The 72089-nt window shown below is 46.7% G+C and overlaps 1 long non-coding RNA gene across 1 annotated transcript; it reads right to left on the reverse strand.

Moving 5' to 3' along the window:
• Positions 1–18073: 18073 nt before the first annotated feature.
• Positions 18074–58995, reverse strand: LOC106887598. Its single transcript, XR_001411934.1, has 4 exons — positions 58690–58995; positions 31982–32083; positions 25288–25385; positions 18074–24244 (listed from the first exon to the last, which is right to left on the reverse strand). It is a non-coding gene; the product is annotated as an uncharacterized LOC106887598 (long non-coding RNA).
• Between the last annotated feature and the right edge of the window lie 13094 nt (positions 58996–72089).

Below are 72089 nucleotides of genomic sequence, written 5' to 3' on the forward strand. Positions count from 1 at the left end.
CGTGTAAAGGGAAATCCACAGAGCTTTGGAAGGAAGTAGATAAGGAGGTCAGAGAAGGGAAGAACAAGAACTAGATGAGCTTGTTGAGAAGCAGAGTGTTTTGAAGGCTCACAACAGAATTAAAAAACTCCATCAAGCCAGAACCAAATCAGTGAAAGGAGTGAAAACAGTCTCTCTTTGGATGGTGCTGTGCTCGTCTGATTGTACAATAGAACACATGTGCATGTGTTAGAATATAAAATATAGAAATATAGAATATAGAAAATAGAAAAATGTGCATGTCTTTCCCTGCAGCTCACAAGGTGCTAAGAAAAGATGGAGAGTTGTCACGGATTAACTCCCATCACCACAACTCGCCCCTATAAAATGTTCCTAAGTTGGAGGTGTTTTTTCCGTCATACTAAAAGTGCAAGAAAAGTCCCCCCAAAAAGCCACTGTTAAAGACAATAGGGTCGTCTTTTTTTTTTTTTTTTTTTTTTTTTTGTTTTCCCGGCATATTTATTTTTTTTTTTAGGACTCCGAGACATTTGCGTGGGATTCTCTTCTCAAACTGATAAAAGGGAGGAAAGATTTAAAATGTGAGTGAAAGCAAAGACAGTGGAAAATAATAACAGGCCAGTAGCCCACACAGACTCATGAAAGTATCACAGGTGTCTGCTGCAAACAAAAATTGTCACTAATAAGCCATGCACAGATCCCACCATGGAGCTTTCATCAAACTTTGCCATCGCTTCTTTCAGAAAGACAAACTTTCCCCATCTCTGTGCTCCCCATGACCGCTCACACGGTTCCCCATCTCTGCTGCTGCAGGCCCATCCCCAGCAAATCCATCGTAGAATCATAGAATGGTTTGGGTTGGAAGGGACCAGAAAGATCATCTAGTTCCAACCCCTGCTACACCTCCCACTAGACCAGGTTTCTCAAAGCCCCCTCCAACCTGCCCTTGAACCCCTCCAGGGATGGGGCAGCCACAGCTTCTCTGGGCAACCTGGGCCAGGCTCTCACCACCCTCACAGCAAAGCAGCTCTTCCCCAGATCTCATCTCAATCTCCCCTCTTTCAGTTTGAAACCATTCCCCTTTGTCGTATGGCTCCCCTCCCTGATCAAGAGTCCCTTCTGGCTTTCCTGGAGCCCCTTTAGGGACTGGAAGGGGCTCTAAGGTCTTCCCAGAGTCTTCTCTTCTCCAGGCTGAAGCATCACGCACGTGAGCGTTGTCTAGACACTGTGCCACAAACTGTAGAAATCAATTGCTTGTGGTTCAGCTTCTGGGTGGAAAATGCACGTAGAAGACAGCCTGTAAAATTGGCCTACTCTTTCCATTTCCTCTCTCACTTAAGCTCGTTATCCCTGCACGTCTCTCCCTGAAAATTGTAAATTAGCAAGTTGCCAAGGTGAAAAACACTGGCCAAACCCTGAGAATGGATGTGCTCCAGGCAGCCCTGCTGTTACCATCTAGGGACTCGCACAGGACGCAGCTGCATTGAGATTTGATCTTCGATACGGCTGATCCAAAGGCATCACTGCCCTGGGATCTTCTGAAGTGCCTGGGCAGGTTTCTGGAGTGCTTAGGGAGGAAATGTTTCTCTAGGTGAACATTAAAGCATGCAAATTTGTGGTGTCTGAGTCAGGAGGACTTGGAAATCCAGTGTTGGAGGAGGCTGAAGACTAAAGCTACGGCAGAGTGAGTGAACTGAAGGCTGTAGAGGAGGTCTCAGAGGCTGCAGCCAAGAGATGTCACACCTTGAATTCCCTCCCCTACACTCGCAGCTGAGCTGCCAGGAAAATGGTAGGAAGCCTCCTTCCTTGTGCTTGAGTTGAGCCCCGAACCTCTCAGAGGTAACAAATGCATCTCAAAGCCATTTTATCAACACTTCAACCCAGGAAGCAGACTTGGTTTCGTTTTGATATCTTCCCTCCACCATTTTATTCACAGATGCTTTGAAAGAAAGCATTATGTTGCCAAAAAAAAATATAAAAGTTTAAAAGGGAGAAAAAGTAGTTTTAAAGGGCAAGAAACATGTATTTACTGAGAGACTAAATCAACTATTTGAAAAAAAAGAGGATTAAAAATTCTGTTGGATTGGGGATGTGCTTATAGTAGGGGAGAAAACCTCCAGTAACAGAACTGCCCTAATGAGAACCAAAACGTACTGAAAGTCCCTGCGATTTCTCTTACAGCAACAAACCCCGGTGGTGGTTTCATTTCCAAAGCTGTGACCAGAAAGAAGGACACACAAGAGCTGACGGCCTTATGGGTGCGTGTAACTCAATACAGGGACACGATTCCCAGCGGGCGGCAGAGTGCAGCTGCAAATAGGTCAATCAACGTTATCTGCATAGCTCATATTTTTGAAGGGTGGACTGAGGATGCCTTGGACCCAGTTGAACGAGGAGATTTGCAATTAGCTCAAGTAAATCAGCTCTTGCTTTGAATTTTCTGCTGTAAGCATCTTTGTTGTCCTGGCTTCCTCGGCTGCTAACAGGAAGTTCTCCAGGATGGAGACCAGCAGAACTTGCGGGCACAGGGCCCCGTCCTGCTAAGCTTTGTCCAGAGGCTGATGCAAGAACGGTTGCTGATCCCGAGTGCTTTCCAGTCTTCCTGGGGAGAGTTCTGATCTGAGCTCCCGTTTCAAAGATGCACACAAAGGCTGCTGGTTTTGAATGATTGTCTCTGGAGGGAGAATGTGCTGCAGCACCAGTCCCCCAGCAATGAAAAGGAAATAAAGCATGAGCCAATGCTGAGCCCCCACCACTGGTATCTACCATGAGCTGAAGCTTGTGCTTGTGAAAAGCTCTATCCTGTAAGACTCTGGGGGGGCTCATGCTGGTCCAGGTTACCCTTTGATGATCTTAGCAAGCTGGGATTCAAGGCTCTCAAGGCTGACAGATTTGGGGTTGTTCAGCCTGGGGAAGAAAAGGCTCCAGGGAGACCTTATAACAGCCTTCCAGTACCTGAAGGGGCTTCAGGGGAGATGGGAGGGACTCTTTATCAGGGAGTGAAGTGATCGGACAAGGGGGAATGGTTTTAAACTGAAAGAGGAGAGATTTAGATTACATATTAGGAAGAAATCTTTCAATGTGGGGGTGGTGAAGCACTAGAACAGGTTGCCCAGAGAAGTTGTAGATGCTCCATCCCTGGAAGTATTTCAGACCAGGCTGGATGGGGCTTTGAGCAATCTGATCTAGAGGGAGGGGGCCCTGCCCAGGGCAGGGGGTTGGTACTGGATGATCCCTCAGGTCACTTCCAACTCTAACCATTCTATGAATCTATGAAATGCTTTTTCTGTCGGCCTTGTGGTGTGTCTGTGTGGAGTGTGTGTTTCCTGCTGCTGGGCAAGAGACAGCAGCTCTCAGCCCCTGCTTGCCGTGGGGAAATGCTTGCCTGCCCAAAGACTCCCCCACAGGGTCTTCACTGCTGTGGTTGGACCCACCATCAGAAGAGGCAAGTGGGCTGCCATGGGCGAGACAGATCCTCATTGTCCAGCTGCCTGAGCTGGGCAAAACCCTGACCAGAACCATCCCCAGCCCATACAGGACACCCTGTCCCCACTCTTTCCCTGCCAATGGGTTTTGAAATATCGTTCAACAGTGCTGAGCACTGAGCTGAGCCACAGCAGCACAGCGCAGAGTGAAAAGGTCATTTGGTAATACAGTGCTCACTTCCCACGCACTGATTTTCACTTGATTAGAAACTGTTAATAAGTTACACTCTGGCTAGCACCAGCCCAGAACAGTGCATGCAGACATCACTAATTAATAGAGGTTTTCAGTATTGGTGTGAGATGAAAGTAGTCATCAGAAACAGGGGTGAGTGCATTAGGGATAAGAAACAGGCATCTTCACCAAGCAGACTTTTAGCCACAGAAATCTTGACTTAACAGAAAGTCACAAGTGTCTGTAAGCAGCAGTTTCCAGAGAACGATGCATTTGTCAAACCTCCCTGGAAAAATAGGGGTTTCTCAGGCTTGAACCCAGCCTGGGGTTTCTTTTTTCACGGGTTAGTGAAAGAGGCCTGTAGGTAGCTGGGAAAGGACATGTACTGCTGTTCCTCTGGAGGTTCATCTGGGTGGGGTACCCTGTGACTGAAAAACATGTAGAACATGGGGCCATTTGGAACTAGAAGCAGCCTCAGCAGGTATCAAGGGACTCGTGATACATTGCATGAAGCACCACTCAACCCAAGGTCATTCTTGTCTTCTGAATTCTAGGGTGCAGAGAATGTGTGGACATAGAATGTGTAGCGTTGGAAGGGACCTTTAAAGGTCCTCTAGTCCAACCCCCCCTGCAGTAAGCAGGGACATCTTTAACTAGCTCAGATTGCTCAGAGCCTCATCAAGCCTGACCTTGAATGTCTCCAGGGATGGGACCTCCACTGTTTGGGCAACCTGTTCCAGTGTCTCACCACTCCCATTGTGAAGAATTTCTTCCTAATGTCTAACCTAAACCTACCCTGCTCTAGTTTAAAACCATTGCCCCTTGTCCTATTGCTACATGCCCTTGCAAGCAGTCCCTCCCCAGCTTCCTTGTAGCCCCCTCTAGGGACTGAAATGCCACTATAAGGTCTCCCCAGAGCCTTCTCTTCTCCAGGCTGAACACTCCCAACTCTATCAGCCTGTCTTCATAGGAGAGGTGCTCCAGTCCTCTAATCATCCTCTTGGCCCTCCTCTGCACCCATTCCAACAGGTCCATGTCTTGTGCTGAGGGCTCCAGAGCTGGACACAGTACTCCAAGTGGGGTCTCACGAGAGCAGAGTAGAGGGAGAATATCTTCTCTCAGACATGAGAGCTGATGCTTGATTTGGGAGAGGAAAGCTCCTTTCCAAGCTAAGGGATGCAACCAGGGAGAGATGCACCAAGAAGAGATGCAAGGGCCGAGGACAAGGCAATGTTCTTGGTTCTCAGGGCTGGATGGATCCTTCTTGTCTCCAGAGTGCTGTTCAGGTATTATTAGCTCATCTTGTCATTCTTTTTTGATCATAGTTCCAAACACCGAGCAGCCTCTGAGAATGTGATTCTTGGCTAGCCTAACACCAACATTTTTTAATATTTTTAAATCCCATGATATTTTAAACCCAAGTTGGCGGTAGCATCTGGAGCATGAGCTATCATCGCTTGATGTTGACAGAACCAGAGATGATCCTGCTGACTGTGCTTTGGGAATTGTCCCACCAGCTGAGCTGTGAGGAAGACAGCACAGCATCAGGAGAAAAAAGGAAGGAATGAAGGAAAACGGACAGTCCGATGGCAGGGCCACACCAGTATCCTTGGGGGAACAAAGAGTGCCTGGGATCTATGAGTTCCCAAAGAAAAGGAAATGGCAGGAAATTCAAGGAGGAAACAGTAAGGCCAGATGAAGACAAAAGAAAGCTGTCCCGGCTGTCCAGCCCTGTTTCAAAGGAGTCCCCATGGTGGCAGCACTGGGAGCAGGAAAGCAAAGAGGTGGAGGAGATTCTCCATCCAGTGGCAATTCCTGTTCTGGGAAGGGATGTCCTACACGGCACTGGCTCCTTTCTGCAGCACTGGATCCTGCAGAGTGTGTTTGAGGTGACTGGCAGAGTGAAGGCATGGCAGAGGCAGTGCGGTGACTGGGATGGGGTGGGAAAGGTGACAGCACTGTCAGGGTGGGCTGAAACCTTTCAGACAGTAGCTGTAGTGTCCCATCTCCAAGGAGGACCCAGCTCCTGACCTCCTTATAAGCTGGGTAGCAGAGCCCCAGCAATAGCCTGCTTGTTGGGGTGTGAGGCCATCCTGCCCCAGAGGTGCATGACATGAGAAAGGAGTGGCCGCACAGCCCAGCAGCCTGCCACCACTTTGGGGGACTGGCCCAGTAAGAGCTGACACTGGTAAGTGGTGACAGTTTTGCCTTGGCTTTCAGATGCTGCTGTCTCACTGAGTTAACCTTTCTTCTTTCATTGGTTGATTTTTTTTGGCCCCTTGGGTTTACACGGGTGAGTCAGGAGATGATGCTGACCACGATCACTGAGAAATGAGTTCTCAGCTGTAAATCAGCCAAGCATGACGTTGGCTTGCTAGGGGCACCCTGCAGAAATCGAATTAATCCTTGAATGGATGAAGCAACCCCTGGTGGGGGTTGTTGTGGTGGATGGCCAGATTTGGTTCATAGATGATATTTCTCCCTCACCAGATCCTACCAGTAGGATTTCCAGCCACACTGATGATGCTATTGGAAGTCTGCTCACGGTAATTTTTCCTCTTCAAAACTCCAAACCAAAGATAAGGAAAAAATGAATTCAGGATGACTTCAGAAGTTGAAGTTCTGGCTCCCAGAGCACCTCCAGAAACTTTACTTGGGATCACACAGTATGCAGTTTTGATCCAAACCAGACGTAATAGTATTTAATGTTCCCATTGCCTTTGTTGTTTCCTAAGAGCAGCCTCCTGATAATCCTGTCCTCCAGACCCTCCTGAGGGTCTAAACACTCAGCTTCATCTTTCCTTTTTTTTTTTTGCTAAAGATTGTGCCAACTTAGCTCTTCTTTGGGCAGGCTTTACAGGTGGATTTGGGAATATCAGTTAAAGATTAAAGCCTCAGGAGTTCCAGTACCAAATGCACAAATCTCTCCTTTCAGAAAGTTTTCCAGGTCATGTGAAGGTGATCATATTGCACCTCTTAAATTTCTACTAGTAACAAAACATCATCCTTTTTGGTAAATATAGTAAAACAAATGTTCTTATCTTTTTTTCTTTATTTCCTCTGCAGGTTTAGAGATAAAGGGAGAGCTGATGGGACCAAAATATTTCCAGTCTTGAAAAAAACCTCAATCAGAACATTCAATTTCAACAAGTATCTCAGTGACAGATGGGACTTCCCATTACGGCCACTTCCTCCGTGAGAAGGAATCCACTAATATCGGAAGCACAATGCACGGCCTGTACAGCCTCTCTGTGCTCATCTGGTCCCCTTAATAAGTCGAATGTGAAATTCCATCTGGTAACCATGTGCATTCGAAACACATTTATGTGGAGACAAATTACATAGCTGTAGGAGGCATTTCAGAAGCTCCATTCACAACACCATCAAAGACTGCGGGAAACGGGTACAGAAAAGGCTCACCTTTGAAATAATACCAGTTGCATCCCCTCTCATGGTTGGAAAATGGGGATTTTATCGGGCTGTGAGAGATGGAGATGGTGAAGGAGTAAAGTTTCGATTGGTTGTTCTTTTATGGAGATTCATTGTGTCCTGCCCCATTTGTGATAAGTTCTAATGTGCAGCAAAAGGGCAGCTGCCCCTCAGGCTCCTGTCTCTGGAGGCAGCAGTGGTAGTGGACAAGTGCTGGAACACCTCGGGAGACCGTATGGGTACATGACTCTCAGTTAGCTGTTTTTTGATCTGGTGGGCTAAATATGAGCCTTTTGGTCCAGCCACCGTGCTTTGATTACAGGCTAAAAGCTGCACGGGTACTCAAATGCATGAGCAAATATAGTGAACTGTTTCTTGGAAAGCGAGCTCTCACAGTTTAATTTATCTCACTTATCCCTCCAGCCTGGCAGCTTATAAGTCACTCCTATGATCAGAGACAAGTTGTTTCCCATTCTATCTGGAGGCAAATAATAGTTTCACAGAAAGGGATCTGACACTCTCCGTACTTAAGTGTTTCTCACATATAGAACATTTGAAAATCACGATTCCAGTGCTGGGTGTCAGGCAAGGAGTCAGCCTTTGCTTTTTGTGATGAATCTGCTACCTGGACCCAGGCCAGCATGATGCACCATGGATCAGGTACATACCGCGGTTAATGAGGCAGCGACAACACAACTACCATTGTGTTCTTCATAATAGGAACTAATGGGGCGTTGCTGAAGAGTGAATGATGCCATGTATGTAATTGTTAGACGGATGTGTGAATTTAATAGGGCACAGATTAGAAAGTAATCAATAAGTCTGGACAAGAGCCTTAATGGAGCTGATAGGGTGGAGAAATACTGGGTAGCAGAACTGTCTTTGCAAAACAGCCAAAATTCCCAGATGGAGGTTCCAGATCGCCTCCAAAGGGTGCTGAGGAGGATGCCTTACCTCTGAGAATGCAGTCCCTGGAAGAGGGATTTACAGATAATCCTGAAAAACTGGGTCTTCCCTAATGTAAGATCCCCATCTTTGACTCAGGGACCGATATCTGTAGTGACGCTGCACTCAAGGGACCCCCTTGTTCCCACCAGCTACTTCTGTGCTTGCTGGGATCCTCACAGTCCATTTGTGACCTTCGTGGTCTGGTGTCACTTTGCTTGGGAGCTAACACCCGAGCCAGAAGCGCGCATTGCTTGGGATGAAAGTCCAAGCTGTGTTTTTACAGACTGATCTATTGGCTGCAAAAATACTTGAGTCTTGAGTCAAAGCCCAACAAAAACGGCTTTAAAAAACTGTCTGTTGAATGTACGTGTATGGCACGTCTCCTGTGATGCCTCGAGCTGGGGGAGAGTTACACCATGGTAGGATATCTCCATCTTTCTGAACACCAAGCTGGAGTGGGTCTGTCCTGCTGTGCATGAAGAACCCTTTGTAAAACAATGTGGAAAGAAGCACGTTACATCCTTCTAACTGAATGACACTACCTTAGGTAACAGTATTTTACTCCCTGTGGTGCTAAGCAAGGCATAAATCCCTTGAGAATTGAAGTAATAGACATAAACCCTCCCCTCTCTTCTTCCCCCTGTGACTCCACTCTTCTCCACTCCTGTATTAATGGATATTTTAAATCTGGAAGGAATTCAAGAGTCTGTAGTAGGTAGTTAAACATCCAGATGTATCAGTAATAATTATGCTCAGCTTGGGGAGGCGAGGCACTTGAATAACAGGCATGGTTTCCATGGATGGCTACAAGATTATAAACATAAAATTTATAAGTGGAATGGGAACATTTGGTTTATTTTCTCTTCTCTTTACAATCACTGCAGTTTAAATTGAAAACAGTGAAGGGTAGCAGAGCCAGGCAACAACCTGAAGACTGTAAACAAAATAATTCATGTCTTACTGATGGGATATGGTCATATAATCAGTAAATTAATTTAGCCTACTCTAGTTTCACCATTAACTTTCTATTTTCTCATTTCATTGGCATTTCCCTGCCCAGTTTATGTCTATCCTCAATACATATTGTGCTATAAACCAGAAGCAAATATCTTGAAGGGTAAATAAAGAGGTAACGAGTCTACAAAAAAGATGTTATTGAGGTACATTAACTCCTACTTACTATCTTTTAAACTTTTTTTGATCCAAGATTCATCTTTACTATTTGATCGGTTTCCAATATAAAAATAAAATGCCAAGACATTAGATTTTTACATTGTGTCCTTAGTACTAACAGCACCAAATGTTTCCCTGAGACAAGACAAATATTTACGACCCGGAAAGGAAGGGAAAGCTTTCAAGCCTGAGGGTATGAAATCAGGGTGACTCAGAACAGAAGCTGGAAAATCACTTCAAAAGGTCTTTCTAGCCCTGTCTCGGACAGTTGTTGATCTAAGCCATGGTCTGGCAAGAGAGGAACCAATAATTTATATTGATTTAAAGGCATCTTTGCTACAAAACAAAGCAGACACCTGATATCCATGTGCAAAACCTGTTTGTGCAATAGCACATCTGTGAGCGTGTGCAATTAGTGCAATTAGATGGCAATTTATATGTAAATGCCCACCCAGTCAAATGTGCCTCTACTTAATTTGTGCACGCGCTGGAATATCCTTTCAGAGGGGTTTTCCGCCTTTGCAAAATCTGCCCCTTAATAATTGAACACAAGTGTTCCCACAATGCAAACCACATTTCGGTCACCCTCTTGCTGGGCTGTGGCACGGCAGGAGCCAGCGAGGTGCCAGGACAAGGAGTTTGTCCCCAAACACGGTGGGGTGCAGTGTCACTCCTGTGGGTCTGTGCCGGGGGGAGCAGGATTAGGCTCACGGGAGCCAGGTTGCCCTCTGGCCGACCTGCTCCCCTCCACTAGCTCTTCAAGCATCAAGGTCTGTGAGACATCCTGCACTTGGGTCACAACAAGCCCATGAACGCCGCAGGCTTGGGGAAGGGTGGCTGAAAACAGAAAAGGAGCTGCGGGTGTTGAATATGAGCCATCAGTGTGCCCAGGTGGCCAAGAACAGCATCCTGGCCTGTGTCAGGAACAGTGTGGCCAGTGGGACTGGGACAGTGACCGTCCCCCTGTGCTTGGCACTGGTGAGGCCCCACCTCGAGTGCTGTGTCCAGTTTTGGGCCCCTCACTACAAGAAGTACATTGAGGGACTGGAGCGGGTCCAGAGAAGGGCAATGGAGCTGGTGAGGAGGCTGGAGCACAAGTCTTGTGAGGAGAGGCTGAGGGAGCTGGGGGTGTTCAGTCTGGAGAAAAGGAGGCTGAGGGAGACCTTCTCGCTCTCTCCAACTCCCTAAAAGGAGGGTGTAGCCAGGGGGGGTTGGTCTCTTCCCATGTTACAAGGGATAGGATAAGAGGAAATAACCTCAAGTTGCACCAGGGAAGGTTTATTTTAGGTATTAGAAAAAATTTTTACACTGAAAGGGTTATTAAGCCTTGGAATGGGCTGCCCAGGGGAGTGGTTGAGTCACCATCCATGGAGGTATTAGTAGACTTAGTGATGAGGGACATGGTTTAGTGGTGGTTTTCTCAGTGTCAGGCTCATGGTTGGACTTGATGATCTCTATGGCCTCTTCCAACCCAGGCAATTCTATGAATCTACGATTCTAAGTAGACTTAGTGATGAGGGACATGGTTTAGTGGTGGTTTTCTCAGTGTCAGGCTCATGGTTGGACTTGATGATCTCTATGGCCTCTTCCAACCCAGGCAATTCTATGAATCTACGATTCTATGAGCAAGCCCAGTGTCATGCCCAGACCCTGCTGACTAATGCCAAATGCCTGCTGCTCCTGCCCCTGCATGTATACAGTGCTCAGGGATCTCTCCCTTGGTCCCAATTCCCAACGTGCTGGCCCAGCGCTGAGGGACACCTGAGCATCTCCAACTGCTGCCCCACAGCTGCATCTGGCCATCACTGCCACGTGTGAGGCCAGGGTCATTTCAGGAACCTCACTGATTTGGTGTGAGTGAAGGGTGATCTCCCATGGGCCAAAACATGGGTCAGATTTGGGCTCTGGTCTTCTACAAGAATGAAGTCTGGGCAGTAAAGCCGGGAGCTTGGGCACAGAGAAATGGCTCACAGGCCAGTATTGTTCTGGGAGAGACCAGGCTGTTACTCAGGATTCAAGCTTTGGCTCTGACCCACAGTCCTTAGGTGACTGTCGATTCGTCATTGGCAAAAAAATTACACAATAATAGTCCTTTGTGTCTTTGACATGCACCCGGGGACAAGAGCGCCTCAGCATCTCCAGATGCAGGAAAAATACAACCTCTTCACTCATCTCTGCCTTTGCCAGTTGAGGAATTTAGATTGGTAAAACACATAGGTCCAGGATAATTGGCAGTGCATATCGAGAGCAGGTTAGATGAGGTAAAGCACAACCTTTTCTCCCTACAGAGGGGAGACCAGGCTGCTGAAAGCTGTGCGCGATTCTGTCAGTACAATAAGCTACTTGTACACTGGTTTACCAAAAAGAGGTTAAATTTTAATAGCAGGAATATTTTAACTGTTCAACATGTAAACAGCATTCTGGGCTGATCTGATCAATGCTGCTTTGCAGACCACATTTGGTATGGTGCTATATATAGTGTTCCTGGAGTTTTATTTAATAGGACGGTACATTTGATCCTAATGTGCCATCTCAGAAGTAATGAAGCAGAAAAGATCTTTATCTTCTGTGAAAGTTGCAGTTATTGGCAACCATTCAGAAAAAAAAATAAAAGTAATTGCACAATCTTTGGAGATATTGTATTGCTAACTGATTTTAGCGCGAAGCTTGGGTGGTTTTCATTCCGAGTTAATCAGCCAATGGACCATATATGTTGCAAATACATCACTTTCAGACACTCTCCACATATTGACAAATACAATGGCTGGGGCTGCTGCCTGAACGAAAGCTTTCTGTATCTGTGAATCCCTCTTTTGGGGCAAAATAAATAAATAAATGAGCAGAAGAAGGAAGACTCCTAACGATGTGCTAAAAGCATCCCTCTTCCCAGAGTACAGCATGGTTTGCCATTCAGTTGCCTTATTTCTGAACGACTGATGCAGATGGCACAGGAACTCATATGTTTGTGATTGCTCAACATGCTCTAAATATAGAGCCGGGAGCGAAGATGGGGCCCTAAATTCAGAAGAAGGACTCGGTGACACGGAGATCACATTTTAGTGCTGCCACCTCTAACAGAGGAGCTGGACATCTTACGGACAGCATAAGGAGACCTCAAGGTCTCCTGGCCCCAAGGTGGGCATGGGTCAAGTAGCTGCTCAGTGGTGGTAGTGTTTGTAATAGAGCAAAGCAGGAGCTGCAGAAGGTTATGGAGAGAGGTCTTCAGGGTTAGCTCTGCCCCCTGAAGAGGATCTTCTTCTTCAGCCCCTGGGCCATCCACATCGAGGGAAGGAGGCAGCCTTCAAACAGTGGGGTCTGCTGAGCATTGGATGTGCTCACCCTTCCCTCTCCCTGAGGACTCTTAAGTTTCATTTTCTGAATGGCAGAAGCCCAGGATTATATGCCCAAATATATGTGTAATTATGGATCTGTGACAGATGTGTGTATCGAAAAGCAGTACCACGACACCCCCTTTTGATTCCTAGCCCTGGAGTCACAAAGACAGCTGTGGGGACAGCTGCATTCATGTCACAAAATGAGCTGAGGAATAATCAGGAGGTACAAGTGGATGGGTGGTTTCCTTATTGCTGGTAGCAGTTGCAGAGGGTCTTCTCTGCTTTCTGGTAGGGCTGGTTTCCCCACCATCCCTTCACTTTCTCCTACTATGTTCATTGCAATCAAGATTTGTCCAGTCTGAAGATGAGAGATGCTCCTGACCTATGGACATTGAGGTGGTCTGGCTCAGGCCATGCCTTGCCCCACATGACCAGATGGGTATTTTTTGCCTAGGAACATTACCAATAATTCATTGGAAAGACAATGATCAGAAATTGCCCAACAGGAGCTGTTATTAAATGGTCACAGGAGCTCTGTCTCACAGGGTCCAGGGTATTTTTTGCCTAGGAACATTACCAATAATTCATTGGAAAGACAATGATCAGAAATTGCCCAACAGGAGCTGTTATTAAATGGTCACAGGAGCTCTGTCTCACAGGGTCATGGGTAGAAAATCCACCAATTTTCAACAGCGTTCCCTAAAAGATATTTGGAACCAACCAGAATCCCTTTGTCTGCCTGACCCACCATTTGGGTCACCTCAATAGATCTTTGAGAATAATGTAGTTTGGAAAAGCCCTCTGGAAGTCTCCAGTCCCACTTCCAATGGGTCACCTCAACAGATCTTTGAGAATAATGTAGTTTGGAAAGGCCCTCTGGAAGTCTCCAGTCCCACTTCCAACTCAGGGCAGGACCCACCTCAAAGAAAGGTGAGGTTGCTCAGGGCCACATCCAGTCAAGTTTTGAAAAATTTCTGGGGTCTGGTTTCCAGCTTACATACAACATGTGCAACGTGAAATGCCCCCTTGTGTATTTATGCTTCCTGAGCCATGCAGCACAGAATTTCACCCAGAATCCAGTAAATTGGCCAGTAAATTAGATGGGAATAACCTTTCTCACAGAAAAAACCAAAAAAAGTATCACAAAAACTACTCCTTCCCAACATGCAAGAAGGCAAACGAACAGTGTGCTGTTGGCAACGTCCTCAAAACAGCACTGCAGCCAGTGTTGGCACCGTGGGCAAGGGCTGGGCTTTGAGAATGAGACCATGAGCTTTGAGGCAGGAATCTCCAGTGCCCTGTTCCTCCCCAGGCCCTAACACAACCTGTAAACAGGGGGTTCGTGCCTCTGCTTCACCATTCTTAGAAAGGGTACAACATGACCTGCAGATCTTTCCGTGAGCATGTGAGCACTGGTGGGGATGGAAAATCATTTATTTTACAATGGAAACTTTATGTAATGAGAACGGTAAAGAATGGGCTATTTCCTAGCAACACCTAACCTCCGGGTTTCCAACTGATGAGTTAACCTCCCTGCCCCTCTCTCTTGAAGATACCTCTGTCCAGTAGCATTACAACCTGCCTTCATGTACGTTCCAGAAATCTTCAGTGAAAAACATCCTAAAAGGCCAAATGATATCCCAGATGCTGAATCTCCTTGTATGATCTTTCACACCTTGTTAACTGCTTGGCCACAGGGGTGTTCACAGTCCAGGAGACTGGGTACCTGTCCTGACCATCCTTCCCTAAATCCAGGATGAGCGTGAAACTCATCCTCGATGGAGATGGGAGGGGGTGTAGTTCTCCACAGCCTCCTCGAGCTCTTCTGGCTTTTTGTGGGTATTTTCTGGCAGTTTTGGGGGCTCCTCTGGTTTGAATCACGTTACAGCGAAGCTCTCCACAGGCACTAAGACAAGTTCAGCAGCTTCCCCACCTCCGTTTTGTCATGTAAATGTCAACATGAATCATCAGGACAGAAGCAAGAGTATCAAAATGGCTGGGTTTCCTGCCCCAGCAGTGACATTTAGAGCATTATTCAAGCCAGTGATCTTGATAGCAGGTTCTTGCAGGAGCTTGTCAGAGGATCCGAATCACTTGTGAGGAGCCTCATCGGAAGATGTGCGGTAAAGGGCATCCGATAAACAAAACTGTGCCTAAACATGAGGGCGTTTCAGCCTGACTCACTGCACGTACATCTTCTTCCCAGGGGTGTTTCCAGAGACCTCTGGCCGTCGCCCTGCCCTGGGCTGCTGTGACATGTCAGGGGCAGCTGGGCTGCAGCTTCAGGCGCTTTGGGCTGTTCGTGTGGCATTTCATGAGTGGAGGGCAGATATAGCCCAGCCTGCCCAGTGTACTCCCACCCCAAGGTCTTCAGACACCATCCCTGGTATAGCCTTGGTCTATGTTCACAAGTACCGAGGTGGAGAGATGTTGTCTCCCTCCCCGCTGTCATTGCCTCGCTCTTGAAATGTGGTGGTAACTTGCTGGTTTTTCCTGGTGATAATGGCTGTCCCAATTAATCCAAGTATTTAGCAGGAAGGATGCTGCTGGACTGGGAGAATTGTTTCCCATTTTCTTTGGGTGAATGACATAAAAGAGCTTCTGTGCTCCTACGCCCTGCTTCCAGCACTCAAGCTTTGGTTGCCATCTCAGTGGTCCCAGTGAAACCCATGTTTTTCAGGGGTTTATCATAAAGAATGGCAAAATTCCCTTTGGGGCAGTAGCTCAGCAAACACTTCATCAACACAAAGAAAGGGACCTAAGTTTTAAATGATTCATTTTCAATCAGCTTCTCCCTCAGACACTCTCCTGCTTCCAGGATTTAAATGAAGAAAGGATTTTTAGGGGAACTAAATTAAAAATAAAAAAATCCTCCCTCCAGCCCCCATACTGGCAATTATTTCTTCCATCCTAAAAACCTGGTAGAGCCACTCACTGGAGCGAACTGAGCTGAGCAACACAGTCTAAAATCAGTAAAAGCCCCCTTAGGCAACATCTTTTTAAGTTCGCTATTTTCTTCTCTGAAACTTCTCCCTGTGATTTGTGGTGAAGGAATCTTTCTCTATTTTTAATCACCTTCATCACTGTCTCTGCTCTATCCTTCTCCTCCTGGCTCGCAGACTCCTTCCCGGGAGCTGCCTGGCTGTCTGTCTGTCGGTCACGGCGAGCTGGTGCATTTTGAAGTGTGACAGATTGCCAGTTGGAAGGAAGGCACAGTCTGGGAGTGCAGTCTTTAGCTGATAATAACTATTTCATCAACATCAGTTCTTCTGTTTTACAAAGCATAATTCATAAAAAGAAAACCCTCTTGGAGATTCTCACAATACATAAAAGCATATAAATAAAATATAAATGAAGAAAACAAGACACGTTAATTACGTACAGCAGAACAGGCTTATCTAAAAAGCTTGCTTGTCAGTTTTGATCTCAAGTTTGCCGGTGATATACTGTTTTTTATGGCTGGTGGAAGCAAGCTTTTGGAATAAGGAATAATCCTGTCCAGTGATGAAAGGCCAGGCTGGTTTGAGCCTGGACAATGGGGGCATGATAAGGCCCTGAGGTCAGGTGGATGAGAGAGCGGAGGAGAACAGAACTTGAGGACACTGGACTGCAGAGAAAGAAAGATCTTGGATCCTTTTCAAAGCGGGATGGAGACTTTTGAAATTCAATGGAGTCTGAGAGTAGAACTAGCAAAGGAGACATGAAGCAGGGGAGATGGGATGAGCAAATTTGCAGCTAACTGAAAGCTGGACAGACAGGGAGAAAAGGAATGTAAGGAAGGGACTATGAGCCTGCAAACAGTGGTGTATGAATTAATGTCTCCATGAGACATGGAGAAGCTCTGACAACAGCCACAGGGGCTAGCAATAATTCATAAGTGGTAGCAAATGAAGTTGGCCGTGCAATTGATACAGAGAGAGAGCACACATTAACTCAAGGAGAACATGATGCCAGCAGTATGGAAAGCACAGATACAAACTACCCCCTGAAACCCCCCAGCCTCAGGCAGGTACAGTTGGCCATCACAAAGAGCATCTCCCACTGGGCACATCCTGCGAGTCCTTCACACACACATCGCTTCTGGGTGGTGTTTCCCCAGCTCTAGGGATGTGGGGAGTATGGGGCGTGAGCTGTGTTCACAAAAGGATGTGTGTGGAGTGGATGGTTTAAGCGAGAGGCAGGAAGGGGAGAGCTGAAGGACCAAGCAATGGAAGGGACCAGCAGTTCACAGAATGGAGTCATAGGGCAGAAGACTGACTGCAGCTGATGCCGCCACTCTTGGGGTGATGGGACAGGTCCTTCTGGACCCAGAAGATCACTGCTGTCTTGTTTTCGTGTAGCAGGACTGGAGAAGCACCATGGTGTGGCTGCTTGACAATGAGAGAGCTCAGCATGAGGGCTTGGGAAATGTAGACTACTATACTAAAAGCAAAGGTGAAGACAGCATCTGAGGAGAGCACTATGTGGCCACACAGGGAGAAATGCTGTGGAGCACATCTGGACTAGGCATTCAAAAACTGCAGACTCGACATGACTTCTAGCATAGCAAAGGCAAAATCTGACCTATATTCTCCATGTCTTGAGCCCCAGCAACATTTGAAAGGGTCCTACACCATCTAGAAAGGCCTTGGAAAAACGTGCCGCTGTTTATAAACCTTGTGTGCAGGCACAGAGATTCAGATGCTCATCATTTGTGAGGGCAGGCCCAGAGGCTATCGCTGTGACTATCAGTCTGTGCGGGACATGTGGATAAACATATGATCAAATGAGTGTCACGGCTCCCTGGTGTCATGCCAGAAAGCATCTGTGTCAGCTGCTGGCAGTGACTTTTGCAGACTTGCGGCTCTCTGCATCCCTGGGTTTATCCAAGATCACACAGCAGCCAACAGCCTATTGCGGCTTAAAGACCAAATAAACCTGTGGCTTGTCTCCCAAGGCCTTTCCTCTGGTGCTCTTATCTCGGCCAAGAGGAGCGGAGGTGTAGGAGGGTGGCAGCTTCACACACATGCTGTTGCCTTGGACCTCCTCAACCCCCTGGGCCGCCCATCTCCTGGATATGAGGGTGGTATAAACAACTGGGGAGACAGCAGGAGGCTCCACGTCTCCATAACGGCCACAACAGCCTCTGGGAGGGCATTTTCCATGTTGGCAAAACAGAATTGAGAGGGTATTTTTCAGTAGTGGAGATGGTTGGGGTGGAGGGACTGGGGACAAGCATCGCCCTACCCAGACCTTGGCTGCCTTGAGGACCTGCTAGGTCCAGGTTCAGCACTGGTTTTGCTTCATTCCTCTGGGTATTCTGGATGTAACCACCTCGTGCATAAAGCAGGCGGGGGCATTTGGTGCATTTTCTTTCAACGTTAATACCACTGTGTCAGCAGCACCACTGGGGAGCAGTTTCAGAGAGAGCCTTATTTGGGTGAAAAAATTGCAGGCATCTGAAAACACGAAATGCATTCAGACTCATTATGCTCGTGAGAGCTTTTTCAAATTCTGAAAAATACGAAACATACCCCTTTTATGATTTGAAGTTAATGCAGTTTTATTGAAAACATTGTAAAAGAATGAAATAAAAATTGAAATGTACGACTCTATTTTGGGCCAAACAAAGCATTGGGTTTTCCCCACAAAGATTTCTTCCTGTATTTACTGGTTGAACTTGGGCTTAGATCACGGATCCCAGCAAGGTCTGTTGGAACATGGACCTTCTGGCTCTTCAGGATGGTGGCAGGGAGGAATCTGCATGGTGGGTACAAATGCAGCTGCAGAAGGATGAAGGCACCCCTGCCCAAAGCTGGGCATTGCCTGTTCTATGTCCCCAAAAATCCTTCCCTGTGTTCTGCAGAGTATCTTCATGGCAGCGTATAGGAAGGCAGCAAAGAGTTTACATCTCCAACAGTTGCCAAGTAAACTTCCACTTCCAACAAACAACAACCCCAAGTGATGCAAAAGCTGATAAAATGAACGTTCACACTTCAGGTTTCTGCACAAACCCGCTAGGACAGATCTTGGTATAAAATCCTGCAGAGATGCACAAGGATTTGAAAATTATACCTGTTAGCCAGGTGATCAGGCTGAACGGGGAAAATTTCAGACACAGCCAAGTTTCAGACCCTTAGTATTTAAAATATCAGAAAATGCAGAAAATTACATAGAAATTTCAAGCTGAGATGTGAAAAGAAAGACAAAACATTGTTCCTGCCCATTCACAAGCTGTTTTGGAATGAAACCTCGAATATCTCTTTGCTGGCAGCAGAGCTGCCATGGCTTCAATTCTTGAACTCCACAAAACCAGAAGTCTAGGGTGGGAGGGGGCAGATTTCTCCCCCAAACTGGAGGAACATCAGCAGATGCTGAGATATGATGTGGCCGGTATCACACAATTTTAGATCAGGGGGTAAAAAGGAAGCAGCTGTATTTCATCAGCTGCTTTTATTCTTCCTGTGTCCCAAAACCTCTGATCTAAAGGACAAGCCCGAGCAGGGAAGCACAGCTGAGTCGTGGATGGCACAAGCCCGTCTGGGCCAGCAGCAGCCCCCAGCTGGGCTGCATGTGGCAAAAGCCTGTTTAAATGCTGTTAAGCTACTGCTAGTTTGAGAAACCCCTGTGGGTCTCGGGTTGTGAAGTGCAAAGACTCCCTCAGCACTAACTGCTGTCAAATATTAATGCTGTTCCCCTTCCAGCTCTTATTCACAACAAATTCTCATTCCAGCAGGAAATGTTGCTACCCACCAGCTAGTCTGAATAGCAGAAATGTGGGATTAATTGACAGCTGTAAGACTAAACAAGGAGGCTTCTAACTAAGAAGATACCATTCCCTGCCACAGAAGATGCTGTCAGTCCCAAAGTGAATAACAGTGAGGGACAGGGAAAGCGCCTTCAAGGAAGAGAGACTTCAGTATGATGGAAAGGAGGCTTCTGGTCAGAAATCCCACAACCTTTTGGCAACTTCTCCTGCCTGGGAGCGAGGTGAGAGCACACATGCCCTGTTGGGACACCAAGTTCCCCTGCCTTGAGCAGCCAAACCCCACCAGCTCAAGCAGGCTGGAGCAGATATTCCCCAGTGTGGTCCATCACCTTGCTGCCCCATGTCTGGGCTCTGGGACACCTGCAGACATGTGGGTATGGAGAAAAACCCTGACCTGTTCCAGACAGCACTGCAGGTTACCCTGGATAATGCAGAAACTTGTGCTGCAGCCACCAAGCCCATGGAACGCACTGCAGCATCTTCTCCCCTCCCACATGTCCTCTGTGCTCCTCCTGCCTCCCTGCAGGGTTGTCTGAGGGGTCAGAGCTCTTTGCTACAGATGCAGGGCTGCAGAGAGCATGAAGTGCTGATCAAACCAAACCCCAGATTACTCTTGTTCTTGGACATCCCCAACGTTGCACTGTACTGGTCTGTATACCCTCTGGCTTGGCAGTCTGCTTCTCTTCTCAAACCCAGGACCTGAGCCAAGCCAGGCTGTTGGGGAAGTAAAACCACACCAGGCACCAAATCTAGATCACAACCCTTTGGATCAGGATCTGATCTCACTTACCTGAGTGGATATCTGCAGTCTGTCGTGCTAAAAGTCTAGCTCACTCTGGAGTGGAGGAGCAGTAGGTGCTTTTTCTCCAGCATCTCTCTACCCCTAAGCATTCACCTCCTTTTGCCCACCCTCTGCGTGCTGGCTGAGCCTGGCACCAGTAATACCCTCCTTTCAGCTTCTCGGAGGGATGGGGATGTGTAAAGGGTGCTAGTCTGCTGAGGGGAAAACAAATCACACTTGAGTCCTAGCAGCACCAAAGACCTCTCTCCATCCTGAACAGCAGTTACCGAGCTGCAAGGCTGTGGTAGGACACGGGCCAAGGCTGAGCAGATTGTGATGCTGTATAGACAGACCTTTTCTGCAACCAAGCAAGCCCAAAATAACAGGGTGCATGAGTCCATCCTCCCTCTTTACAGCAGCCTTCATTTCCTTGTGACTCATTCAGTCTGGGTAATGAATTTTCTTTATTAGTCAAAAATCAATTCCTCCTACTCCTGACCAGTAGACGATGCACTGTGCCATATTATGTTATCTGTACTTCTGTCTGGCCTGCCAGAGAATGCGGCAGTGACTGGAAATTTCAAGCTGAAGATGCTTGAGAGGCAGAGAGAGCAGAATGGCCTGTGCTTTCTCCTCCACAAACGTCAGAAACACCCATTTCATTACCTGACTGTAAATTTCAGATTTAATCCCACCTGCTTTCTCAGGGTGAAGCACCATTAGAGATCATTGTTTGAGTAGAGAGGACCAGGTGGAGACATGTGTGTTTGCTTTATATAACCTGGAAAACACATGGAAAATCTTTATATTTTCAAGGATAGTAATAGCATATTACTGGTGAGTGTCTTTGCTTGTGTGTCACTGCACTCCTCTTGCAACACTCGAAAAAAAATCTAGTGTTCCAGATTCTCCTTATAATGCGCATTTGCACTGTACCATAAGTGTGTCTGCATCTGAACGTTACAGATATTCCCAGTTACACTCTATGTGTGAATGCTGCAATGTGGAAATGTTATAAAATCCCAAGGATACCACAATGGTCTGTTGAACATACACAACTGCAGTGTCCCAGGGACTTGTGCAACGCGTCTAACCAAGCCCTGGAGAGCCTTTCACCACCCACACACCACCGCACACAACCAGCGCAGCCCGGGAGTGATACCTTCAGCTCTCCCGTGCTTTCCTTCTTTTGTTACTGACAAAGTGCTTCTGGCTCCCACTGCTGAGTGTCAGGAAGGCTAACAGCTAAAATCACCGAGGGCAAAACATGCAAATTCTGGAGGAGTTGGGTTTGCCGGGTAAATGTGGGTCTGCGAGGCCAGCAGGTCTTTTTAACTGCTGTTAAAAAACTAGTCCAAGGTCTTCCTTTGATCACAGGGAAAACAGGGCTCAGGAAACAAATGATAAACTCAGAGAGAGAAATTATAAACTCAACTAGTCCTACTCATTGCTGCGTTATTAAGTGCCAGGAACTTGTAAGGTTTTCATAGTCAAGGCACCCAAAATTCTTGTAGAAGCCAAGAAATGAAAGGATGGGTCCTAAATACATATTGACAGGTCATTAGAGGGTCACATGCTTGAGACCTAAATACTGCAGTAGCTCTGCTGGTGATCTGAGCTGTTGCAGCCTGCTTTGGAAAGTCAGTCCCAGCAGAAGAAACACCAAGAAGAGATTCAGCCCTTCCTGCCTGGGAACACGTGAGTAGAGGAGGTGTTAGTAGGGGTGCAAAAGGTGGTCATTTGTACTAAATTTTCGATGTTTTTGAAGAACAGCCTCACGAAGGATGAACATAGACAGCCCAGCAGAATGGAGCAAAAGAGACAATTTGGGGTGAAAAAAAAATAAAGAAAAAGGAAAATAAACAAAATAAAAGGTCTAAATAGATGGATCTGAATGAGACAGTGATACTATTTTTACAGGCAAGAGTGAGGGGTCTGTAAGCCTGTACTTTGCAGTAAGGAAGAAAGAAACCACACTGTTCTACAAACAGCAGCAAGGGTTTCCCAGAAAGCCCAGAAGAGCTCATAATCCGGGATGGCAGGTCGTTCCAGCACCATCCCGCTGTGCCGGGATAACCAGGTACCATTAAGGCATTAACAGAGCTGCAGATTATAAGGTCAGAGGGAACACTCAGATCAGAACGAGATTCTTGAGGAAATATTCACTCTTCAAGGTGAATCACTCTCAAAAGAGAATTAATGTTAAGAAAGCACTGAAAACCTCTGGCAGAAATAATCTCCAGAAGCCTGGTGGGGTAAACTGGAGAGTTTTGAGGAAGCTGTTTATTTACAGAGTTCAGCAGCTTTTCCTGGTGATTGATAATATTTCTTGTGTTCTTCTTCCTGTATCATCCCATGTGTGAATCCCTGTGAAGAATCTAGTCTTGTTTCTGGGTGTAACAGGAGACACGCAGAGCCTTGCTGGAAGCAGTGAGATCCAGGGAAAAGAAGCCATTTATCTCACAGATTTTACTCCTGCTTGTGCTGGTGTGTGCCAGGACCCTGTTCTCACACATCCCAACCTGTTTCACGTCCTGCTCGCTGGCCCTTTGCCCTGTGTGTGTTCATGTACCAGCTCTCTGGCACTCTGGGAATGATGGAGACCAGCAAGTGCCCAAGAACCAGCTTCCATTGTGGCAGCGTGTCATGGCCTGTGACTTCCCTGTCATCCCAGTGGTGGCATTTCAGCTGAATGCCAAGTCCCAACCCTGAAGGAACAGCTTCCAGCTCTTCGTAGACTCCATACAACGTAGACGCGGGGGTCTGCCGATGGGGAATTGGCCAACAAAACACAACAAACCCACTCAGGATGGGAAAAAGGATATTTGGAAGCGGGCATCCCTGAGCTCTGCAGTGGAGCTGGCCCCACACACAGGCAAGAATTTAAAACCTGACCTCGTGTGGGGTCTCGCAGGTTGGGAGAGATGAAAGTGGATTCATCTGCATGCACAAGGCAGTGGAGTTCATACCCGCATGTGTATTCATAGAGGGGAGCAGGAGATTGAAAACCACATTGCTAAAGATTTTCAGTACTCACTTCCATCTCTGTGGCATTATTTTATTCCATCTAATCAGAGCAGATGTAGTTTTGCTGCTGCAATAAATTGCCCAGTCTCTGATACATGTCTGAGAGATACACATAGATGTCTGACAGTGAATTCAGTTTTGAGTCTGCATTAAGAATTACAGGCCTAAGGGACTCCAGTCCAGAAAATCATTCTTTCTGTAAGCTGGTTTTCTTCTGTTCGATAACAATCCAGGAAAGGCAAGACACGGACACACATCGGAGTTTTCACCAGGGCAGGATGTATCAGCATTTGGGCCACAAACTACCTTCAAAACCAAGGAATCATACCGGCTTCTGAAAGAGACATGGAATGGTCTAAAAAAATTTAGAGACTTAATTTTATTCACGCCTACAGGGTAGAGGTTGAGTTTCCAGGTAAGATGTGGTTTAAGGTTTGATTGTGGGGCCTCAGCTTTTCTTTTGTCTGGCTTCATGAATTTCTTGATTCAATGGACACCCCATTTGGACAATTCACTTTGCAAGATTTTTCAGAAACCACCAGAGATTAGAACAGTGTTGACATGTGAACGTCATCGCTCAGGACGGCTGTTGTTTCTGTCTAGCCTCTGCTGAAGCAATGCCAACATCTCAGAGACATCTGAACCCCAGGATCAGTCCAGCTTCAGTGGTTAACAGCCCTTGAGAAATTTGTGGCAATGCTGGAAATCACCCAGGAGCCAAGTGGCTTTATATTTACATCTCTGACCTGACCAGGGCAGGCTCCTGAGTTCCCATTCCCTGCCAGAAAGCTAAATCTGATATTTTTTTTTTGCTTTGGCCAGAGCTGGGCGAGCAGAGCCAGCGTCTCAGGGAGAACAGCCATAGGCAGGGGGTTGCTCATGAAGATATTTTGTTTTTCTTTCACAAAACAGTTCTTGGTGCAGGTATTTAGGGAACAAACAGTCCCTTTGTAGACCAAATATAAGCGGTTTGTCATTATCTTGAGAACAAACTGTTTGTTTCTACAGTTGTAAACACACTGAGGACAGCTATTTAGTCCTGCCACTACAATTAATAGTAATTTAGGTCACTTTTGCAAGAGGTTAATGTCTTCTCAGTATATACTGGCTGTAGAACCAATCTCCCAGAGTCAGTAGATGTCCTGGTAGCTAGAAGATAGAAGAAAAAAGATGATATACAATCCCTTCTCTGAAGTATACAAGTTATACAACAAAATGCAGAGAAAATGCTGCAAACAAGCAGCTTCTTCTACATGTGTGTGTGTTACATAGGCAGAAAATATATCCATGGTTTCCTGACAGGACGTTTCTTGTCAGCCACCAGAGAGGCTAAGAGCATATTTAACATAATAAGAAGAATTTGCAAAGCATATGCGTTTACCAACTCCCCCGGAGCAGTGTCACAAATGTAAACTCTTTTTTCTCCCAATACCTTCCCTCTCTGAAATCAGACACTGTCATACATAACATTGTGGGCTAATTATTTCCTCCTCTCAAAATATTTCCCAGCAGGACCCATGTATTTGCAGGAAGGAAAATGTCCCCTTCCTAGTGGTAGTGATCTTACTGCTTCTTGCTGTGTTTCTGGGTCATCAAGGATCTGAGTTGTGCTCTAAGAGAAGAAAATGAGTCAAGTTCTCCAGTTAGGGACTGGAATTGCAGTTCTTGGCTTTCTTGGCTTGACCAGCCATTGCTCTGAGTGTCCCAGCACAGTTGGACAGCCCACGGAGCTGGGACAGTGAGCAAACGTGTCCCATGGGTGGGCTGCTTGATATCAAAGTCCAAATTTCCCGACCTGTATGGAAAAGCCCCCTTCTAGGTCTGGATTTAAACAACATAAGGCTGTGACATTGGCCCTCACCATTCATAGTGACACGGGCTCAGAGCTTCCATTCATCTGTCAATAGTTTGGGGCTGTTTCTCTTTCTAATCAATCAGCTCTAAAAGACCAGTGATAATAGTAGCTGACACCCCGACCTTTTAGGGTGGAGAAGAGCCAAAAAATCTCTGTAGCAGACTGCAGAAAGCACAGTTTTGCTTTTTCAGTGCCCATTGACCACATATTTTGTACCAAATGAGAAACATCTGGAAAAATCTGGAGAAATAGTAGATTGCAAGGTGGGTGAAGTTGGGTGCTAGTGCAGAGAAGGCAAATATAGAAGGTCATATTGGGATGTATAACAGAAGTGTACCTGGGAGGCAGCAACAACAACCCCTCAGCTTGGCTCAGCATTGGTGTCCTTTCCCAGGTGTCCTTTCGGTGTCCAGGGAAGTCCAGGAAAGAAGGGACCTAAGAGAAAGACCAGATGAGAGAACCCAAAATGGGTGGAGGATAAAAAAAGCTTCAAGAAAGATGTAAAAATTGGGATTATTTATTCTGCACCTATATCTCCTAGCTTCTTGCTAGCGAAGGATCACCCAATGCTTTTGAGAGCAATCCAAGGGGGGTGCTTGTACTTGACTAATATTTGGCAGTTGGAGAATAATAAATACTTAGCTTTCAGATAAGCAAAATGTTATTGTTTTATAAAATCATAATTTGAATGTTGCAATTAAGAGCATTTTGATTAGGCATTGCCAATTACGCCTACCAGTCAGCACTAACAACTTGTCATCTACATGGGAACGTGTCCCAAAGAAGGGAAGGGACTCTTTGAGTGTTTTTTCTCTATTATTTTTTAGGCCATTTTCTCCTGTTCTCTGGACTGTTGATTATCAACAAACTTGCAGCTGAGTAACCTATATAAAGGGAGAAAATATAGGGAAATGTCCTCCAATGGGAGAAGAGTTTTAAAGAGGAAAGTAACCACCAGTTCTCCTTGTCTGTGATGGAGGGGACAAGAGTCACGATGGGAAGGATGAGTAAAGTATGTAAGGTATAAGGAAAAATGGCTTTTGACTCTGAGGATAGTGAAGCTCTGGGGCTGATCACCCGGTGGAACTGGGGGTTGAGGGAGAGGATATGGCTGCCAAGTGTCTATCACCGAATTTCAAAAGAAATAGGTTAGATTGGCTCCTGTCAGAAAGAATATATGTGAAGGTGATCTTGTTTGGGATCAACTTTGTGAGGTCCCTTCTAGCCCTGCTCTTTAGGATTTTTGTCATATATCATGACAAAAATATCATGAGTACTGTGTGCAGGTCTGGAGCCCTCCAATATAAGAAGGATATGGACCTGATGGAGTGGGTCCAGAGGAGGGCCACAAAGATGATCGGGGGTTTGGAGGACCTCTGCTATGAGGACAGGCTGAGGGAGCTGGGGTTGCTCAGCCTGGAGAAGAGGAGGCTCCGGGGAGACCTAATAGCAGCCTTCCAGTACCTGAAGGGGGCCTACAGGAAGGCTAGGGAGAGCCTGTTTAGAAAGGCCTGCAGGGGCAATGGCTTTAAACTGGAGGGAGGGTGGTGGAGCACTGGAACAGGTTGCCCAGGGAGGTGGTTGAGGCCCCATCCCTGGAGATATTCAAGGTGAGGCTCGACAAGGCCCTGGGCAACCTGGTCTAGTTGGGAGTGTCCCTGCTGACTGCGGGGGGGTTGGACTAGATGACCTTCCGACCCAGACGATTCTATGATTCTATGATCATACTTTATGCTAAATGGCGGTATTTCAAGGTGCCTCATGTGACCATGCCTTGGGTGCCTGCTTCAGGGCCAGCTCATTCAGGTGACCGCTCATCTCTCACCTTCAACTCATTCCTTTGGCATCAAATAGCCAAGATCTGGATTCCCGGGCAACAAAATCTGCTGAGCCCTTTGGCTTTGCGATGTGCAGGAGACTCCACAACCTGGATCAGAGTCTGATCCTACACCTTTAAAATGTAAGGAAAACGTATCTGCCAAGTCTGGCACCTCCCTCACAGGTTTGGGAGAGCTGGCAAGCGTGCAGAAGAGCCAGCGAGCAGCAGCAGCTGCACATGGAAGGGAGAAATCCCTGCGGGCTGGTGTCACGCTGCGCTGAGAGAAACACTCACCGTTTGGGTCTCGTTTATGATTATCCCACTCACTTCAGAAAATCCTGTTTATTTTTCCGAGACATTAATTTTTTTGGACCACAGAATAATTTTTGACCTCGTTTGTAGGCAGATGCCTGGAACGATACTGCTGCCCATGGAGCTTGGTGGACCTGGTGAACTGGTTGCATTTGTGGGAGGTGGAGGGATGAGGACACAGGGACAAGCTCCCACCAGCTCAGCTTTGTCCCAAGCCACCTGCTCACCTCTGTTCTGCCTGATTCATTCTTTAATGCCATCCCTTTTACTACTTAAAGGGGACCTAGAGGAAAGATGGGGACAAACTTTTTAGCAGGGTCTGTTGTTCTAGGACAAGGGGTAATGGCTTTAAACTAAAAGGAGGAAGATTTAGACTAGATATAAAGAAGAATTTTTTTAAAATAAGGGTGGTGAGACACTGCCCAGGTTGCCCAGAGAGGTGGTAGATGCTCCATCCCTGGAAACATTCAAGGTCAGGTTGGACGAGGCTCTGAACAACCTGATCTGGTTGAAGATGTCCCTGCTCCCTGCAGGGAAGTTGGACTAGATGGCCTTTAAGGCTCCCATCCAACCCAAACTATTCCATTCTGTTCCATTCCATTCCACATTCTATCCTATTGTATCCTATCCTATCTTATCCTCTCAGGGTCCCCATCCCAAGCACTTCCTATGCTTTTATAGGAAAAAAAAAAATCATAATAAGAAGAACCATTAATGTCTGGTGCCTGATAGAGAGAGAAGAGAGTCAGGTCACTGGGCTGGCCACTGTCACTTGTCCACACACAGAGAAACCCTGGTGGTACCACTCAGGGCTTTCTGTCCTGCTCCTGTCCTCATCCTGTCCTGCTTTTACTTAAAGCCACTGAGAACTGTGCCTTCCAGTGCAGTGGAAGTGCAGTACTTCCATAATGATGCTCCAATAGACACTGCCTTGTTCTCAGATTCCTGTGTTCATCCTGCACCAGCAGCAAAGCCACTTGGAGAAAGCCCAGATTCACCACAAACCTTTTCAAGCCAACCTGAGGAAGATTTTAAACTTCCTGGGGCAATAGATGTTACAGGATTCTTTTCTTTGAAGACATTAATATTGGGCCTAGACTCTTCTCCCCCCAGTGGGTGAGATGACCATTAGAACCTTTGTATAACCTATGCATTCATATCAGGAGGAGATGAACAAAAGAGGCCACTTGAAGGTAATGGTCCCATGAACACTGGCCATTTCCACACTGCAGACCACAGGACTGAATCCAGCTCAGCACTGGAAATCAATTGATAACCACCCCAGGCATTCCCTGCTAATCAAGTTAACTTCTTTTAATTAAAACAGAAGACAATGGATCATCTAGTACCCATCATTTCCTTGGGAAGCCTAATTAAAAAATACCTTCTATTCACTTCTTTTCTGGCAATAGATGAACCAATACATTCACAGCTTTTAAGGTGGGAAGATCATATTCTACTGTTACGTGCTACCTGTGGAGTCAGGTTAGGATTTTAATAAAAGCTAGTTGACATGCTCTCAGTATGCCATGATTGCTATCTCAGTTTGCTTTGCTGGTGAAACTGAAGGGAACGGCGTCTCTTCTGAGAAACACTTTTTTTGCAGCTAAATATTTTCTTTCCAAAAGTAAATCACTTGACAAATCCACTGTTGCTGATACCAGGTTTTTGATAGCTGGAGAGAGATGCCTTACTTTTTCATATGTAGTAGATCAAGGGAGATGAACCAATAGCCTTTGGGTGCAGTTTCAGAAGTGCTTGATGTTCATCCTCACCCTGCACCAGCTCCTGCAGATGTGTGACCTACAAAGCAGATCATCCTGATACACTGTCTTCAGAGCAATTTATTCAGCTGGAAAATACCCAATGTGGGACCCTACTGGGAGCTGCCTGGAAGCCAGAATGGCTCCGTGCTGGGCTAAGGAGCTAAGGACGACCTAGGACACTGGCTTAATCCCTGGATTGTAATCTAGTCCTCTGGGCTGGTTTGAGGACAGGACTCCTCCTCCATGGGGGTGGGGGAGAGAGATACCACTGGCATCCCCTCCTGGGACAGAGGATCTGGACACTGGGCACAGAGCTGCCCAGCACTTCTTTCCCTGCCAGAAAAGAGAAAATCTCCTCATTCCAGAAAGAGATAATTATCCCTGATCGCCCAAGTCCTCAGTCGCTAATCTGCAAACAGCTGCCAGTACATAATCACCCTCCTCATTAAAAGTGACAATGCCCCTGCTCTTGGCATCACCCACAGCCTCTCCTCCTGGACTTGCTTGACGTTCCCTCTCACCTCCTCCTGCTTCTGGCTGAGAGACCTGATCCCTTTCCAGCATCTCATCCTTAGCACCACGGACAAAAAGAAATGGCAATGGCTCTTCCTTCTGACTGGTAAATAAAGGCAGAGCTGAACCCGTGAACCTTGGGTCAACACTGGATGCCTTTTGCTGCTGCTTGAACCTGCGGTCCTAATTCAGACCCAGTTGCTCTCCTGCAAACCAACACTCCTCATTTTATCTCAGTGCCAGAGATGTTATCAAGGCCATCATGATAAAAAGGACTGGATGTTTCTGTGGATAATGAGAAGAGTGGCTACAGGGAAATGAAGTTCTCCTGGTGTTAGGGCTGGAGGATCAGCAGAGTGCTCAGAGCAGAGGCTTCTTATCAAGGCCAGGAAGACACTGGCTGTCTCGGTTGCATTGGGATGGCTCTCAACTCTTCTTCCTTTGAACCTGCTCCTGCCAGACATTGCTCAGAGACAGGATATGTGGTCACCTCTCCTCCTCTGCTTTTACTCAGCAGTATCTAAAAAAGTTGCTCATCTGGGATATCTCTCCAGGGTCTTATATCAGCATGGTTCCTGTCCAGCACAGCCTTAAATAACAGCTATCACTGATGTCTCCCGATGAGTATTTGCCTGTCTAAATTGTCCTTTTTAGCTAACAAACGTTCTTATGTTATCCTGAATTAAATGAGACACCCTCACCGATTTTCTGGTTGGAGCAGGCCCATGTCTCAAGCTGCCTGCTCCGTTTGGAGCAGAAGCCAGGAAAGCCACTTGCTGGCTGGCAAAAGGCCTCATTCTGTCCGTGTCTCGTCTCTCACATTCATGCAGAAAGGCTGTGCACACGCGTGCCTGAGCGTGTGCGTGTGTGTCGGGGGGAAGCTGTTTGCACTCCCCTTGCAAAGGTGGAAATAATGACAGAAAGTGAGAGGCAGGTCCCTTTGGGGCTAAAACTTCGGGCACCTGCAGCGCTCTCATGCATATTCCCATAGGAACTGGGGACTGCTCCATTTTAAGGTCTCACTTTGAAGCAGCCCCAGCCACGTGTGGGAAAGGCAGCTGGAAACCAGCTAATGGAGCTGTTTTCTGCCTGCTGTCCCTCGTCCCTTCTGGGGCTGGCGTTGGGCACGGCATCTTAATAGCTGCGAGATCCGGCTAATCCCGTCGCACGAGCGAAATAGCCCTAAATCATCCCTGTCTGATTCTTGACTCCAAAGAGACATTTCATGGGTGATTGTGAGTGATACAGTGTGCGGTAATGGATGTATTTAAATGGGATTTATGGGTGACACCTGTCACATAGACCCTTCCATCAGTGACAGGCTGGAGAGATTTACACAGTGACACTGAGACGGGAACTTGTTGTAATAGCTCCCTCCGTCACCGGCAGAGCGTTTGAGCCTTACAGCTTTTGTCAGCAGCACAAACTGGGCTGCTTGGGCCACGGTATGATCTGGCACTACGCAAAAGTGGTGGCAAAGAGTTGAGTGCATCTTGGCACCTGTCCACAGCAGATTTCTTCAAACCCCAAAGCTCCGCTTGCCCTTTCGGCAAACGTTCTGAGAGCTGTTTTGATGAGCCCTTGGTCTCAAGAACTTCGTGGGAGCAAGAGGCACTCAATAAGGTCACCCACACACAATTCCTCCTCTCTCCTGCATGCTCCCCAGCTTTCTCTCGTCCCTGTTTCCTAGAGACTCTGCCTAAGGCAGTCACTCCAAGGGTCCCAGCCTGCCTGCACCCTTAGCTCTGCCATCAGGGTGTCTCCTCCATTCCTGCATGGACCATTCAATTTGGGTTCCTGTTCCCCATTTCTCCAGGCAGCCACTTTTCTCCCTGCAACTCCAAGCTGCAGTTCGAAACACGCTCCCCCACATCTTTATTTACTTCATCTGCAGACCTTTCTCCCAGCCCCATGCAGAAAAACCTTCCTGCCCCTTCCCGCTAGAGGATTAGCGAGGATATCTGCAATGAGATTATTTCTAGGAGACCACTTACGCCATCCTGATGCTAACTCACAATGTCAGCTCCGCTCAGGCACAGCCAGGCTGCAGGAAGGTTCCAGGCATGATTTCTATTGTTTGAGATTTTATTTGGAGGGGGGCTGGTAGATTGATTTATTTTTTTCCCCATTGTTCTTTCCCCAAAGATCCATCTTTTGCTATTTACGTGAAGCGGTTGATATCACAGCACCCACAGACACACGCACGTATCAAGCAACTGAAGTCACCAATCAGTCTAAACATGCACAATGTACACAACATTTTGGTCCCTGCACTATCAAAGGCGGCTGGATGCTACCTTGAACTGACCTGTGGGAGTTGACTCTGCGAGAACATTTTCTCACTGGTGAACATGATACATTTCTTGGTTCTTGGGCTTTCTTTTTTTTAATATATATCTTTATAATTCTTCCATAAGGCAGCCATGGATTTGTAAAATTAGCCTGTCATAACAAATTCATGTCCTCATCAAAGGCTGCTGTTTTGCTTCCTCCCAGACTGGAGCATTCACAGACTAAAGCTGCATTATCACAGTAATTTCAAAGTTCAATAGTGTATTTTCAAAAGCAATTGCTTTTAAATGCAGTTTGTTACGTAACAGCAAATTTAGACTTACACTTACCTCAAAATGAAAATGAAATTCTTTAAATAATAAGTCAGCTCCTGTTCACTCTTGTCTCTGTGCTTTTTTGTTCTCAAAATGATCCAGTTGCACTTGCAGCCCCTGAAATAGCGAAGTTAGAAGCAGTATATAAAGCCTTTTTATCACAAAGAGGGGGATTTTCAAACCCAGAGGAAAGTGGATTCCACATTTTTAATCTCTCAAAAGTTACTCTTTCACATAACTCTTGGGCCTGAATGAGACCCTCACCTGCAGAGAGGCCCAGGGCAGACTGGGATTGAGAGATACAGATGGTTGTGCCAGAGGCTGGGTGTTGAGGAGAAGGGGAAGCTGTAGGTTAGGAATTATAAGAACATTGATGGGAACCTTATAATAATTATAAGAACACCAATGGAAACATTGATCAGTAAAATCCCTTTCACTAACCCAGAAAACCTCCTCCTTCTGATGCAGGACACAATCTTTTTTCCTTCTGGACGAATCAAGCCCCTCTGTTGCCATGGTGGAATATGTTCGTCTCCTTGAAGTCTTATCTCCCTGTTACCCTGATTTTCCTCCTGGCCCCATAATTGCTCTTTCATGATGTTGACCAGAAAACTGCCCCTGCCTGCACCCCCCCATCCCAGGATTTCCATGGCGATGTCTTCTTTGACCATTTGTCACCCACAAAGACCAGACCAGCCTCCCTCCCTACTCATGTTCTGCACATCAACCTCTCCATCCCAGAAAGTCTTGTCTGAGATTCGTCTCATTTTCTGGGGAGATGCACCTTGGACCTGTTCAACTCAGCAAGCCACCAGGAGCACCCTTGGCTGGCAAGACCTTGTTTAGCACGATTCACCTGACCTGCCTGAGATGTCTGCTTTAGGTAGTTGTCTTCATAAATATCATCCAAACCACCTCGATACCACTCTGCAAATCCACCCTGAAGACTTTCCTTTCCCCTGGCAGCAGCCCACGGGTCCTGGGTTCATCGTAACCACCATCTATCACATTAACCAATAAAGCCAGGATGTTTGCTTGTATTCCCTCTTCTGTCTGTGCTCCCTATTTTATTTTCCCTTGTTTTATTGTTACGCAGAGGTGCTGTCTTCTAATCAAATTCCTGGGTGCAATCAAAATAATAATAACAATGATGCTGATGATACACATTTCCAATTAGTTGTGACAGATTTTTGATTGGTGAACCTACACAGGAGGATACTGGCTAATAAGTGTTTAGATTACTTCCCCCTGGAATCACTAGGAGATTTGCCTTTGTTTTTCACAGGTGCTGGCTTGTCTTGTAATATAATTTGGGGACACAAGCACTGAGCCTTCTTCCTGCTGAATCAACCCTGACGTCCCTATCGGCTTTAGTGAGAACTATGGTCAAAACGGGTGGGTTTCTGAGCCTAAAGGCATTTTAACTCAGGATGCTGATCATCCCAAACTACCGCTTATGTGCAAAGATGTATAATAATTTAAATGAACATGAGCTGAAAAGCTGCAGGAATTTGAGCCCGTTAAGCCCAGCGCTTACCCTGCAGTTAATTAAGGTTATCTCTTTATTTGTCTTTTCCCTTGTGGGGTCTCAGACAGTAACAATCCAAGTGAATAGAAGATGCTCTTAAGTTAACCTTCTTTTTCTTTGCAGTTCAGGAAATTACAGGTTATTGATTGCATATAAATTCCCTACCAACCGGTGTTCTAAGTTACAATGTGTAAAGAAATGAACTGTAGCAGATACAGAGCTCTGTTCATGCTGGGGCTAGATTGCTTTATCCAGACCTTTTGCATAAAATATCCTCAATAACCAGCAGAGATAATGTTAGAAGAAGTTGGAGATGAGTTCTACCAACGAGCAAGCAAACAGTGTGAGTGATGCGGTGTCTTTTGGGAAGGGTGACTGTTGAGAATCATGGAAATATATAGAACCAGATGTTGACTTTTGAATGGCGACTGCTGCATTTTGACTGCAGAGTTTGAAGGCTCAGAGGTGTTGAGGTGCTCTTGGTTCTACTCAGGCTGTGGGAAGTAGGGAAAATATAAAGAAGTGGGGAGGGGGAAGGGCAAAATTGGTTCCCAAGACCACCAGCACCACTGGCCTCTTGCATAGTGGTGGACCTCACCCAGTGACATTGTGCTTTACACAGCGCTTACAAATAAAAGAAAATTGCCTGAGAGGCTTCCAAGTCCAAGAAAGTACATTTATTGCTGGTTTGGTAATAGGAAAGGCTTTTTCTGTGCTAAGCTGAGAGCAGCCCCAGACTTGGCACTGGAGTCACCGTGTTGGCTTTCTGTGACAAGCAGACAGCTATTGGTCACTCAAAGAAAAGTTCACAGGCCTCCCAAGTTCTATATCTTTGCTAAAGGCTGATTCAATGGCAGAAGAAACAAAATATTGCCTATTGGCCACCAGTCAGTCCTTGCTTAATCAGTTCCTCATCCAGTTACGTAGGAGGAGCTGTACTGTAGCATAGAGGTGAACCAAGACTAAATAGTGAGTAATAAGGAGCAAACAGTGAAAGCAAAAGGCTGAATGTCTTCACATAAAGTTCACAGGATGAATTAATTCATGATTTTCATAGAGAAATAAGAACTATATTCTCACAGGAGATTACTCACAATGAACAATTCGATCAGATTCAGCCTGAAGAAAGGAAAAGGGTAAGAATAAACAGTCCTTCTCCAAAAGGAAAGGCTATTAATACTGCAATGTCTTAATGGTTCACACGAGGACCATTGTTATCAAGTGTATTTATTAATAGCCCGGATGCCTGAGCATTCATTTCAATGCATGAGCCGTGAAAAGAAAATTAGTGGATAAGTATGAAACGATATGTAATGGTCAAGTCATGAAAGCTCAGTTAGGAAATTCCCCAAGTTCCATGATGGGGCAGTGCAGTGGCTGAACAAATCTGATGCATAAAAGGCAAAGTAATGGAAATTGGAAGGGACAATCTGAACTATTCACGTCCATTAATGGTTTCTAAATTGACTGTAACTGCTCAATAAAAGCTCATCATCAATGTGAAAATGCAATGAGAACATCTGCTTGGTGTGCAGAAGCTGTCAAAAAGTAAACAAAATTTGTGAGCTAGGAGAAGGGAGCAAGAAAGAAATGCAATCAAACACGGGTTAGGAGGGTAACACTGCCAGAGACTTCCTTGCTTGGTGGTTCAGCCCCAGCTCTCACAGCACCGTGCTGCAAAACTGCTGTTGTCACCTCCCCTAGATCATTACAGCAAGAGTTTGCACAACAGATTAGAGAAGGCTTTCCTGACCTCAGTCCACCAGTGGTTAGGAGAAGTCCTTGTCTTCCAGCCTTGATGCAAGTGTGCGAGCCTCTGCCGTGAGGTCAGATGTCCTCCTGCACAGGGGAGGTGACTTACACCTACCCCTGATGTGCCCTTACCTTGATCTTCTCAGGAGACCAACTCAGGAGAGCAGGCACCATCACGGTGCACTCTTAATACCAAAATAACTGCCACCGTGTAGGGAACCCTCCAAAAACCTCTTCTAGATCTGGCGGCTCCTTCCTCGCCCTTGCTGTTGGCCTCAGGACCCAGCAATGTCCTTCAGCAAGCCAGGTGCTTTGTCTTCCTTTAATAGTACTAATTGCCTAATTATCTGCTCAAGCACCGTGGTGAAGCATTTTAATGTTTTAATCTCCACTTCCCCGGGCTTTTTCATTTGGAACATGAATACCTGTCGCAGGGAGGCGAGTTCCTAACTCTTGCCTGGAAAAACAAACCCCACGGTGCAGTAGCAAATCCCAGGCAGCAGCACCAAACTCACACACGGATTTCCACACGGATTTCTCCATCACCCTTCCTGCTTCTGTCATCTCTGCCTGCACTGCCTGCAGAGCTGGCTGGGCTGGGCTTTCAGTGGTTTTCAAGAGCGTTTTTTTCCTACCCCCACCTCAGCCAACAATAAACTTCACATTTTCTGTACGAGAAGAGGCTCTTCCCTCACCTGCCCTCAACCCTGAACACACCCGAGCTGCCTTCACACCCCTGCGGTCTGTTTGAACCGGGTGTTTGCAGCTGTTTGGGTGCCTGAGATTATAAAACTTTACATCTGATTTCATCAGATCACCCTGAACTTTGGTGCTGGCTGTTGGAGCACCTGTCAGCAGACACTTGCAAGTTCTCCAAGTTCCCTGCTCCAAAATCTTCCTTTATCCTCAGCCCACCGCTGTGGACGCGGGTGGTTGGCAGAATATTTTCCCTGGGATTACATCTTGTCTCCCATCACCTTCAATCTAGCCCAGCACTTAATACAAGTCACTTAGCTCTCTCCCTTTTCAGCTGATACACGTAGTAAGTTAAAATGCAATCTTATGCCAATTCCATAAACAAGCTCCCAGCTAGCATTCTCTCCCTAATGTCCTCCACTCTCTGCCTGGGTACTTAAAATCTTCCATTACTCTGCTCTTTCTACATATTTTATTGTTTGTTCAAATCACCTTCCAGGCCAGTCTTTTTCTCCTGTACAGAAAAGGAGAGATGCTTTTCCCATCTTCCCATTTACTGCATGCTTATCTCATAAAGTATGTTGCTAAGCAGGTACTCGTGGTAGAGTCTTTCAAATAAAGGGGGTGTATGTAAAATATTGCACAGGTGGCAGTGATTGCTGCAGTAAGGAGGGTCCCGATCCTGCATAATTCCACTGGCTTCACTGGAGCAACTCTTCATACAAACCAAAGTAGATGGAAAGTGTTTCCAGCACTGACCACATTAGAAATTTGTTATTTTCAGGTACTCTAAATATGTTTGCAGATTTTTGTCCTTTGGGCTGAAACTGCCTATAATCAGCACCTACCCCACTGCAATTTTTCCCTTGTTTTGAAAGTTTAGGCAGAATTAGGAGAGCTGCTTTTGAATACGATAAAGAGGAGGAATTTTTATTTTTTTTTTTAAATCTTTCTGACCTTTTTTCCTTGGCAACTCTACAGCTGAATTGGCTGTGGTTTGAAAGATGCAATTTGGCAGGAAAATAGCCCTCATTGGGGAGCAGTGCAGGGCTTTGTATTGCAGGAAATTGGGTTTGATTTGCCCATGCTACAACTATTGAAAAATTGCAATCTAACCATATGCAGTGGAAGGCTTTTGCTAAGCTTATTAAGGGACATGGAGACCAGAGAATAAGACCCTGCACATCTGCTGAGCCAGAAGAGAAGACTTGAGTTCGTGAGGGATGGGCAAGGAGTCCCCAGTGCAGCAGCATGGGATGCTCCTGTCCCTCTACGTTCGGCATCGCTGCCCCATCCCTGGAGGGGTTCAAGGCCAGGTTGGAGAGGGCTTGGAACAACCTGCTCTGGTGGGAGGTGTCCCTGCCCAGGGCAGGGGGTTGGAACTTGATGATCTTTAAGGTCCCTTCTAACCCAAACCATTCTATGATTCTATGATCCTATCATTTTTCATGTTGAAGGGTCTGGTCTCCGCACCCCCAGTGCATGTAAAACCACACTTATTGCTGTGCACATGAACCATCCCACTGTTTCCAATAGGTTTTTGTCTGGTTATTTTGGATCCTGCAAGATCAGATACATGCTGGCATAAGGAAAAGAGGCTTTTTCCCTGGCTATATCCCAGGCTGAAAACCAGGAAGACTGACTTCACAGCAATAAACAGAATCCACGTTGCTGATCCATTTTAAACCAGAAAAGAGATATTTCAGAAACTTCCTCAGCTGTAAGGATTCTTCAAATCCTTTTCACTCCCTTTAAATATTAAATCATTCTCATGCAGACACCAGGCATAGCCCATTTCAAAAAGCAGTGCATTGAGCTGCAGGAATACTGGCAAATCATATTCACGTGCACATCCTTTGGAGTAGCTGTGGCACAAAAATGAGGATTATTTTTTTTTTAAAACTTTGTGGGTGAACTGACTGAATTTGTGGAACAGAATATTTGTCTAAAAATATCTTTGGATGTGGCAACTGGAAATCAGTTTGCAACAGTGATTTCTGATAGACAGTTGTACTGCCTGAGCAAATTCAATGCTTAAGGAAAAAAGATCAAGAGACAGGATGAATAAGAGATACAGTTCATAATAACTAAACATTTTAAAACATGGTCCTTCTGAAACATGGATCTGGCCATCCTGGACTGATCTGTTATGGCATCGTTCTCTTTTTTACTAAACTGCATTTTGCTAATAGAGTAATTATATTATTTTTTTAAATTCAGATCGAGTTTCAAGAACCCTGATTCATGCTGGTTTGTAGCTAACTCTGAAAATATCCCTGCTGAAACCAAACTAGAGGGCTAAACTAAGCAGTATACATATAAATATATACACAGAGAGGGTGAGAGAGTTGATTAAATTGAGATCTTTGCCTCACAAACACTTTCCACTTTGGTTTGCCGGGGAGATGAGGATGAGGATGAGATGTTACAGGCTGTTTATCTGATCCATATCCATGGCCTTTGCCATTCACCTCCACTCAGTAAGATGGGCAATTCATACATTTTTTTTTTCATTCCCCTTTGACAATACTTTCCTCGTTACTTGCAGCATGAGGGTACATAAAGCATAAAAAGTGAGACAGCCCTATTTCTGCCCTGCGCTGCAGTAGAAAACCCATTAATTGCACTTTTGGCAATGAAGTCCAATGACGTACATGCATATAGGACTTAAAGCTCTTTAAATATGTAGGAAATGTTCCCCTAACGAACAGCCATCACTACTTTGGAGCTGCCCCGTGAAGTACCAGGGACACGGGAGCGACTTGGCCGGACACAGGGATGGGTGGTCCTGCTCAGGGCAGAGATGGCAGTGGCTGGGCAAAGCCTGTGAAAGCTGGGGCTGCTTTTTAATCCAGTTGTCAGAAAATCTTGTATTCCAGGAGCGCTGGAGGTAGTTGAAAGGAGGAGAATAATATGCAGCCCAATATAAGTTAGAACTCAGTGAAAAACCTCCATCAGGGACCCTTGAGATTACACAGATGGTCATTCAGCCCCTTATGCTGATGCTCTGTGATGCAGGATTGACTTTGTGGCTGCGTGCTCTTTCTCCCATGATACAGTAAATCACATTGGTGCTTTTTTCTTCGTTTGAATCCTGCTCCCCCATGGTGTTGGACATGTAGAGACAAAGGTACGGTGCGACTTCCTGCATCTCCATCTATGTCCTCTAATTTGGATCTAAAGTTATCCTTTATTACCTGTCCTCAGTTCTTCTCAAGACACAGATAAAGAGCTACAGGCTGAGTTTTGGGGTAGAAGAGGGTACCTGGTGCTCACAGCAAGCCCAGTGTCTGCATAGGGTGACAGGAGCACAAGATGACCCAGTCCAGCTCCCCTTGGCCATGATGTGGTGCTTCGGGACCAAAATGTATTACAACAGAAGGTGAGTTTAGGCATGAAAAAGCAACTAGTAAGACCAGCTAATCCTGGTTCCTTTTAAATTCAGAAATGGCTGCTGATCCAGAGGAACTGGGAAGAAGAGCCCTTGAGAGAGTGAATTTATATTCTGGGCTTTTACTTCTCCCTCACAGCTGTCTGAAAAACGTCACTCCCCCACCCAGCTCCTCAATGAGGAGAAGAGCACGAGGAGAAGGAACAGCTCAGATCTGGATGGGCTGTTTGTCAGGTATGAATTCTCTCATCCAGCCACTCTCACTTCTATTCAGCACATGTAATGAATGTCTGAAAAATCTGGAAATTTATGTTCAGATCAATGGGAGCTGATTAATTACCTAAGATGTATTCAGATAACAGAGTTGAGAGGAAAAGCAAAGGCAACGCTTTCAAAAATGCTCAATGAAGTAAACCAAGTACATTGAGAATATGTTTAAAGGATAAGTGCAAAGACGACCCAGGCAAGCAGGGTATCAAAGAAAGGAGACATCCAAAAGCCAGTCTTACAATCAACAACATAGACATGAAGGAGAAAAGAAATCTCTAAAGCTATTAAAAATCTGGAAGCCTATTAAAAATGGATGAAAAAAAGGTACAAGGAAATCAAATCAAGAGACATGGAGTGGCACTTACGAAAGAAACCTTTAACAGAGTGGAAAAATTACTCTGTGATCCAAGTGAATTTGAATAGTGGCTCCAGTGATGATGGAGAACAGCACTTTCTTCTTTCACAGACCCACTCCCAACAGATGAAATGTTGATGTGCCTTCAGCCTATGGGCCTGCACTGGGGGGCTCATCCTGCACGTCCAGCCACTGTGTCCCCACCTCAGCTGATCACTGACACAACCACCACTTAAATACTGAGGCTTTGCTCTGCCTCCTGCTTCAGTTATGTCTCAGTTATGTATTTTCAGTTGGGAAGACCACCATGAAAGCCAGCAAGGGTACAGTTAGTGCAAGTGAAAGCCGAATCTGTCTCTCAACCCTGTCCTGCACTAGTAACCCTCTCAACACCGTGATCTGCCAAGGACCCTGCAGAGACGTGATGCTGAGCCTGTGATGCTTGTCCCAGCTTGGCACCACATAGGTTTTAAGCACTTTGTCCACGGAGCTGACTCTGATCAATGGATGGGGGAGAAAGCCGGGATAATACTGACACGCAAGACAAAGTTGATGTTTTTGTGTCCAGCCTCAAAGTACAGCCCTTTTGTGAAGGACTAATGTTTTCTCTCAGACGTGATGGGAAGTCCCTTCTGTCCCAGCATCAAGCAACACACCAGACTCACACATCAACACCTTGGATGAAAGCTTGAGGGTCTTACAAAGGCCTTGCCCAATCCTGTCCCTTCCAGGTGAATATTGCCCAGGTCTGGCTTCGTCTCCTGCAGACCCAGTCTCTGGCAGCTCTACTTTCCCCCTCTTTCTTGCATTCAGCTTTATTTTGTCTGCAGAAGTATCAACACTAACACATAAAACCTGACTCCAGTGGCAATGGAATTAAAAAGCTACCCCCAAAATGGGATTTTTGTAACAGAATTGTGGCACTTTTTATGTGAAAGGTTGATTGTGCAGAGACATCGGAGGCATTTGGGTGGTGACCATCATTGTCGTACGTCCAGGAGAAGCAACCACACAAGTCTGCCTGTGCTGCAGGAGCTGTGACCCACACCTTTCACCTCCTGCCCAGCCGCTTGTTTCACAGCCCCCTCCCTATCTGTGAAACCAGAGGATGAGAAAAGACCTTCAGCATCCACACCATATAGCCCCCCAGGAATTTCTCCATCTCTCCTTCAAGCCGAGGTTCAGTTTCCTCCTTCCCCTAATCTTCAGGAGACTGTTCTGGATCATTACAACTCTTCTATTAAAAATCTTCTTGTAACTTCCTAAAGGCTTTCATGGCCAGCATGTTGCATGTGTTCTTGTTCCAAGATAGTCCTTTAGTTTAAATAGCTTTCTTCCTCCTCTCTGTTTATTCCCTCTTCCTCCATCACAGTCACCTCTCCCTTGGCCATTGCTTTTTCCTATGACACCAGCCAAGCCCTTCCTCTCCAGGGGCAGAGGAGCTCTCAGCCCACATGGCCCCTTCTGAGGGGTAGGGAAGGCTCCAGGGAGACCTTATATCAACTTTCCAGCCCCTAAAGGGGCTCCAGAAAACCTGGGGAGGGACTCTTGGTCATGGCGGGGAGCCATAGGATGAGGGGGAAGGGTTTGATGCTGAAAGGGGGGAGATTGAGATGAGATCTGGGGAAGAACTTTGCTGTGAGGGTGGTGAGAGCCTGGCCCAGGTTGCCCAGAGAAGCTGTGGCTGCCCCATCCCTGGAGGGGTTCAAGGCCAGGTTGAACGGGTCTTTGAGCAACCTGGTCTGGTGGGAGGTGTCCAGGTTGGCACTGGATAATCTTCAAGGTCCCATGCAACTCTAATCATTCTATGATTCTGCAGCCTTTCCCTCCCTTTCCCCTTCACTGTCCTTTAACAGGGGTGATGAGGGATGTGCAGTGGTCCTGGGTGCAGTCACACCTGGGCAGGGACCCAGTACTCGTATTCACCCGTTCCTAGTGGAGAAATGTTGCCTGGCATAAGCACATTTGCCTTTTTCAGAGCTGCACCACTCTGGCAGCCCACAATTCCCCCGTGACAGATGAGTGGAAACAACTTTCTTTCCACTTCTGTCATTTCCAAGTGATGAGGCCCAAGCTTCAAACAGAAATTCATGTTATTAGTCCCAGCGTGCACAGTTCTGCACTTTGTACTATTACATTTCATTCTGTTTCTATTACTTCCTTCATCAGGATCATCCGAGTGTTTTATTTGTTATATTTGATCCGATTTTCCATTTACCTTCAGGTCTTTAATTATTCTTTCCTCACAAATTTATTCGAAGCTTTGCATACTGTCGATGTCTCTAGTTGCCTGGATCCTTTATTTCTTTTTTTAAACAGGAGAACTGAGCTTGCCATTTTGTCCTGCTCCATTTATGTATTAAAAATCCTTAAGAGTGGACTCGTGATTTCATGTGCCAGTTCTTTTAGGAGTCTGGGGTGGATTATTTGTTCCCCCCGGCTTCAGTGCATTAAAGCTCTTTCAGTTTTGCTTTCACCTTGGATGCTGAAATTTCCATTTTTATAAATCTTATGCCCATTAGCTATCGTCCCTGTGCCCTTGTGTCCTGAAGCATCATCTTTATTGAAAGCTGAAGGAAAGGACTCATTTAGTTTTTTGCTGTAACTACATTTATTTTTTATTTCATCCATCTTGTTTTCTTTTTTTTTGTCTGTGTGCGACCTAAGATTTTTTACTTAAAAAAAGAACAAAAAAAAGGCAAGTCTCACATTAGTCACATAAGGTTGATGGGACAATCCAGATTCATAGTCCCAGCTGAGGACCATGCATGGCCAGGACAGGAGGTGGGAATCCAAGCTCCAGAAACCACTGTTCGTGCCATCTGCAGATCCCCCTGTCCCCTCTCCCTCTGGGAATACTCTGACCATTGCAATTTTTGACATCACTGGGTAGTTGAAGAAAAAGCAGCCAGATTCTCTTCTTCTGTTCCTATTTATTAACAACAAGAACAACTTCGTTCTTCTGCTCACCCTGCAGCAAAGTCTAATGGTAACAATAAAATAAAAAGGGAAACAAGAAGCTTTTCTAAGAAATTAGCAACCTTTCCCCTGTACACATGGTTCCTGCGGTTTGGTTAATGTTTAAAAGAGCTCATCTTACTGATGTTGCAATTCAGGTCTGATACAAAAAAAAAAAAAGACTCCTCTGTAGAAAGCTGAGGTTTCTCATCTGCATTTCTTCTACTTGAAGATTTCTTCTTATACTTGAGTGTTTCTCATGTGTGTGTGAGTGCAGTGTGTCTGGATGGTTTTCAAACAACCAAAACCAAACAAACAAAGAAAAAGCAGTTTTAAGGTAGACCACTGTTAGCAGAGAGACTCTGGAGAGTCTTGTTCCATGCTGAGATATCCTGCAACAAAATAGGGCACCCTGCATCAGCCATCCTCATCCTCTGAAAAAGGGGACATGACAGAGTTGGAACATTGGATTTTTAATGTTTGGGTTTGGGTTTTTTTTCAAATGAGGTTCATTATTCCACTGAAGCTGCACTACTTGTTAGAGTCCATCAGGAAGCATTTCCCACCCCACTGAAAAAAGTTGAGATGTTAAAGACTTTCCCAATTTATACTGAGATGAAACCAAGAGCTTCTTGTTTAAAAGAATGAAGCATCATTGCCCTGTGTTCAGGGGCACCCCTGGGAGACAGTGATCCTGGACTCAGCTCTGGCTTTTGCCTGAGCTAAACCAGCAGCTCATGTCCAGACCATGTTCGGGTGCAGGACTTGCTCACACTCTGCTGTCCCCAAAACTTATACAATGTGATAAGAAGGGACAGGAGTCTCTTCTCTCACAGAGCCAGGGAAGCTCAACTGGGGGGTCAAACAAAGGGAAGAGTGAATACCAGTGATTGTGGGACTGGGATGGGTGGGAGCAGAGACCTCAGGGAGAAGAGGAGGCCATTGGGGTCCTGTTGGTACCCAGAAAGGCACCGATGAAGCACAGTCCCCTAAGCAGGGAAGCATGGGCACTGGAAATCCCTGGTGCCCAGAGATTCTCCAGCTATTGATTTTGCAGATGGGGGATCCTTACTGGTGAACCATTGTGGGTGGGGGACCAGTCCCACCACAGCAATACCGATGTAAATCAGGGCTGTGGAGGAAGGATCCCCTCCTGTTTGTTCCTGCTACTAGTCTATGTGCTGCAGATCGCATTTATGGCTTTACCAAATGCAGAGTCCAACCCATGACATCAGGTGAGATGCTGTTACAATAACAACATAAATCTTCATCTTTGAAATGACAAGTCAGCTCTAATCCAAAAGGGAAGGAAGAAAGAGGCAATTTTCTTAAATGCATTTGGTCAAGTAAAGAGTTCTAGTTTTGTTCAAACTGTTGGCTTTACTCAGAGTAAAAGATTTCCTTTATTAATGAGATTCATAGAATCATAGAATGGTTAGAGTTGGAAGGGACCTAAAAGACCATCCAGTGCCAACCCCTGCCCTGGGCAGGGACACCTCCCACCAGACCAGGTTGCTCCAAGCCCCCTCCAACCTGCCCTTGAACCCCTCCAGGGATGGGGCAGCCACAGCTTCTCTGGGCAACCTGGGCCAGGCTCTCACCACCCTCACACCAAACAAGTTCTTCCCCGGATCTCCTCTAAATCTCCCCTCTTTCAGTGTCAAACCCTTCCCCTTCATCCTATGGCTCCCCTCCCTGACCAAGAGTCCTTCCCAATCTCTCCTGGAGACCCTTTAGGGACTGGAAGGGCCTCCAAGGTCTCCACAGAGCCTTCTCCAGGCTGAACCCCCCAACTCCCTCAGCCCCCCCTCCCAGCAGAGGGGCTCCAGCCCTCCCAGCATCTCCAGGGCCTCCTCTGGCCCCGCTCCAACAGCTCCATGTCCTTCTGCTGTTGGTGGCCCCAGAGCTGGAGGCAGCACTGGGGGGGGTCTCCCCAGAGCGGAGCAGAGGGTCAGAATCCCCCCCTCTCCCTGCTGGCCATGGGGCTGGGGAGGCAGCCCGGGATGTGGGGGGGCTTTCTGGGCTGCCAGTGCATGTTGCCAGCTCGTGTTGAGCTTCTCATCCACCAGCACCCCCAAGTCCTTCTCCTCAGGGCTGCTCTCCAGCCGTTCTCCACCCAACCTGTATTTGTGCTTGCCCTGACCCAGGTACAGGACCTTGCACTTGACCTTGTTGCACGTCATGAGCCCAACTTAAAAAAAGAATGCGAGGTCATTCAGCAGATGTGTCTTTGTTACTTCTCCGATTAAATAAAAACATGATTTCTACATGTTTGTTGGGTTTTTTTCCTATGTGATCTCCTGGATCAAGTTATTTGCTATGAAAAAAAAAAAAAAGGAAAAGCTTTTTCTAATGAAATCCAATGAGCAATAAAAGACCGTCTTGGCATTGACAAGGACACCTTTTGCTCCCGTTCATGCCAACAGCACCGGAGACTCATCTTCTTAATAGAGTGGGGAAGTTTTGGTGAGTGCTGTTGACAGAGCCCGCGACGTCGCTTCCGTGCCGCGGGATTTTCCGTAGGCAGCATTAATGGGACAGAGCCAAGACAAAGGCTCAATCTGAGAGCTCATCAGATACTAATTTACCGTTAGTCCCGCTATAAATAATGCATGCCAATGGGGAGCTGCAATGGCCCTTAGTGGAGTAATGCACTCAGGCTTTCTTCCTCCCACAGAGGCCAAACCTCACATCTGTGCCGGTACCGCAGGAGAACTTTTTCAAAACCATCTCGGTGACTTAGGATCGTTGTAGGAAAGTCACTGGGATTTAGGCATCTTCTATCTCAGACAAGATATTTTTATCTCCACCAGGCTATTTCTTCCTTTATTGGCAGGAAAAGCTGGCTAAAAAGCAGAAAGCAGGCAAAAGATCGATTGGGATTTTCCATGGGGATGAGATGTGGATTCCCTGCCCGCTTTTCCAGTCACACCAGTGAGGGCCAGCAGGTCCCTGGAGAGGAGGGGAGGACAAGAACAATGTCAGCTGTACTGTCCCCCGTGCTGCTGGAGAAGGTGGTCTGAGGGACCCCCAGAAGAAGCAGCAGGGTTCTCCTGTCAGGGATGGGGAGCAGGATCCATCCTGACCCGTGTCTAAGCCCCAGAACATGAGAAAATTGTTTGTCTAAATCAATTTTGAGAAATGCGGTCAAAAGATTTTCTGAAAATCCACTTGAATGTATTTTTCCCTGCCCAAGAGGAGTATCCAGGTCATCCAGTCTCCCCGCTATTGCAACGCCTGTGCAGTCAGGGTGAAACCTAGAGCTTCTCCTGCAGAGCCGTGCAGTCTGTGACTCTCCAGGTTTCCAGCACAGGGGGTGGTTTTAGTGACAGACTGGGTATTTTTGGTTGCTGTTCCACCTCTTCTTTCTGCAGGATCTTAAGAGAACTCGGCTGACACCTTTCCTGACTTGTGTGGGTTTTTCTTTTTCTCCTTATTTCTTGAGTTAACTCCCTCTTGTGTCCCTTTACAAAACCCTGATGGAGCTTTGGCCTTTCTACCCACGAAGAGGCCAGGGCTGCATACAGCCCATGCTGTTCACGATGAATAATGTAGCTTCCCTCTAGTTCTCTTCCCTTCCCTTTACTGGCGTTTCAATGCTGCTGCAAATTTCCTCACAGACTTCCAGTGTCTGATATAAGAAGATGTCTTGCTGCCTGCTTCTTTATGGGTATCTGGTATATTGGGCCCCAAGCCCCCCACCTGTCCTAACCTGAGTTTCAAACATACCTGTTGCCTGCCATCCTCAATGCTCCCTTTTATGGGATTAATTAAAGTTGGATTTCCATTTTCAGTAGAATGACTGTGGTTTAATAATCTCTTGAATTATCTTGCTAAGGCGAACAGGGTCGGTGTTTACTTCCTCCCTCCTTCCTGCTTTTTTTCCATGACAAGTTTAAGAATTTATGTTCCTTGAAATTCTTTTTTTGTTTGTTTTTTTAATTCCTCTCATGTCCCTGTAATGCTGTTCTTCCTGAGAATGGCCCTGGGCTCCTCCTGTCCGCAGACACCAGTTTAGTGCTCACCTGGCAGAGCAAGTGATGTCCACTCTGGGGTGCACAGTGTGTGTCCCCAGCAGGACATGGGGTTTAAGGGCCCATGGTCAGCATTGAGCAGCACCTCTCCCTTGGCATTCACAGCTCCTGGCACGGGGCTGGGATACAGCCCTGCTCACAGCACTGCCAGGTTGGAGCGGTTTTGGGGTCAAGGATAGTCCATCCCGGGGGGGCTACACCCCTGTGCAGGTGGGAGAACCATCCATGGTGCCCATAAACTCTTCACCCAATACCTGGATTTTCAACCCTCATTTTTTCATGAATTTCCAATACCATGTCCTTCACATTGTTCCCTCCATTCATGAAGTCTCCATGGGGCAGGACAGGCAGTTTCCCAGGCAAGGGATCAGTGGTGAATGTGAGACCCCTATCCCACCCTAAACATTGGCTTCCCATCACCCCAGCGTTGTTAAAGAACAACACATTCAAAGGCCATGAGAAATAGCCTTTGCAAGGTTTCTCTTGGGGTCTAGTTTGAGATGAGACATATCAGGGGCATCCCAAGCCCTGCCATCCCTGGGCAACTGCCCTGGGCCTCCACCTCCACCGCCCAGGTTCCATGTCCAACCCAAGCCTGCCCCACAGCTCATCCTACCCCATAAGCACCCCAGCCCCAAGGCTGAGCCCCACAGCAAGCACTAGGGCCACAGGGCCAGGAGGAACATGGATCCCACACCGGCCAGCAGCCACCACCAAGAAGTAGCAAAATTCAGCTGCCGAGAACTTGGGTTCACGTCAAATCCCTGGTCGCACCATGAGAGTCCTGAGCTTATTAACCACCCAAGCAGCATCCCAGCTTTGTTTGAGAGGGGATTTAGGAAATCTATCAAGCTGTTTTGCTGTTAGTTGCTGAAAAGAGGAAGAACGGAGCTGTAGTATTTTTATTTTTTTTTTTCTGAGTCCCTTTTTATCTTTTGGCAGCCCTTTGTACAATTAAATAGCTCCACGGGGATGCCATATGTTGCCAATAGTTTTACACTTCTCAGTAGTGGGAGGCTGGAACGCTTTCCAAATTGACATGATAGGAACCCATTACAAAATTCTTCTCTAAGAGGAACGGCTAAATGTTCTGTCAAGGAATTGAATTAAAAATAGACCAACTGGTATTGTTATCTCCCCAAAAGAATGCACTTGGCATCAGGCATAACATGGTACATCTGGTGGTACATCTCTCAATCTCTGGAGCCTGAACACTAGTCTGGTAGGGCTGTCAGCAACGAGGTGCAGAGCTGGGTCCAGACCCCAGGGGCAGGGTGGTGGGTTTGGGACCTGTCTTCTTGTCCCCATTGCAGCTGAAGAACATTAGCTTGGTCCTGCCAGATTCATTGCCCTGTGCTCTGTGCTCTCCCAAAGAGTCCCTGCCTGGACAACCAGCCACCATGAAGTACAGCACAGGAGGACCTCACAGGACTGTCTTCACCCACCTAAGCTCCAGCACCTCCCAGATAAGCTCTTTCCTGGTGTGTTGGAGCACACATCCACCTGGGTGCTCTTCAAGTCAAAGACAGAAAGTTCCAAATCCAATTGCACTTCAGCACATTCTGCATGGGCACACAAAACTTTCTCCACATGAATTTGTTTTCCCACAACTAGTTGTCTTCATGAAAATATGAATTTTCACCCTTCCCCACCTCCACCCAGTCTTTGATTGCCTTGTTCTTTACTTGTTTGCTCAGTGAGTCCTCTCTGCAGGGCGGGTGACTCGTTCTGCTGTGGGACCGGTGGGGACACAACCAGCACGCAGCTGTGGGTGGTGGATGGGGCATCTCATAATAGCTTGATAACAGCTATTAAGTAAATACCACACACTGGGGAAAAAAAAAAAAAAAAAGGATTTGCTTAACATCGAGGTTTTAAACCAACCCAACCAAACAGGGCCCCATCACAAGGAGGCAAAAATACAAAAAGAACTCTGGGGAAAAAAAAAAAAAAAAAAGGCTTCACTTCAACCTCAAACAGGGTGGGGTTAACTATCAGAACAGAGCTGTTTACCTTGGGCTGCAACACATGAATAGGGGGACTTTGAAAATCTGTTCTCACGAACAACTGGTTTCCACAAAGGCTTCTGTTCTATGGTAGTGACAGCTTAAATAAGCAGGCATTTCTTGGAAGGATTGTCTTTTTGTCTCAGTTATGCCTTTACTACAATCCCGGAGCATCATTCACACAATTGAAGATTGCCACTGTGCCGGGTACTACAATAACCAGTTGGAGCTGCCCCTTCATTTACTCTGATCCTGTTGATACTGAGTGGGTTTAAAAAAATGATAAAAGAAAAAAAAAAAAAAAAGAAAAGGCATGGCTGATTCCTACTTGAGTTTGAACTGAGAAACACAGTAAAACAAACAAAGTAAGGATTTTACCTGGTGGTAATCTTTGGTCTGATTGGGAGTAGATCAGGGTAAGTTTACTGGGTCCCTGGGAGTGTGCCCTGTAGAGCCCCCCTGGACCTCCAGGAGGAACCTGCTCTGGGGTTGTGTTTGCAGAGTGTGTGCTGGGTGCAGGGAAGCTCTGCTGAAAGGCAATGGGTATTAACTTGAGCTGCAGGACATGTTGATGGGCTTTGTACATCTCTGTGATGCCAGTGAACGTCTGTCTGTGCCTACACACCTCTGCAGGTCTCTCTGAAGCCTATGTCCCTCGGCCAGATGCAGTAGGAGATTGGTGTAAAAGATGGACTGTGGCCTCTGGGTAATTCAGGCAACTGGACTGTTACAAGATTAGTTGCCAAACCAAGGGATTTCTTGTATGTCTGCCAAAAAAACTCAGAAAGCAGAACCTAGTGGGGTAAAGCATAGCCAGAACTATGCTACAGGGATGCCATTTTGGTAAAGAAATCAAAGACTAGAGGATAACTGATTCCAATTATTAATTTTTTTTTTTACCTTTTTCCCCTTGGGTCACTAGATAAAACACACAGCCAGCTGTGGAGGAGCAGCCCACCCCTGGAAGCTCCCTCCTGCTCCTTCTCTTTCACGTGTCCCACCACGATGGGAGCCATGGGGAGGGCTGGTACTCACCCTGTCCCCCAACTGCACTCTGAGCGCTTGAGCCCTATGGGACTTTTGTTCACCCATTTCAGAGGGGATGCTTCAAAATGCCTTTGGTGGGAACAGGTATGGACCACACTTGGCCAAGCAGGTTGCTGCAATCCTTGTGTCAAACCCAAGGTAATATTTTGCCTTCTGGACAGGATTAAGTGCCCACAGGCTGGAGTGGATCAGCCTCGCAGCTCTAGCCTCTGAGACCAAATGGGATCTCAAGCAGGTGGGAGGACTTTTGGGTGCTCCCCTCTACACAGGGCTCCCTGCTGCCTGGCCGAGTTGTCCCTTGCTCAGGGGCTGGCTGCACTGGTTCTTGTTGTGATGTTGCCGAAATCGAGCCAGGCAGAATCCAGGCAGGACTGCACAGAATCAAGGAATCTGGAATGGTTTGGGTTGGAAGGGACCTTAAAAATCATTTCGTCTGACCCCCCCCGACCTGGGCAGGGACACCTCCCACAACACCAGGTTGCTCCAAGCCCCCTCCAACCTGCCCTTGAACCCCTCCAGGGATGGGGCAGCCACAGCTTCTCTGGGCAACCTGGGCCAGGCTCTCACCACCCTCACAGCAGAGAATTTCTTCCCCAGATCCCATCTGAATCTCCTCTCATTCAGTTTAAAACCCTTCCCCCTCAGCCTATGGCTCCCCTCCCTGACCAAGAGTCCCTCCCCATCTCTCCTGAAGCCCCTTTAGGGACTGGAAGGGGCTCTAAGGTCTCCCTGGAGCCTCCTCTTCTCCAGACTGAACCCCCCCAACTCTCTCAGCCCCCCCTCACAGCAGAGGGGCTCCAGCCCTCCCAGCATCTCCGTGGCCTCCTCTGGCCCCGCTCTAATAGCTCCATGTCCCTCCTGTGCTGAAGACTCCAGAGCTGGAGGCAGTGCTCCAGGTAGAATGACTCTCCCCCTTATTGTGCAAGCCCTGAGTGTGGTCCCAGGCGAGAGGAACAAGCCACTTGTGTAGAAGGGAAACCCTCCCTGCCCTTCCTGGGATGAGCGGAGCTCATGGAGGAAGCTGTGGGTGCAACCTGGCCTATTGCTATGTGGGAGCTCTAGGTTGGATCATCAAGTCCCATCTCCTCTGAAGCTCAGTGAGTCTAGAAAACCATCTCCCCTTGTCATCTGTGCTCAGAGATTCACCGCACCTGCACAAAAGTGCTTTTATGTCTGCTTCATGCATATTGAGAGTCGACATTAAAAGAGAGAGAAAGGAAGAACAATCCATTAGGCTCTGTGCACTAAATCCTAGATTTCAAACTGACACATCTAAAAATACCTATGATATGAAAGCAGATACAGCATGATAATTATATACTGCAGGTCTATTGTACTATTGTACTCTATATGGGATTCCTGCTCCAGCATCTACTGCAACCATTAGAAGAGACAGGACCAAACCAGCCTGGCTAAAATGAAGAGCCATGATGTTGGATGGATTAGCATCAGCAGCATCCCAAAATGCTCCGGAGCCTGGTCCAGGGCATTTCAGTGTGGAATGCTGGGATTTGGCACTGGGTAGCTCCTCCTTGCCCAGATTTAAGATATTTCTTTTAAAGAATCCTTTGGTGGCTGACCTGAAACCAGTTTCTTGTGTGAAGTGGTTAGCATCTGTGCTTTCCCACTTTCTGGAGAGATTTCTCATGTCCTTGGATGTGGTAGAAAACATGCGTCACGAAAGTGCCGACCTCAAGTTGGTACGGGGGGAGCCACCCGGGCTCTGAATCATTTAACTCTGTGAAATGATGAATTCTGTGTGTTTCTGGCAATTTCCTGTAGCTATAAACGCCAGCGAAAATTAAAATTAAATTGTAGTCTAATTAGTTAATGATCTCATTTTATATAAATAAATCCAGTAAATCGCGTTCATTATTGTACGAAGCTTGTGTTTAAAAGGAACTCGGTGGCACATGACGTCCACATCCATGTGTAGGGACCGTCCCCCAGCTTTCACACTCAGACTGGGTGACACTGGAAGCACAGGACAGGTTTGTCCAAAAATCAGAGCTGCTTGCTAGAAGCCTGCTGCCTGCCTGAGAAAACATGAAATATCCTCCTGGTCCAGGCAAAACAGCAACTGGCTTAGAAATGGCTATTTTAGTGAGGACCACAGGGAGAGGGAAGGAAGAGGGACCCATGAAGTCCCTGCATATCCTTGCCTCCAATAGTAGAGAACATTCCAAGGAGTGTCCCTGCATCCAGTATCCCCGCTGCATCTTCCAGCTTTTCCAACACCTCCACAAGCAAGTCTTGGCAGGTGTGGTCGGTGAAGGTCCCGTCACCCTCTGCAGAGGGTTTTTGGGAGCCCCCGGCCAGTTCATCATTAGGAGCTGGTGCTCTGCCAGCCTCAGCTCACCTTGCACGTCCCATTGGAGGGGTGAGATGGGCTGCTGTGAGGAGCTGGTGATATTTCTGGGTTTGGTTGGTGAAGCAGGCTGGGATCCTCCAGATGAAAGGCTCTATAAAAAGGCAAATTATTCCCTGTAATTTGAGAGCACTGCCAACCCCAAACACTCAAAAACTCTGAGGTTCCCAAACCACAAAACTGGCCAAACTGTCGCAAGATTCTCATTTCTGATTGGAGTTTCCTTCTCATTTTCCTTCTGGTTTTGAGGCGTTGGGCCACATTTTTATTTGCAGAGAAAAGTCACGACGAAGCACAAACTGCCTGGTTTTCAGAAGTGAAACCTGAACGTCACTGGTGATCACGTGCCTCCGGGAGACGGGGCTTCTCTAAAATGTCAAAGAGGGGGGAGCATCATGTTAAGGCCACAAGAGTTGAGCAGGTGCCTTTTTTTTCTCTTCCATCTGACCACAGCAGTGTGTGCCCGTGGGTGTCTCAGGCTGCTTCTTGCACCTCTGTCACCCTCACCTGTCTGCTCCCAGCGGGGAGGGTGGCCCCCCAGATGCCACTTTGTCCTTTCCCAGGGAGCTCGGCAGGGGACAAATCACTCCTCCTGCTCTTTGAGAAAACCACCTGCGTTCAAGTGGGTCAAAGTAAGCTGCAAAGTTCACACGTCCCTGTGGTGAGAGAAGCAGGGGACGTGCCACCGGGAGGGTGAGGTTGTCACCTTCGGTGCTGAGCCTCGCTGGCAGCAAGAGGGACCAGGGCACCACACAGGGTACGTGATTTCTATTGGTGCTCACTGCCAAAATGGCTAGAAAAGACACCAGGAAGAGCCCCAGAGGAAGACAACTAGGTTTTTTTGAGTCCCTGGGGAGGGATTCTGGATCAGGAAGTGGAGCCATAGGATGAGGGGGAATGGTTTTACACTGGAAGAGAGGAGATTGAGATGAGATGTGGGGAAGAACTTCTTCACTGTGAGGGTGGTGAGAGCCTGGCCCAGGTTGCCCAGAGAAGCTGTGGCTGTCCCATCCCTGGAGGGGTTCAAGGCCAGGTTGGAGGGGGCTTTGAGGGACCTGGTCTGGTGGGAGGTGTCCCTGCCCAGGGCAGAGGGTGGGACTGGATGATCTTCCCTTCCAACCCAAACCATTCTATGATTGTCACCTAACAGCGATGGTTCCTCACGTGTCCACCCTGCTCCTGGCAGCGACCGCCCAGAGTTTTAGGGGTATGAAAAGCAAACACCATCCAACCACTGCATTTCAAACCCGGGGTTTGAGCCTGCATCTTGTCCTGTGCTGATGTACAGAGCCCAGACCTCAGCTTTTGTGCTCTCAGCTGGGTTTTGGGAGGCACCACTGCACAGTCAGAGTGCAGTGCTTCTACAGACCCACCAGCTGGGGCACACGAGCATGTGTTACAGTCCCCTGCCAGGGAATTGAGCCCTGACTCATGTCCTTTTTCTCAGAAAATGTAGGAAACAGGTCCCAGGTCTCCCAAATCCTCTGTTTGTGCTGAACAGCTCTAGAAGTGACTCCTGCATGAGGCATGGTGGCATGTCCAGTCCCTGAATAGTGGTGGAGGCATGAGTTGGAAATGAAACCTTCAGGGGTTGAGATGTCCAGTGCAACAATCACAGTGGTGAAGATGATAGAATGGGATCCCCCAATCTGCTCTGGAAGAAACTGCACCTCCCTGCCTCAGTTTCCCCATCTATAAAATGGGCACATGGGTGCTGCTTCTGGAGGCAGAGTGCTTTGACATGCATTCCTGCTAAATGCTGGGTGAAAGGCAGGAGCAGCAAACGAGAGAGGGACAGAGCAAGCCCAAAGTTGCTCAATAACCCTCCTGGGCAGTGCCAGGATCGACAAACACTCTCAGATGTGGACAGGGATGGCCCTGGGGTCAGGGTGCCTTGGGAGATACCTCTGGCCCTTTTTGCCAGTGGAGACACCTTCTCCTAGCACTGGGCAAGACACAGGCCTCAAAGGAGGAGACTGGGAGCAAAAAGCCGTGAGACGGGTGAAGGCAAAACACAATCTCAGTGTCTGCGCAACCCTGACTGTCACTTTATGTGCTTTATCTTACTGTTCCACCCAGCTTTCAAGAATCTGTCACAACAGTTTTGCACTGAAATACCTACCCTGGCAGAAACCTTACTTTAGATATCATTATTTGTATGATTTCCTAAGAAAATACACTCCTGTAAGGACTTTCCTCCTTGTACAAGGTCACCCACCCTGCACAGGTTTGTACATCTCCACCAGTACCAGGGTCAGGTGTAACATGGAGAGAAATTCGCAGAAACAGGAGCTCTGAACCACTACTACCAGGAAATTAGGACAAAGGGAGATATTACACCTTCCCTCTTTTCAGACCAAGAGAAAAGTTGCAAAACAGGAAGAGAAAGGGTGCAAGTAGTGGGAAGAAGAAGAGGGAATAATAACAGGTGGGAAAAAAGAAGAAAATGTGGAAGGAGATAGATAGCCTATGTGTAAGGAGAAGGAAAAAAGAAGGGATAAAGGAGTTGGGGGGGGAAACCAGAGCCACCTGGCACGGTGGTCCGTGCCCCGTTACCCCATGGGCAGTGTTGCTGAGCCCCACACCCTGCCCTGCCCTGCTGATTCCCATCCCCGGGACCTCTGCCAAGAAAACCAGCCTCGTCCCCTCGGGTTTATTCTTTTTCCCTGTCTCTGGAGAACCTTTGGGCGCTCATTTGCAGGGACACGGTGCTGGCAAACCACCCGTGGTGGGGGACGCTGTGCTCCTCTGCTAGGGCTGGCTTCACCCCCCTTGGCTTTTAACTACACCCTGCCCCAACGCCCTTGGAGAGGGAGGGGGAATTTGGGAGAGGGGCTTCACCACCCACCCCCGACGCTGAAATAAAGATGTCCCATGGGTAAACTCCAGAAATCCCATGTAGCTTGGCTTGCTTTTTATGGGATTAGCTATTCCTCTGCATCATCAGATGGGGATAGATGTGCCAAACGACCGTAGATTCCTGTGGCTGTTAAGGCCGCCTGCGGGAAGTACCCCGGATTCTCTCTGGTAGCACCAAACCCGAGTCTATTCAAGCAACATAAAATAAGGCAGGCTGTGACAAATTTCTAAGCTATATCCCCAAAGCTTTGTCCCGCCACAGCCCCGAATTCTCATTGCCAGTGCTCTGAGCACATGGAGCAGAGGCTGCAGAGCAGGCACGGGCTCGGTTGGCCAACGTACGGGAAAATCCGGCCTCTCCAGTATTTCCCATCACGAATTGAAATCATATTTGTTTTCTGATAAAAGGTTGGTACTTTGCTCTTTCACAAGCTGCTTTTAAAAAGCAGGTACTCAGGGGAGTAGTTTAACTCCTTCCAATAACCTCTGTCTCTGCCCAACACGCGTATAGGATCTGACATAGAACTCCATGAAGCGCCTGAATACTCAAAGAGATCCAGATGCCCTTGACTGAGGAAGAAAAGTTCCATCATAAATGAAAGTTATTATTGCTGAAGCTTTTAGGAGTCTGGCAATTATTGTGCAATACAAAGCATCTCAGAATCACAGAATGCTATGGGGTTGGAAGGGACTTGTGGAGATCATCTAGTCCAACCCCCTGCCGGAGCAGGGTCACCCAGACTTGCACAGGAATGTGTCCAGGTGGAGTTTGAATGTCTCCAGAGAAGGAGACTCCACCACCTCCCTGGGCAGCCTCTTCCAGGGCTCTTCCACCCTCAAAGGAAAGTTCCTCCTCGTGTTTAGGTGGAACTTCCTATGTTCCAGTTTGTGCCTGTTCCCTGTTGTCCTGTCACTGGGCACCACTGAAAAAAGACTGGCCCCATCCTCTTGACACCCACCCTTTATGTATTTATAGGCGTTGATCAGATCCCCCCTCAGTCTTCACTTCTCCAGACTAAACAGACCCAAGTCCCTCAGCCTTTCCTCATCAGAGAGATGTTCTAGTCCCCTCATCATCTTCATAGCCCTTTGCTGTACCCTCTCTAGCAGTTCCCTGTCCTTCTTGAACTGAGGAGTCCCCATCTCATCCCTGATGGAGGTGCCTTCAGGTCTGGTGGCTCTCTCTGCCTGGTGGGAGAGGGTACCTGGAAGGGCCATCTGGGATGAAAAGCCCAGTCCCTCACAGTGGTGGGAACTGGTTCCCCAGTGCTTCACATCATGCCCAAGCAGTGGTGGTGCCCACAGCACTTCCTTCGGACGGAACACTAACTAGTTAATGCCAGAAAATCAAACAGGAGGAAAATTATATTGTTGAACGCTTTTTGCCAAGTGACAGAAAAGGAAAAAAAAAAATAATCGTGATTCATTTTTGGGGGTAACCATAGTTCAAACATCCTCGGAGAAGGTTAACTCCTTGTGACAATATGCCCAGAAATAATTTCTGTGGCAGTGGATGAAAAAGGGAAAAAAAAAAAAAGTTGAATAAACTATTTTTGGGTAGTGCTACCGAGCCTGGAACAAGGACCCCGGCTCAAGACGGTCCTTGTTCCATTCGCAGGGATGAACATCATCTCTGTCCCCTCTCCATCCCTCTCAACCTCCCCTGAGCTCCCGATGCTGCTCGGGTGGGCACAGGGCCAGTTTGCTGGAGGAACCTTGGGGAAAGGAAGCCTTGGGCAAGGGGTAAATAAAATTGCTTGGAAAATGAAAGCCTTGGTGTCAGGCAGCGGCAGAGCTGTAGGGAGAAGAGAAAAAAAAAAAACAAACCAACCCTGTTTAGTATTCCTAGAGCTCGGTGCTTTTTCAGAAGAAAAGCACCTCCATTTAGCAGCTAGAGTAAATATCATGCCTTAATATTGTGTGTTAATAGACTGGCTTTTTCAGCTACTGATGACTGTAGTTTTGGAAAATTTATTGTTGCTATAAAACTAGTCTCTCTCTCTCTCTCTCCTCCCTCTCCCTCTCTCTTCTGCTAATTGACAAAGAGGCCCAGTAATTAAAGGACAATAAAAGTTTTCCAGTAATTAGTTTCTGTTGTTTGGTTACAGGCCATCAATTGTTCTTTAATAATACCAATCGTTAGCATGCAGTAGTCAGTGGGCTCTCAAAGGCTTCTGGGGCACAACCACTTACCAACACTACACATTCCATTCCCATGAGGGCATCCCACATCCAGCGGGAGATTAACCCTCTCCTAGGATGAAGTGCTCCTACCCTGCCTTCCTGTTTGGGGGGTAAACATCTCACGTAACTAATGACCAGGAGCCAGCAATGAGGGTAAGGTAATTATCCCTACCTGAGGAGTAGGGAGGAGAGGGGCTCCTGTATATATAGAGCAGGGCACCGGCAGCCCCGGGGGGGGTTATACACACACCTCTGTTATAGGCTGCTCTTCAGCATGGCATGGCCTGCTAAAAACACTTGCAAAATACTCTTTCAAGGCCTAATTTCGTGGAGAGGCATTCCCAGGGATTTCAGCAGGATGAAGTGAACATACTGGCAAGCGAGCATACACCAGTTGATTGATCGACATCATATTTACCTGCCCGAATGCTGCATTTTATGCTCGAGGCATAAAGGTTTGCAAGATTTGGCACCAGCGTCTTGATGGCTGGAGACAGTGTTCCCCATTGGCCTCTTTTCTTTTGCTGGACCCAGCTGAAAGCTCAAAAACAAATCCATCGAGCCTGCTCCCAGGAGATATCTCACCAGTGCAAAGATCTAAGGCTTTGATCATCCTACATAAAGCTTTAACCATAAGATTAGGTTCCAGTTTAAAAGAGGTGACTAGGACATATCACACCCCAGAGATGTTGTCCCTTCCAGCTCCTCCTCTCTACTGATTGCTGAGGTGGTGCAGGTACCTCACCTGGCCTGGGTGTCCAGCCTGGACTGAGGTCCCAACCCAGACGAGCTCGCTGTTGCCCAGCTCCTGACGTCAGGAAAGATGACTTTGAGTAAAGTATTTAACAGGGAAAGGAGAAATTCAATCCTTCCCCTCCAGAAGGTTTTTCACAGACGTGTTAGTTATACTCCTGACTTGGAATATGTTTGGAGGCTCTACCTCAAATTAAATCTCACGTTGGTTATGTGGTTGCTAATAATCTCCAATGGCATTGCTGGTTTCTTCACTACAGGTGTCCCTTGGAAGCTGTGGCTCCTGGAATTGGAAACTGCCCAGCAATCTCAGCCAGCACCACCACCAGGGGAAAAAAAAAAAAAAAAAAAGAAATAAAACTGAGCTTCAGTACGGCAGAGAAAAGATTAAAAATACAGCCTTCAAAATTCAGAAAGAAAATTAAAAACACCTCCCCATCCCTTATTCACACAGAGATATACATAAATACATATAGATTGTTTCTGTAAGGCAGAGACCCAGTTTGGGGACATATGACTCACGATTTTTGAATCCTGAGGCTTGCAATGGAGGGGCATCTTGCAGCTTCTCTCCTCAAGCTGCAGCCTTTCGCTGACTTCCACGGCACGGCTGAGTTTAATATTTCCTTCTCATCTTTCATTTCCTCCACCCAAGCCTTCTGCAGCAGGTCGGATGTGAGGCAGGAGCAGTTCTCCAAGGCCATGGTCCTCACACGCCTCTCTCTGATGGAGCTCTTATGGCAAACGTTTCTCAGGGCTGGGGGTTGAACACCAATGGAAACCAGTGGGGGTTGTCCCAGGGGAACAAAAAGACCACTGCTCCAAAGCTGGGGGTCCTCCCTGGCCTGGAGGAACTTCTCTCCTGCAGGCAGCTGCCTGCCCTGCCACTGCCTGTCTCTGCTTTCCATCAGAAATTCCTTACATGCCGCTGCTGAACAGCCCGGTACGGTCCCATGAAAAATCTTGATTTTGTCTAATCAGAATTTTCTGACATTTCCTGGAAGATTCCCAAAGAGCACTTAAACACTTGTGTAGCCTGGATTCTGGATATGATTTCTGTCCATAAATAGCCAGGCTGGAGTTCAGTTAAATAATCATGGCATCCAACGGTGTGGCCCCTGCCAGAAGCTTGGCATGCACTCGTCACCCTGGAAGAAGCACAGCAGGGTTGTGCTGGGCTACCTGTAGCTTCCTCTCAGTCCCTCTGGCCACCCTTGTCCACCCAGCACCTCTTCTTTGTGGTGTCCTTTGCACGGGTACAGCCTGGGCTTCGCTGGCCCCAGGAGGTGCTCTGGGAGAGGTCTGCCCTGGATCTCCCACAGCTCTGTGATGGGAACATGCTGGGGTAGGAGAAGAGATGTGGAGCTGCAAATCCCAAGTTAGAAGAGAAGGCTGCACTTCAACACTGTCTTCCAATGCAAACCAGAGACCATCATCCCTCAGATCAACTATCCTGCACCACTGTCTCCAGGGAAGTAGATGCGGACAAGCATCATGAAAGGCTCGTAAGGTGGATTTGTCCTACTTCAGGACAGGATGAAGAGGCTGCTCAGCACACAGAGAAGGACATTACCTTGAAGATGGGTGCAGAGGGCTTGGTCCACTGGGCTCTTCAGGCACTTCGTTACCTCTTCTCTAGTGAAGATGAACCACTCAGCAAAGCCCATGCAGATGCCTACACTATTTTCCACACAGTCCTTTGCAATGAATTTGACTACGGTGAACCCAGGCCAAGCTGACAGAAACACACAGTGAGACCTTGCCCAAAAAAGCTCATTTCCTATTCAGTTATAACTTCTCCCCTCCCGATTTTCAGGATTGCCTCAGTCCCAGACTTGGCACACATGGCACAGTCTTCCAAGGGACCTGCTAGTGTTCCTAAGACTGGCAAGGGTCAGCCTGGTCTAGTGGGAGGTGTCCCTGCCCATGTCAGGGGGATTGGAACTCAATGACCTTTAAGGTCCCTTCCAACCCAAACCATTCTATGATTCTATGATCACTTTGTGATGGCATCTCCATGTCCCAGCATGGAGGCCACTTGTTGGTGGGGTTTCCTGGGGGGACAAGCAGGATTGCAAAGTGCCAGGGTTTTGACAGAGGCCCAATTCTCCCCATTCCCCTGATGAAGATTATAACGAGCTTTCCAATGGCTGGTTTTAGCCCCGCTGCTGGAGCCATTATAAAAGGCAGGGAGCACCTTCAGACAGACCATGGATGTGGTCTATAGCCAGGGGAGGATTGTTTTTGGCAAAACCTGAGGCATATCAGACAATCCATTTCTGAGACATGGGTCTTAGGGAAAATAAGTGTAATTCAGAGTGTTTGAAGCATCTCATAATGCTTTTTCATGTCATATCTCAAAAATGGCTTGGCCTAGAAACTTCAGATTTGTTTAATTCAAGAGCCCTTGACGTAATCTAGCACAGATGAGGGCTTCTGAGAGGCTGCAGTGCTTATTTGGAGTTATTCTCCTCTGAATTACGAATATATTAGTGTTCTATCAGCAACTGTCACAGTGAAAAGTTAAGACAGGCTTTCCAGACTTTGTCAAAGCATCCTTGGAGTCCTTTTCCAGGATCCCTGTGTCAGGCTTGTTTCACCCACAGCCACCCTGGGGCAAGGACTGCTACGATGCACCTGGAAACCAAAGTCAGCCCCGGTGTTTGCATCAGCCAGACCTCCTCAAACCTGCTTTGGTCCTCAGATAGCAGGGTTTTCTTTTCTTCTGACTTCAGTGCCCCATTCTGGTGTCACTGCTTCCTTGCCAGATACATTGCTTGGAAGGAGGGATTTGCAGACTGGTTGAAAGGGTCTCAGCCACATTCAAAGCACAGGCTGCTGCATGTGTGTGCACACATCAGAGAGGGGTGGCCCAGCTTCTGTCCCTGGAGAGGCTGAGCAATGCCTGCTGTGCTCCCACCAGAGCTCCTCCAGGTGTGACTGCAGCCTTACGCTAGAGATAACAGGGGCACAAGATCAGCTCCTGGTGATCCCTCCAAAAAAAACCCTCAAAAAATGCAGGTCTAGAAACAAGGTTTGGAAAAGAAAACTTCCTGGGGGGCTTCACCAGGGAAATGCTACAACAGACAGGATGGATACCCGGGCTCAATGCTGCTTCCCTCTTCCCAGCCCCAAAACACTCTTCCCAGGAGCTCTTCCCTGGGACGACCCACCAGGAGGACCCACCACTGCTCTCCTGCCATGCCAGTGCCACCCATCAGTGTGTGGCCCAAGGACATGTTGAGTCCTCACCAACATCCCATGTCAGCCAAACCTAAATAAAATTTTAAAGTGTCAGACAACTCCTGGCAACAGTTCAGCTTAGAGGAGGAGGAGTGGGCCAGCGTGAAGTTTGAGAAGAGCTCTTTTTGCAGTAACAAACCTGAAAAGCTACTGAAATTCATTTCCTCTCTCATGGCCGGGGTGACTGGGAGAGTGTGGGTTTTTCTTCTCATAATTATCAGAGCTAAGGAGAGATGTTGCGGACGGGGTGTTAATTAGAGCTGATATACTTGGGTATATTGCATTTCATTAAGAGAGTAAATAACCCCAGCAGATTTTAATCCTGCTGGCAATTTGCCAAGTGCTGCGGAGAGATTATCTTTGAGGGTAAAAACTAGGCCAAAGAGCTAAAAGCAGCCTTTCATGAAAGAAGAAGGCCAAGGATCCAGGCTAGAAGTGGTTGGCCAAAGCTCCGGGATAATCAGATTGAAATCCTCGGCAGAAAGTACATTAAAAATGAGATAAATCACAATTGCCTGATTTCTGTGGGCGAACAGGCACACGGGAGGGAGTGGAATCTGGACTCTTTCTCCAACTGGAAGAAAAATGTAGCCTGATGCCATTTGCACCCCATCAACCCCATTGCACCAAAATGGCTCTGGCTGCCGAGGTTGAGGAGGGTGACCCAGCACTCACAATAAGGAGTCTTGAGGGCAGCAGAAACCCCACCCCGCTCAGCCACAGAAGAGGGGAAGATAGTCTCAGGGTGCTCTAACACCTCCTTGTAGAGGTGGGTGAGATGTCCTCCATGGTGAGGTCATCCAAAAAGCTCCCGGGTACCTCCCCAGCGCTCTTCCCCACTGCTTTGTTTGTGAAATTCTCAGGGTTACAGTTGCTCACCAGTAAGAACACTCTCAAGGGAGATGAACAGAGTGACCCTAGTTCACTTTGGGTGGGATTTTAGGGCAGTCCCATCCACCTGGCAGAGTTTGATGCACAGGGATTTAGTTACTTCTGGAATGAGCTACTCTCATAAATGCACACATGGAGATCATAGAAGTATAGAGTCATAGAATGGTTTGGGTTGGAAGGGGCCTGAAAGACCAACAAGTTCCAACCCTCCTTCCATGGGCAGGGACACCTCCCACCACACCAGGTTGCTCCAAGCCCCCTCCAACCTGCCCTTGAACCCCTCCAGGGATGGGGCAGCCACAGCTTCTCTGGGCAACCTGGGCCAGGCTCTCACCACCCTCACAGCAAAGAATTTCTTCCTAATATCTAATCTAAATTTCCCCTCTTTCAGTTTAAAACTGCTACCCCTCATCCTATGGCTCCCCTCCCTGACCAAGAGTCCCTCCCCAGCTTTTCTGGACCCCCTTTAGGGCCTGGAAGGGGCTCTAAGGTCTGCCTGGAGCCTTCTCTTCTCCAGGCTGAACACCCCCAACTTTCTGTTCAGCCACATCGCAGAGGATCCAGTAGATGTTTTGTAAGCAATCAAAAGAGACCCAAGCAAACAAGGCTGCTTCATCTGCCTTCATCTTCCCCTCTGCTCCCAAATAAGTTAGCACCAGCCACATGGCCTGTGGGCAAAACAATCTCTGTTTGCAGGAGCACAGCAATGCATCACGCTCCACCATCGCAGCCACAAGGAAAATTAAGAAGATCAATGTAAAAGGTGCAAATGAAAGGAAATAATAAGCTCGAGCCGTGACCTTCTCAGAGCGTTAGGAGAAGGTTGAAGCGTTGAAGGAGGTTAAGAGGGTCTGTGATCAGTGTGAATTTCCACGTCCCGCTCTTCACCTGACTCTTCACTGTCAGCAGTTCTTGGTTGTAGAAAATCACTTCTGAAAAATTCAAGTATGAAAACTTTTGAGCCTGTAAATGAGGGAGAAATTAATTTTTGTCCTTTCTACTTGGGAGCATGAGCTGTAAATCACTGCGTGAGCTATTTCAGGGTAGGACTGGAGTGTGATTATACGACGGCTGGATTACTTTGACATAGCTTAATTCAATTAAAATGCAGTTGTATCCTGAGAAGGGACCCAGATTCCTCGCCAGTGACTGCACAGAGACTTGCACTGAAGTAACCACAGGAGGGAATTACACCATTTTATGATCTCAGCTCCGAGCAAAGATGGTCTAACCCTCCAGCGCCCACAAGTCATGACATCAGTGCTGGTCCCACAAGGGCACCTTGCAATCAGTGGGCATCTTTGGTCGGAGGAGCCACAGGAAAACCAGAGTTTGCTAAACAAATCAAAGAACTGGAGAAGAGCACAAGCACAGTCACAGAAATATCTCCATCCACCCCGCCCCAGCGGATACAGGAGGACTCAGAGCTCACTGGAGCATGATGCTTGGGGGCATCTTTGGTGTCTGTGGTTACTGCTGTCATTAACTTTGCTGGAAAGCCCGCCTGTTTGTCCTGGGCTTGAATTTGAAGCGAGCACTTCTAGTCTGGATCTTGTCTCACATCTTTGATGTAGTGATCCTTTGGAAATGAGAGAGGAACGAAGCCAATCCAAAGGGAGGAGGAGATAGCAGGGACAATTTTTGCATTTATTGAGAGATCAAGCCTAGGAAATTGTTTCCTTCCCACATGGCTGCTTCTAAGTCCCCTTCGGAGACGGTACTCATTAATGCTTAAGAGGCTTCAGTGCCATAGGTGGATATGAAGTAACAGCAGAGCATCTGTTAGTAGGTCTCAAAATACCTTCTGATTTGACATAATAATTACTGCTGAAGCTGAATAGGGATTCCCTACGTTAAAATTCAGGAAAAGAAATTAAAATGAGCTTCAGCCCCAAGAAAGGCCAAACTGCAACGGGAAAGGACTCCTGCACTGTGCCTAAGACCATGGCTGGACCAGTTCAGGAGATATATAATATTTAAACACAGGTGATGTTTATTCGCAGAACATTGCTAGAAACAAATGATCAGCTTCTCCCATCCTGTACCTATTAGATCTCATATTCAGGATAACGATCCTATACGGAACATAATTTTCATGGCAGAGTTTCTTGAAATCAGCATGATATAAACACAACTTTAAAATTAAGTGTGTTTAAGTGCTTTCCTTTGCCTACTAACTTTGATGTTGCCCATGCCCAGCACTACTCCCTCCAGCCAAAGGGAGCAACTGTTGATGCTAAGTGGAGATAAAGAGGAGAAAGCATGCAGCTGAAACAACATCATCTTTTTAATTAGGTACAGGGGACTAATCTGTTCATCACAAAGAGTAGTTCCTGAAAGCACCAAACTGAAGTGAAAGGGTAATGGGTGATTGAGTGCAGGAGAGAAGAGGAAGCAAACAGCAAGGAGGGGTTTTCAGTAGGTTTTATCACTGTGTTACTCAAAACTTTCACCTGTGAGCCCTGGATCACCTGCTGCTGGGGGCACTAGGCTGCTGTTGAAGAGCGGTGGGCAACCAGCCCTGGGGAAAATCATGGGCACTGAAGAGGTCCTGCAAGTGAGGGTTATGGTACAGACCCCATATGGTGGGATAAAGTGTTTTATTGAACTGTGTTTTGAAAGAGCTTCATCATCTAAAAGAAAGAGAAGGGGGAAAACATACAGTGTTAAAGGGACTAATTCTCCAGTGTTCTCCGATGCATGTGGTTCTTCCTCTCGGATACCAGGTAGGTGCAAGTTATTGACCTTCTGTTGTTCTGGGACTATTTTAAGTCTTCTGTGTTCAAAGTTAGATGACGATGCCAAGAGCAGAGAAGGGACAATCAGGCTGGCATATGTAATAAATAAAAAAAAAAAAAGGAAAAAAAAAAAAAGGAAAAAAAAAAAAAAGGGGGGGGTTGGAACAGTTAATTTAAGGAAGTGGTTGGAACAGTTAATTTGGGAGTGCAGAGCTGAGGGGATAACTTATTTAATAAAAAAGCCAAACCTCATGGAAGGGAAAAGGTCTCTGAAGAATACCAGGAACATTTGTTCCCTGAAGGGTCTTGATTAAAAGAATTCCCAAAGCTGGTACGTAAATCTCTCTCTGCTACTGCTGTTAGTCACTCAACAGACTAATACTGAACAATTAGGACTGTTTGCAGGTAATTTAAGTGTGGCAAAAGTTCTCCTGATTAAGGAATTTTGGGCATCTAATTAGAGACTAAAACAAATTCCATGTGATTGAGTGGCTCTCAAAAATATTCAGAAAAGCACTACCTACTGAGCTAAACCCTACACTCTGGTTCATGGACCTGGCAACCTGACCACCCAAATGGCTACTGGCCTTGGTCCATACTACATTATCAGATGTGACTTTAGCCCCAGTGCCCACTTGATACCAACCGGATTTGAAGCAGTGTTCAGTGGTAGAAAACTCTTCATCCTGTGGCCTGGCTTTGGCTGACACTCAGGGCACCCTGTGGAAATTGGACTAAAATCAGGTTTTCCCACAGTAACCCCTTTGATGCTGGGGAGAAGTTGCAGCTGGCTGCTAGGGATGGGACAGTGGTGGGATGGATCTACAGTAACCCCTTTGAAAAGGATGCTGGGGAGAAGTTGCAGCTGGCTGCTAGGGATGGGACAGTGGTGGGATGGATCCTGGGTCACTTAGTGCCCAGCTTTGCTCAGTGCTGATTAGCTCTACTTTGCCTCCATTAACTTCAGGATGTAAATTAGGAAAAATGAACTCAGCTTCCATGTTACTGCAGGCAGATGACATTCATTCACTCTGGCATTTAGCTGTTTCTCTTGTTTACATTTGATGCCTCTTATAAATACACTATTTCTGATTAAGAAGAAATCTTTCTCTAAAGGTTTGCTTAATTTTTCACTTCAAAGTCAATCTTTAAAAACCTCTCTGCCATTATCAAGCCTGCAATGGTTTCATCCTAATCCCTCTTATGCTCTCCATTCTTATCCTTTGCTGAGGGGAAATGATAAAAAATTTTCTGACACAGAACTCGGATCCAGTGCTGAAAGATAAGCTGTTTCAAAATAAAATGATGAATTTCAATTTCAAGCATTGGTTAATATTGCCATTTTTATAGATATTTTCCTACTGCAGATTGAACAAAGCATATTAGCTTAAAGGTCTTCTCCTGAAATAGTAGCTCACACTTTTCTAAGACTCCTTCTTCATTCTAAGTTCCCACTTCTAAGTATTGTCTTTCTACAGTAGCTAACATCCAGAGATGAAAGCCATCCTTATAATTAACATTCAGTCAAAACTAGGTTTTGGAAGTTTCCAGTAGGTGAGAAAGCTGTAGGTGAAGCTAGGTTTAAGATTGCTAACTGGTTTTATCATAAGACTATTTTAAGATGCTTAAAGTTTCCCCATCTTAAAAAACCAGCATTTGGGCTTTGTCAGAGGTTCCCACAGGAAGATTGAGCGAGGATGCACGAGTGGCATTTGCAAATTCAACACTCTTTCAGTGCAATTTGCATTGGGGTAATGGGTGTGGATGTTTACAGTCATGATCTGACAGGCTTATCCAAGGGTTTGGAAGAAACCTTCTCTAATAGAATATGAACTGGACCAGTGTAATTTTTTTAGTGGGTATGAACTTTCACTGGAGTAAATAGCTGGGTCAGCATCACCAGCTGGAGATTCCTGAATCAAAATCCTAGGAAACTGGATGTGCCTAGCACGGGTTCAGCTAAATGGGAGTGATTTGAAGGGAACCAGAGGGCTCTGTTTATACTCTGTCTGGTTGAGTTCATTTCTAGGGTGAAACAAAGCATCCATGATGGTGTGGATGTGCACAAACTCTCCACCATCGCGCCAGCCAGGTGTGCATAGAATACATGGATTAATACAAAATACTGAGTTCACTGCATCTTGCATATCAACGGGAGAGTATTCCCACAAGGAGGGAGCGGTGGTTCAGGAGGTGTTCTGGGGGTTCAACTTTCCCTCTCCCTGTCTCCCCGTTCCCTGCTGGACACCACTCTGGAATTAGTGTCTGCAAATAGCCAGAGGCCAAACCCACTGCCTTTGGGCTGCTTGTTTCTTGGCCAATGGAAAAGCAGGCACTTTGGCTGCTGGAGACCTCCTTGGCCCTACTGGGGTTGCAGCAGGACTATGCTGGGCCATTACCTGTCCATCAGTATCACTGGGGATCACCAAAGTCTTGTGTTGCCAAAAGTTGCTTCGGTGAATACTGAGTGTTGTGTAGTTCAGCGAGGAGCATCCCTGTCCCACAAAACCTTCCAACATCCCCAGAACCCTGTCCCACAAAACCTTCCAACATCCCCCAGAATGTTCCTGCAATGGGACAAGAAGAGGGCTTTACTAGTGTTTTGGGCTTTAGTGACACTAAAGAAGGTAGAAACTAACCCTCAAATCCCTGAAACAGCACAGCACTTATAAGCTATGTGATATCTTAGATCAAGTAAGTTTCTGACCATGAACTTGAACCCAAGGGGTGCACAGAGCAGCTGTGTGATTGACTCTGGGGCTGCGGGGTGCAGCTTTTCCCATAAAACTTAGTATTCAATAGAGGTGTATCACTGGAAGTTGGATGTCAGTAGTCGGGACTTCCAGCCTTTGCTGTGGAAAAGGAAATTTAAAGTCATCAAGTCAATTAAGGCTTTATATATTACTGTGTGGAGGTGCTTCAACAGGAGCTCTGTGGGGCACCATACATCATACGAGCCCTTATTCAAGTGTTTGCCTTCACCAGCGCTCAGATGATTTCTGCTCAAAGCTGGGAACATACAGCACAAACTTCATTGCTGACCAGAGACATCTTTTCTCAGGCAAATTTTTGTCAGGATCAATACATTCCCAACATTTGAATGAATCCTAAATGTCTGATTTTTAGGAAGTGTCATTATAAAAAAAAAAAAAAAGCCAACAAACCAAATCCCAGCCTGATGTTAATGAGATCCGGATTGCTGCTTTCAGAGTGTGAAATTGGCAGTGATTTCTTAAGCCTGAAAATGATACACATGCAGCAAGAGAAAGGAGGAGCAGCTTAGTTTGTGTGAGAGGGCATCTTTCACAGCATCTGCACGTCTTTTTTGTTGTTGTTTTATACATAAAACCTCTCTCCTCGTTAACGGCACGACGAGGCGCGTGTCCACATCGGAGACTTTTTTTTTTTTGTTCTTAGTCGTTATAAGCACCAGCTCTTCTCCAGCTCTGCCAACGCTCTGTATTTTCCAGTAACCTTTGGAAATTGTTCACTTCAATTTTATTCACCAGAGACAAAATGCTAATACCCTGGCACTTCAAATGGTGAGGGGAGAAGGAGGGGAAGGCAGGAAGACCTATGTGATCTATTCATTCATTATTCCACGGTGCATGGGAAGTCATCTCTTTACATGATTGACCTGCCTGGATTTGATTACAACACACAGCTAACCTTTTCCAAATCTGGTTGTGTCATACAAGAAAAGGGTTGAAGGCTGTTGCCATGGTATTAAGGTATCTCTTGAGAAAGAAGAAGGGGGGGGGGAAAGAGAAGAGAGAGAGGAAATGATGCTTCTTTACTTCCTAGCCAAGTATAAACAAGAAGCACACGCACATGTTTTTGTTTTGGAAGAGCTTTCAGCTTCTTATCAAGTCTCATCTATCAATGCATTTCCTCGGGAAGGGAAGGAGGAATTGTCTGCTTTGCAGATCAGTGTCTCTCCAGTGGGTGGGGAAGGGCTGGGGAGGGGGGGGAGATGACAATTGGAGGGAGGGGGGAAAAAAAAAAAAGAAGAATAAATCAGTCTTGCCACCATTCATGATTTATTCATGAGACACGTGAGTTTTGCATTTAAATGTGACATTCTCATGATCTCAATATTGTATATGCAAATCTAAAGATTTCTGCATCTCCCCACATGCCCAGCTTAAGTCTTGTCTGGGATCTGCAGCTCTGGAAATGTAAAACCAGCGAGGCTGGTGCGGCTCCTGGTTTACTCCCTGTTTATTCTGTGACTCAAAGACTGCAAGCAACGCTCAACTGCTCATAATATCGGGGCTACAGATGTCATTATTTCTTTTTTTTTTTTTTTTTATGGTCGTGAAGGCTCCCCGTCTGGAAATTCCCTAAGGGGGGGGGGAAAGAGAAGAGAGAGAGGAAATGATGCTTCTTTACTTCCTAGCCAAGTATAAACAAGAAGCACACGCACATGTTTTTGTTTTGGAAGAGCTTTCAGCTTCTTATCAAGTCTCATCTATCAATGCATTTCCTCGGGAAGGGAAGGAGGAATTGTCTGCTTTGCAGATCAGTGTCTCTCCAGTGGGTGGGGAAGGGCTGGGGAGGGGGGGGAGATGACAATTGGAGGGAGGGGGGAAAAAAAAAAAAGAAGAATAAATCAGTCTTGCCACCATTCATGATTTATTCATGAGACACGTGAGTTTTGCATTTAAATGTGACATTCTCATGATCTCAATATTGTATATGCAAATCTAAAGATTTCTGCATCTCCCCACATGCCCAGCTTAAGTCTTGTCTGGGATCTGCAGCTCTGGAAATGTAAAACCAGCGAGGCTGGTGCGGCTCCTGGTTTACTCCCTGTTTATTCTGTGACTCAAAGACTGCAAGCAACGCTCAACTGCTCATAATATCGGGGCTACAGATGTCATTATTTCTTTTTTTTTTTTTTTTTATGGTCGTGAAGGCTCGCAGTCTGGAAATTACCTGTGGATTTATTAATGGTTTAACTTTCTGAGGTCTTGCCTGGGCTTTCCCAGCGTTGCTCTGCCGGGGCAAGCAGTTATCACTCGGGATGCTGTATTGGGATTAACACAGGGCAAATGCTGCTCCCAACAAAGCGTTTACACCACGAGCCCTGCCTGCCTCCCTGCCTTCACACAAATGTTTAAGTTGTCACTCAACAAATAAGGTGGAACAATCTTGTTTGCAGGTTTTTAATTAAGATATTATTGATGTATTAAAACAAATGTCCCAAATACACCGGTGGAGGGAGGACGGGCTTCCCGCAATATTACAAAACCTGGGTAAAATCTGTCAGTCTTTGTCCCTGGCCACAAGTCCCACTTAGGGGACAGGCAGCAAAAGGAGAGGGTCGAAGGCGTGACTTTGTGAAGTGACACAAACCTTGCTCCCAGCTGAACCCAAACCCAGAACTGCTGCATGGGAGGGACCTTTGGCCCCGTGTTTGCACAAGTGGATTGTGTAGGGAGAAGGAACATTAGGAAACAATTCTTCACAGCAAGAGTGGTCGGGCACTGGAATAGGCTGCCCAGGGAGGTGGTGGAGTCACCATCCCTGAATGTGTTTAAGAGTTGTTTAGATGTGGTTTTAGGGGATATGGTGTAGGGGAGAACTTTGTAAAGTGGAGTTGATGGTGGGACTTGATGATCCCAAGGGTCTTTTCCAACCTGAATGGTTCTATGAAGGCTGTTCTTCAGGCTTTGCCTGACCTGGGATGTTGCTTCGTCAATTAGTTAGGGGATCTTGCTGTTACTCCGTGAATAAATCAGAGCATAAATAATTTTTGTATGTTACTGGGTCAGTTCTGTCACTAGGCTAATGTAAATATTCCTCAAATATGTTATTGACAAACCAGCATTGCATTCATCAATAACAATAAAATGTGTGGGTTTTATAGCACTTTCAACACTCGCCTCCTGTTTTCTTTTCAGACTGAAGCCAGAACTTGCTGCGGTTGGTCACCTCGTATTCACTTGTGGTCAGGGCCCACATCAGCAGAAGTCTTCCTATTGATTCCATGATTTTAAAGCCATAAAGGTTTCCTAAATATCCATATAATCTAGTAGCCTGTCTCTAACAGTGGCTGCTTAAGAAAAGTGTAAAAGAGACAAAGCGTCAATGACGCTTCCTCAGGGTATATCACAGGTTTAGGAAGATATGAATGTAGAGAGTTCCTGATGGTTTATATTCAGGTCATCACAACTAATTGCTTGGAAGAAGTCATCTCTTTTAAAGCCACCCATACATTTGGTCCCACAGTACCCTATGGCAATGAGTTCCACAATGTAGTTTCCCATGGGGCAGATAACTCCTTTCTGTGGGACAATTTAATACAGGTCCCTCTGTTTTTTTCCATTGAAGAGAAAATAAATGCTTGTTCCTGAGCATCTTCCTCCACGCTGCTCGTGTTGTTCCACAACATTTTTCCTCCAGCAGCAAAGATGGCCTAAGAAAACACGTGAATATTTTGCATTATCTGCAAAAGTCTTCATTGTGTTAATTGCTCTCTTTTCCAGATTGCTGAGGAAGAAGCTGAGCTGCCCGGGCCCCAGCCCACATCCCCGTGGGGCTCCTCTGGTGGCTGGTCTCACCTGGGCAGGGAGGCTATTTGTTCCTGTCCCTTGGTTCCCATCTCAAAACTAATTATCTAGCTTTACAAGGCATCCTTCCTTTAGCCCACCATACTGGCCAGGACCCTGCAGTGCCAGTGTGTGCTTCCTCTCCCAGTGATCTCAGAAACTTGCATTTGGCTGAAAGATGGGGAAAGATTACCAGGAAAAAAACCTCTCAGTGGAATTAAATATCCAAAAATAATTTACAGATGTTTGTTTTTTTTTTTTTTCATCATTCTCACGTCCTCTTTCGCCATGTCTTCAGTTCATTGAACCCCCGGCAAAGGGCTGCTTCGTTTATTTATTTATTTATTTGTTTATTTTGGGGGGAGGTTGTCTTCAGTTCATTGAAAGGCTGGTAGTGATAGAAGCACCTGAAATAGCACACTTAATAGCTGGCCAGACTGGGAGCCCTGTCTCACCAGCCAGGGAAAAGAAACTCACACAGGGCTTACATTGTTAT

The sequence above is a fragment of the Calidris pugnax genome, unplaced genomic scaffold (genome assembly GCF_001431845.1).
Source record: "Calidris pugnax isolate Ruff unplaced genomic scaffold, ASM143184v1 scaffold55, whole genome shotgun sequence".
Lineage (NCBI taxonomy): Eukaryota > Metazoa > Chordata > Aves > Charadriiformes > Scolopacidae > Calidris > Calidris pugnax.